General features: G+C 48.5%; 1 protein-coding gene across 2 annotated transcripts; it reads right to left on the reverse strand.

The window, feature by feature from the left end:
- Positions 1-18,703: 18,703 nt before the first annotated feature.
- Positions 18,704-35,540, reverse strand: GLUL (glutamate-ammonia ligase). 2 transcript variants are annotated; one of them, XR_012724978.1, is made up of 8 exons: positions 35,457-35,540; positions 29,896-30,081; positions 29,472-29,633; positions 25,300-25,446; positions 24,779-24,906; positions 23,393-23,592; positions 20,911-21,286; positions 18,704-20,835 (listed from the first exon to the last, which is right to left on the reverse strand). XR_012724978.1 is itself a non-coding variant. In XM_075320600.1 (7 exons), exons 2-7 carry the CDS (start codon positions 30,059-30,061, stop codon positions 20,968-20,970), a joined length of 1,122 nt encoding a protein of 373 aa, XP_075176715.1. In that variant the 5' UTR covers positions 30,062-30,081; positions 35,457-35,540; the 3' UTR covers positions 18,704-20,967. The 2 variants fall into 2 exon arrangements, 1 of the variants encoding a protein (XP_075176715.1); XM_075320600.1 differs by having other exon boundaries at positions 18,704-21,286.
- Between the last annotated feature and the right edge of the window lie 36,549 nt (positions 35,541-72,089).

The following is a 72,089-nucleotide window of genomic DNA, read 5'->3' on the forward strand; positions in this document are numbered from 1 at the left end:
TTTGAGCAAGTGAAATGCATGCTCAATTGGGTTAAGATCTGGTGATTGACTTGGCCATTGCAGAATGTTCCACTTTTTTGCACTCATGAACTCCTGGGTAGCTTTGGCTGTATGCTTGGGGTCATTGTCCATCTGTACTATGAAGCGCCGTCCGATCAACTTTGCGGCATTTGGCTGAATCTGGGCTGAAAGCAGGGGCGTAACGATCGCGGTCGCAGAGGTCGCCACTGCGACCGGGCCCGCAGGGTTATAGGGGCCCGGCAGCCGCTCTGCAGAGCCGGCTGCCGGGCCCCTATGTGTAGTGCCGCTGTGTAGTGGCCGACTACGCGACCGTCAGGGGGCCGGCCTGTGAGAGGGGCTCTCTGACCTGCGGCAGAGCAGAAGTGCTCCTGCACAGCACACGGAATCCATCTTTCCAGGACCTGCGATGATGTCACGCCCATGTGACTGTGTGGGAGGAGACACAGGATGCCGGGGAGAAAGCAGAAGATACTGATTCCTGAACGATTTTGGACATATGACTCGTAATGAAAAAAGAGAGGACATGAGGGGCTGCAGGGTGAGGGGCAGATGAGGGCTGCAGACTTTGACAGAAGGTTGTGAAGAGGTGCAGAGTGTTTGAGAGGGGTAAGTTGAGGTACAGGCAGCAGGGTGTGAGACATATGGGGGTGTAGTGTGTGTGATATGGGGGGTGCAGGCTGTATGGGGAGCAGGGGTGTGACATATGGGGGCAGGGGCGTAACTACCGCGGTCCTAGGGGTCGGAAGGAGAAGAGAGGTACTTTTTTTTTGTTTTGCTGGCTGCATGACACATGGAAACCCTGGTGGCGCTGGCTGCATGACACATGGAGGCCCTGGCGGGGCTGGCTGCATGACACAGAGGCCCTGGGGGGGCTGGCTGCATGACACAGAGGCCCTGGGGGGGCTGGCTGCATGACACAGAGGCCCTGGGGGGGCTGGCTGCATGACACAGAGGCCCTGGGGGGGCTGGCTGCATGACACATGGAAACCCTGGTGGCGCTGGCTGCATGACACATGGAGGCCCTGGGGGGGCTGGCTGCATGACACAGAGGCCCTGGGGGGGCTGGCTGCATGACACATGGAAACCCTGGTGGCGCTGGCTGCATGACACATGGAGGCCCTGGCAGGGCTGGCTGCATGACACATGGAGGCCCTGGCGGGGCTGGCTGCATGACACAGAGGCCCTGGGGGGGCTGGCTGCATGACACATGGAGGCCCTGGCTGCATGACACATGGAGGCCCTGGGGGCGCTGGCTGCATGACACAGAGGCCCTGGGGGGGCTGGCTGCATGACACATGGAAACCCTGGTGGCGCTGGCTGCATGACACATGGAGGCCCTGGCTGCATGACACATGGAGGCCCTGGCGGGGCTGGCTGCATGACACAGAGGCCCTGGGGGGGGCTGGCTGCATGACACATGGAAACCCTGGTGGAGCTGGCTGCATGACACATGGAGGCCCTGGCTGCATGACACATGGAGGCCCAAAGGGGGGTGGGCTGGCTGCATGACACCTGGGGGTACTGGCTGCATGACACATGGAGGCGGGGGGGGGCTGGCTGCATGACACATGGAGGCCCTGGCTGCATGACACATGGAGGCCCTGGTGGGGCTGGCTGCATGACACAGAGGCCCTGGGGGGGCTGGCTGCATGACACCTGGGGGTACTGGCTGCATGACACATGGAGGCCCAAAGGGGGGGGGGCTGGCTGCATGACACCTGGGGGTACTGGCTGCATGACACATGGAGGCGGGGGGGGGCTGGCTGCATGACACATGGAGGCCCTGGCTGCATGACACATGGAGGCCCTGGTGGGGCTGGCTGCATGACACAGAGGCCCTGGGGGGGCTGGCTGCATGACACCTGGGGGTACTGGCTGCATGACACATGGAGGCCCAAAGGGGGGGGGGCTGGCTGCATGACACCTGGGGGTACTGGCTGCATGACACATGGAGGCGGGGGGGGGGCTGGCTGCATGACACATGGAGGCCCTGGTGGGGCTGGCTGCATGACACATAGAGGCCCTGGGGGGGCTGGCTGCATGACCCCTGGGGGGGCTGGCTGCATGACCCCTGGGGGGGGCTGGCTGCATGACACCTGGGGGTACTGGCTGCATGACACCTGGGGGTACTGGCTGCATGACACATGGAGGCCCAGGGGGGGGGCTGGCTGCATGACACATGGAGGCCCTGGTGGGGCTGGCTGCATGACACATAGAGGCCCTGGGGGGGCTGGCTGCATGACCCCTGGGGGGGCTGGCTGCATGACACATTGAGGCCCTGGGGGGGGGGCTGGCTGCATGATACATGGAGGTCTATGGGACTGCATAATAAACATGAAGGACACCTTATACATGGACTAGGGGTGCATTATACATGGAGGTCTATGGAGCTGCATTATACAAAATGAAGGACACCTTATACATGGACTATAGGGGTGCATTATACATGGAGGAGTATGGGGCTGCATAATACAATATGATGATTTATGGGGCTGCATTATAATACATGGAGGACTATGGAGCCTACCTTATACATGGACTATGGGGGTTATAAAACATGGAGGACTGTGGTGTAGTATAAAATATGGAGAACTATGGGGTGAATAATAATACATCGAGAACTATGGGAAATGCATTGTAATACATGGGGGACTATGGGAGTGCATTCTAATATATGACGGGTTATGTGGGACCCTTTATACTATATGGAAGTCTATGTGGGGGCCATTATAGTATTTTGAGAACTATATACAAGGGGGACAAAGATTCAAGCATGGGATGGTAATGTTTTGTGGTGAAGGGGAAAAGGCTCTTTCCCTCAGCACGCACCTTCCCCATGCTCTGCTATACATCTTTCCCTCAGCACGCACCTTTCCATGCTCTGCTATATATCTTTCCCTCAGCACGCACCTTTCCATGCTCTGCTATATATCTTTCCCTCAGCACACACCTTTCCATGCTCTGCTATATATCTTTCCCTCAGCACACACCTTCCCCATGCTCTGCTATACATCTTTCCCTCAGCACGCACCTTCCCCATGCTCTGCTATACATCTTTCCCTCAGCACGCACCTTCCCCATGCTCTGCTATACATCTTTCCCCAGCACCCACCTTTCCCATGCTCTGCTATACATCTTCTCTCAGCACCTACCTTTCCCATGCTCTGCTATACATCTTCTCTCAGCACCCACCTTTCCCATGCTCTGCTGTACATCTTCTCTCAGCAACCAGCTTTCCCATGCTCTGATATACATCTTTCCCTCAGCACCCACCTTTCCCATGCTCTGCTATACATCTTCTCTCAGCACCTACCTTTCCCATGCTCTGCTATACATCTTCTCTCAGCACCCACCTTTCCCATGCTCTGCTGTACATCTTCTCTCAGCACCCACCTTTCCCATGCTCTGCTGTACATCTTCTCTCAGCAACCAGCTTTCCCATGCTCTGCTATACATCTTCTCTCAGCACCTACCTTTCCCATGCTCTGCTATACATCTTCTCTCAGCACCTACCTTTCCCATGCTCTGCTATACATCTTCTCTCAGCACCCACCTTTCCCATGCTCTGCTGTACATCTTCTCTCAGCACCCACCTTTCCCATGCTCTGCTGTACATCTTCTCTCAGCAACCAGCTTTCCCATGCTCTGATATGGGAAAGCTGGGTGCTGAGGGTAAGATGTGTAGCAGAGCATGGGGAAGCTGGGTGCCGAGGACAAGATGGATATCAGAACATAGCAAAGCTGGGTGCTGATGGAGGGATTTCAGATCATGGGAAACCTGGATGCTGTGGGTAAAAGCCAAGTGTCAGTGTCATTATCCCGTACCCTAAGTGTCGGGGTACGTAGAGGGGGGCCCCGGTCCAAATTTCGCATCAGGGCCCATCAAACTCTAGTTACGCCACTGGCTGAAAGTATATCCCGGTACACTTCAGAATTCATCCGGCTACTCTTGTCTGCTGTTATGTCATCAATAAACACAAGTGACCCAGTGCCATTGAAAGCCATGCATGCCCATGCCATCACGTTGCCTCCACCATGTTTTACAGAGGATGTGGTGTGCCTTGGATCATGTGCCGTTCCCTTTCTTCTCCACACTTTTTTCTTCCCATCATTCTGGTACAGGTTGATCTTGGTCTCATCTGTCCATAGAATACTTTTCCAGAACTGAGCTGGCTTCATGAGGTGTTTTTCAGCAAATGTAACTCTGGCCTGTCTATTTTTGGAATTGATGAATGGTTTGCATCTAGATGTGAACCCTTTGTATTTACTTTCATGGAGTCTTCTCTTTACTGTTGACTTAGAGACAGATACACCTACTTCACTGAGAGTGTTCTGGACTTCAGTTGATGTTGTGAACGGGTTCTTCTTCACCAAAGAAAGTATGCGGCGATCATCCACCACTGTTGTCATCCATGGACGCCCTGGCCTTTTTGAGTTCCCAAGCTCACCAGTCAATTCCTTTTTTCTCAGAATGTACCTGACTGTTGATTTTGCTACTCCAAGCATGTCTGCTATCTCTCTGATGGATTTTTTCTTTTTTTTCAGCCTCAGGATGTTCTGCTTCACCTCAATTGAGAGTTCCTTAGACCGCATGTTGTCTGGTCACAGCAACAGCTTCCAAATGCAAAACCACACACCTGTAATCAACCCCAGACCTTTTAACTACTTCATTGATTACAGGTTAACGAGGGAGACACCTTCAGAGTTAATTGCAGCCCTGAGAGTCCCTTGTCCAATTACTTTTGGTCCCTTGAAAAAGAGGAGGCTATGCATTACAGAGCTATGATTCCTAAACCCTTTCCCCGATTTGGATGTGAAAACTCTCATATTGCAGCTGGGAGTGTGCACTTTCAGCCCATATTATATATAGAATTGTATTTCTGAACATGTTTTTGTAAACAGCTAAAATAACAAAACTTGTGTCACTGTCCAAATATTTCTGGACCTAACTGTATATACCATATATAAGTTATATTTCACCCATACCAACAGGAACCGTATAAGGATAAAAATTCAAAGCAAAAGGTAGAAAGAACAAATATTCATGAAAAAATTCATAATAACAGTATTGGCCTGAATGGTATGGAACATATGATACTACAATTTGATATTAGAAAGAAGAAGTTGTAGTCACAATTTACAAACAATTCCAGACAACAAGCAATATTCAATAAATATGTCCGAAAATCCGTCCCAAGGATGTCCAGATCAATATGGTCCGCTTCATCTGTATAGATGCATGGTATAGTCCTGGTATCACGAGGATGATGTCTCGATAAAAACAATGAAAAAATTAAAACCAAAAAATAAATAAAATAGATAGGAAAGGGCCTTCCTAAACCACAACGAATCAAAGAAATGAGGAATAAGAAATATATTCATTGAGACCCACAGGGCAAAGAGTTTTTAGGGTCCATATCCATCTTGTTTCCATCATTGCCAATTTCTGGCTAGTTTTGCCCCCACGTATATTGGAATCAAGTCGATCAATGCCTCTAACTCTAAATAGTGTGCATCGAACTGGTGATATTGATGAAAGTGGCGAGGGATGGTTTTGAGAAGAGAAGTGTCACCACAATCCACCGCTGCCACAATCCCATTCACGTGTTCCCTGGTTCTGATTTTCAATTGCCTAGTTGTAAGACCAACATAAATTTTAGGGCACGGGCAGGTGGCATAATAAATTACCGCAGTGGCTGTACAAGTGATGAATTTCTTGATCTTAAATGTGCGGGTCCCCGAAGGGTCAGAGAAAGAGTCGGCCCTATCAATATATATAGAGTCATTACACACAGAAGGATCTATTTCATGTGTTTATTTCTGTTAATGTTGATGATTATGGCTTTCAGCCAATGTAATCCAAAAAGGCATTATCAGAGAAAATTAGAATAATTACCATAAAACACCTGGAAAGCCTTTCTAAGCATTTTAAATGGTCCCTTAGTCTGGTTCAGTAGGCTACATGATCATGGGGCAGATCCTTCTGTGTGTCATCATGACTCTATATAATATATAGAAATAGATCCCTCTGTGTGTAATGACTCTATATAATATATAGCAATAGACCCCTCTGTGTGTAATGACTCTATATAATATATAGGGATAGATCCCTCTGTGTGTCATGACTCTATATAATATATAGGGATAGATCCCTCTGTGTGTCATGACTCTATATAATATATAGGGATAGATCCCTCTGTGTGTAATGACTCTATATAATATATAGGGATAGATCCCTCTGTGTGTAATGACTCTATATAATATATAGGGATAGATCCCTCTGTGTGTAATGACTCTATATAATATATAGGGATAGATCCCTCTGTGTGTCATGACTCTATATAATATATAGGGATAGATCCCTCTGTGTGTAATGACTCTATATAATATATAGGGATAGATCCCTCTGTGTGTAATGACTCTATATAATATATAGGGATAGATCCCTCTGTGTGTAATGACTCTATATAATATATAGGGATAGATCCCTCTGTGTGTCATGACTCTATATAATATATAGGGATAGATCCCTCTGTGTGTAATGACTCTATATAATATATAGGGATAGATCCCTCTGTGTGTAATGACTCTATATAATATATAGGGATAGATCCCTCTGTGTGTAATGACTCTATATATGCGTTTCACTTTTTGTATTGAATTACTGTAATAAATGACCTTTTTGATGATATTCTAATTTACTGAGATGCGCTTGTAGTTACATCAGATCTCATAGAAAGGAGGGGGATACTTTTTAGCTTTTAGGGGTGATTTTTGCTCTACAAAGACATGTTACAACACTTCATTGTACGAGCGCCTATGTCTCGGTAGTTTTGAGCTGTACCAGGAACAGGGTATCATAAAAACTAAGTCTTGGTATTCGAAGCTGGCAGAACCCTCAGTGTTATGGCTGCCAGTGGTCATGAGAAAAGCATTAAAACGGATGGCATGCCGGCTGTATCCCTTTAATTAATGTGATCACTGATCATCCGGGGACTGGGAATCAGCGAGACATGCTCGCCAGAAAATCTCATTAGTTAATGCGCATGTGACATTACTGACTCACATTTCTTCATTTAACGAGAAAATGACTTTCTTTGGCCGCTCATTACTAGTTTGCTGATTTTTCTTTTAGTGCGGATGTATCATCAGAAGCAAAGGCATACTGAACAGAAGGGAAACAGCACAGAACACAACTTATTGTTTGAGGGGTTAACCATGTTTATTTCTTAAAGGGAATCTATTAGCAGATTTTTGATGTGTAATCTGAGGCTAGTAAGAGGTAGAGGTAGAGACCCTGATTCCAGCGATATGTCACTTATTCGGCTGTGTGCTGTTGTCGTAATAGAATGAGTGTTTTATCAGCAATAGATTATCATTGTCAGACTAGCTTTGCATCATGGTCCAAACTCTCCCCCCCGATTAATAACTTAGCCCGTTAATGACTTATCACGCACTATGTATGCCATAAGTCATTTCCCTGCCTTTGATGTAGGCTCGCACTCCAAGCCCACATCTTTCATGGCAGATGAAGGCTGAGCTATTCAGCCTTCATCTGTGTTAACAGCCTCAGGTGGAGCAGTCCTCCACCCGAGGCTATTAATGTGATAAATGCCATTATCAGTTTTTGACAGTGACATTTAACACGTGCTGTAATTTTACGGGTGCAGAATTTTGTTACCCCTCGTCTGTGTGCCCACAACGTGATTGCGGGACACCTATAAGTTGTCATGACAGCCAAGGGTCTCCTGAAGACCCCTGTATCTGTGGTCACAGTACTCCTGTGAAAAGCACTATTCATAGGTGTCACACAACGAGCATGGCGAGCGCGTTCAAACCAAAAGGAGTCTGTCGCACAACGAAAAAACACCAAAAAAATGCCGCAAACAAGGGTGGACACCGGGGACACAATAAAAATGGTGGGCCCTGGTGCTAGGAAGAGGGTAGGTGGGCACCTACTGACCTCACCTGTAGCTGCCCCTACTCTCCTAGCCAGTCCCTATACAGTCTCCGCAACTGTTGCCGAGCAGCACCATGGGTCCCTAAGAATCCCTATGGAGGCCCTGACTAGTGAGAGGCCGGTGAGTTTCACTAACTTTACCGCTGCACTAAAGAGACAAGAGGGTAGGAGAGACAAACAGGGGAAAAACCGCAACATAAAAGGATAAAGTCCGGCTTCTAGAACGCTTCAACGCAGCTCCTTCCACCAAGGAGGCCAGTATACAAATGGATTTGTATCAACAGCAAAGATTGCTGGGTAACACCTCTATTTAAACCTGACTACAAAGTAATTGCAGCTGAAGCTCTCGGCTAGAGACTGCTGGAGACGCTGCCAGCAGCAAAACGGACATTAACTGTTTAGGTATTAAAGGAAACAAAACCACATTTAAATGTGGATAACCTGATGGAGATGAGAGTCTGCAGACCGGGAGCTGTCACTAGACTCTAAACACAATGAGACGACCGTGACAATAGGAGGCTGTGATTTCTTCTATATACAGGAATTTCTCTAAATAGAACAAGTGATCAGATCATTGCAGGTTCAAGTCCTCTGAGGGGACTATTAATTACAGTAAAAGTAAAAAACAAATGTTTTAAAAACTAAGAAAAAAATAGTTAAAATAACCCCTTTTTAATAAATTAAAAACGAACAAAAATAATAAAAAGCCACATATTTGCTATAGCTGCGGTCATAAAACTCTGATCAATGAAAATATAAAATAAATTCATCCGATCAGTAAACAGCATAACGAGGGAAAAAAGAAAAATGACAGAATTTCAAACAGCGAAACAACAGGGAAAATATAATTAAGAACAGATGATCAAAACATCAAACATACATACATAGCATACATACCCCCAAACTGTATCAATAAAAACATCAAACATACATAAATAGCATACATACCCCCAAACTGTATCAATAAAAACATCAAACATACATACATACCCCCAAACTGTATCAATAAAATCATCAAACATACATACATAGCATACATACCCCCAAACTGTATCAATAAAAACATCAAACATACATAGCATACATACCCCCAAAATGTATCAATAAAAACATCAAACATACATACATAGCATACATACCCCCAAACTGTATCAATAAAAACATCAAACATACATACATAGCATACATACCCCCAAACTGTATCAATAAAAACATCAAACATACATACATAGCATACATACCCCCAAACTGTATCAATAAAAACATCAAACATACATAGCATACATACCCCCAAACTGTATCAATAAAAACATCAAACATATATACATAGCATACATACCCCCAAACTGTATCAATAAAAACATCAAACATACATAGCATACATACCCCCAAACTGTATCAATAAAAACATCAAACATACATAGCATACATACCCCCAAAATGTATCAATAAAAACATCAAACATACATACATAGCATACATACCCCCAAACTGTATCAATAAAAACATCAAACATACATACATAGCATACATACCCCCAAACTGTATCAATAAAAACATCAAACATACATACATAGCATACATACCCCCAAACTGTATCAATAAAAACATCAAACATACATACATAGCATACATACCCCCAAACTGTATCAATAAAAACATCAAACATACATAGCATACATACCCCCAAACTGTATTAATAAAAACATTGGCTCTGGTTGCAAAAAACAAGCCCTCAAACAGCTCCATATCCCAAAAACTGGAAAAGTTACCACTCGGAAAGTCGCAACACAAGCAAGAGATTTGTATTCAAAAGGTCTTTTTTTTCACCACTTGAACAAAACAAAAACTATATAAGTTTGGTGTCTACATAATCTACTGACCTCGGGGAATCACGGCCAGGGGACGGCTCGTGGAAGGAGAGGACAAAAAAAATGAAACATCGAGAAATTTAGGGGTTAATGTCAATACACAGTGTACACAGAAAGCTGCTAATCAGGGGTGGGTGCAGTTAGCTTTGAGCTCTGCTTTATCTAAGAATTCTGATTGTGTCAGTAATCTAAGTGATACATTGTTGGACTCAGGATCTCTGCCCCTACATTACGCTGCTCTCAGATGGGGAAGCAAAAACCTGGTGACAGATCCCCTTTAAGTGAATTAATTATTAAATTCATTTACTAAACACATAATAAAAAAAATCTAATTTTATAGAGAAGAATAAAACAGTATTTCCTTATTTACTCCCCGAAATAATCCTGTAGAAATGCTGTCATGGTCCCTGCCGGTCTGTGCTGACCAGCTGCCGGTCTGTGCTGACCAGCTGCCGGTCTCTGCTGAGCAGCTGCCGGTCTGTGCTGACCAGCTGCCGGTCTGTGCTGACCAGCTGCCGGTCTGTGCTGAGCAGCTGCCGGTCTGTGCTGAGCAGCTGCCGGTCTGTGCTGAGCAGCTGCCGGTCTCTGCTGAGCAGCTGCCGGTCTGTGCTGAGCAGCTGCCGGTCTGTGCTGAGCAGCTGCCGGTCTCTGCTGACCAGCTGCCGGTCTGTGCTGACCAGCTGCCGGTCTGTGCTGAGCAGCTGCCGGTCTGTGCTGACCAGCTGCCGGTCTGTGCTGAGCAGCTGCCGGTCTGTGCTGAGCAGCTGCCGGTCTGTGCTGAGCAGCTGCCGGTCTGTGCTGAGCAGCTGCCGGTCTGTGCTGACCAGCTGCCGGTCTGTGCAGAGCAGCTGCCGGTCTGTGCTGACCAGCTGCCGGTCTGTGCTGAGCAGCTGCCGGTCTGTGCTGAGCAGCTGCCGGTCTGTGCTGAGCAGCTGCCGGTCTGTGCTGAGCAGCTGTCGGTCTGTGCTGACCAGCTGCCGGTCTGTGCTGAGCAGCTGCCGGTCTGTGCTGAGCAGCTGCCGGTCTGTGCTGAGCAGCTGCCGGTCTGTGCTGAGCAGCTGCCGGTCTGTGCTGACCAGCTGCCGGTCTGTGCAGAGCAGCTGCCGGTCTGTGCTGACCAGCTGCCGGTCTGTGCTGAGCAGCTGCCGGTCTGTGCTGAGCAGCTGCCGGTCTGTGCTGAGCAGCTGCCGGTCTGTGCTGAGCAGCTGCCGGTCTGTGCTGAGCAGCTGTCGGTCTGTGCTGACCAGCTGCCGGTCTGTGCTGAGCAGCTGCCGGTCTGTGCTGAGCAGCTGCCGGTCTGTGCTGAGCAGCTGCCGGTCTGTGCTGACCAGCTGCCGGTCTGTGCTGAGCAGCTGCCGGTCTGTGCTGAGCAGCTGCCGGTCTGTGCTGAGCAGCTGCCGGTCTGTGCTGAGCAGCTGCCGGTCTGTGCTGACCAGCTGTCGGTCTGTGCTGACCAGCTGCCGGTCTGTGCTGAGCAGCTGCCGGTCTGTGCTGAGCAGCTGCCGGTCTGTGCTGACCAGCTGCCAGGATGTGACCCCTGCAGCCACGTTTGTTTTTTTGTCTTTTGCATTTATGTGGCTATGTCCTTCGTGGCACTGGATCAAGGCCTGGCCCGGTGTTACCATCTACGTCCTCTTTGGACTGGACTCGGCCGGTGCTCTGGTCGTACCTATTCATTACTACTCGGCCATACCTACGGGTACCTGGCCTTCTCTTGTGCTGGCCGCGCCTGCGCTCTGGACTCTACACATGGACCCTTGTTATTTGGCACCGGTCTCGCTCTTCCTTTCCTCTGGCTTTGTCTGAGTCCGCTCCTAGGGTCGGCTGCCACAATCCTCTGTGGTCCAGTGGCTTCACTACCACGCTCCGTTGCAGGCAGCACAACAGATGGCTCCTGCACACCTAGGGCACGCGCACTATAGCTGATGTATGGTAGTTTGCATTCTTTGGTGCAGGATCACCGATCCCCGGGATTGATGATAACTTATTGATCAGTGATATTTGGAAACCACACCGCGCGGCAGAACGGGGAGCTCTAATCCCTGACGGGCCCTTCCTGCCGCACATTCAGCTGAAGTCAGTACGGTTACCAGCGGACCCTCTACAACCTCTTTGAGGACTCGCCAAAGATCCGGGTCCCACCTAAGAATCGCCCGGTGTCCCGGTGGGCCCGTCTGAGCCTGGTTTCTTCAGTCTCTTATCTGGAATCTGCCTGTATATTATCATAGGAATGAAGTCCACTAACGCCTCATAGCTGTGATTCCGGCGCTGCCTCTCCGGACATATGCCGCGCCTGAAACCATCCACACAGGTAGTTGCTGTTCTTGGCTTTTACCAAAACTACAACAAACAGTCCAATAAGTAACACATCGGTGGAGTCAGGGTCTCTGTCTCTACATTCTGCTGCTCTGAGATGAGGTAGAAAAAACCTGGTGACACATTATTTTAAAGGGAACTTGTCATCAGATTTTTGTTATCTCATCTGATAGCGGCATAATGTAGTGAAAGAGACTCTAATTCCAACGATGTGTCACTTCGTTTACTAGGTACAACAGTTATGACACAATCAGAGTTTTTAGATGTAGCATGCAGCAGAGCTGAGAAATCTAACCCCTCCCACACCAGAACTCTCTGTGTACATTGTCTATTGACAGTGATGTGCTTATCAGATGAGGGGGCGTGATTGGACAACTGATCCCAAGCCCTTTAGTTCCAGCAGTGATAATCACCTAGTGATAAAACCTTCGCTTTAAGTAAACAACAACACAGCTGCCCACAGCAGAGCTCTCTGTGTATATTGTCTATTGACAGTGAAGTGCTTAACAGAGGAGTGGGCATGGTTGGAAAACTATTCAGGATCCCTTTAGTTCCAGCAGTGATAATCACCTGGTGATAAAACCTTTGTTGTATGTAAACAACAGCACACAGCCACCCACAAGAGAGTTGAAAAAACTAATCCCGCTCACACCAGAGCTCTCTGTGTACATTGTCTATTGGCAGTGAGGTGCTTATCAGAGGAGTGGGCATGGTTGTACAATTGCTCAGAAGATCTTTAGTTCCAGCAATGATAATCACCTGGTGATAATACCTTTGTTGTAAGTAAACAACAGCACACAGCCACCCACACCAGAGCTCTCTGTGTATATTGTCTATCGACAGTGAGTTGCTTATCAGAGGAGGGAGCGTGGTTGGACAACTGATCATGAGCCCTTTAGTTCCGGCAGTGATAATCACCTGGTGATAAAACTTTCATTGTAAGGAAACAACAGCACACAGCCTGATAAGTTACACATCGCTGAATTCAGTGTTTTAACCACTACGTCTTGCTGTCCTAAGACACATGGCAAAAAACTGCTGACAGAGAGGATCTGACTTAGATCAAAAGTGCCCAGTTTTTATTCTTATTTTATTACTGCTGCTCAGCTGAGAAATTAGGTTGTTGTTTTTTTTTTTTAATCCCCGTACAGTGCAAGAGTGAACCCATTGTACTAATGCTTACAGGCTAATTATGAGGAGCAGTCTAAGACATGACACCCCCCTCCCCCGAGAAGCCTGGGAACACCACCCCTTGGTAAAATCCCTAAAACTTAGTACTGAATACTTTCCATGTCAGATGGCTCTGCCGGATTCTTGCACATCTGGACAGTTATATCCTAGGCAAATATTGACTTCCCTCATTTCTTCTGGGCGTTCGGGCCTGTTAATCTTCCTCCCATATTGGTGTATGGGCGCGCGCTTCCTGAGCAATGCACTTGTCATTCTACATCAGCACTTCTCTTTCCTGAAGACTTCATTTCACAACTTTCCTATGTAATGAACGGAGCTTGTACAATTTGTCTGACTTTTAATGTATGATTCAGGGGAAATTCCTCCGGATCCGCCGCGGCCGCACACTCATCTGGCTTAGGTTAAAAAAAATAATAATAGGTTTTCCCAGAACAGGATTGAAATGAAAAACATAAAAAGGAAAAAAACAACATTACATAACTGTGTCCTGGAAGTTTACATATATTATATCTAATAGTTACAGTCATATGAAAAAGTTTGGGCACCCCTATTAATGTTACCCTTTTTTCTTTATAACAATTTGGGTTTTTGCTATTTCAGTTTCATATCTCTAATAACTGATGGACTGAGTAATATTTCTGGATTGAAATGAGGTTTATTGTACTAACAGAAAATGTGCAATCCGCATTTAAACAAAATTTGACCGGTGCATAAGTATGGGCACCTCAACATAAAAGTGACATTAATATTTTGTAGATCCTCCTTTTGCAGAAATCACAGCCTCTAGTGGCTTCCTGTAGCTTTTAATGAGTTCCTGGATCCTGGATGAAGGTATATTTGACCATTCCTGTTTACAAAACAATTCCAGTTCAGGTAAGTTTGATGGTCGCCGAGCATGGACAGCTGCTTCACATCATCCCACAGATGTTCAATGATATTCAGGTCTGGGGACTGGGATGGCCATTCCAGAACATTGTAATTGTTCCTCTGCATGAATGCCTGAGTAGATTTGGAGCGGTGTTTTGGATCATTGTCTTGCTGAAATATCCATCTCCTGCGTAACTTCAACTTCGTCACTGATTCTTGCACATTATTGTCAAGAATCTGCTGATACTGAGCTGAATCCATGCGACCCTCAACCTTAACAAGATTCCCGGTGCCGGCATTGGCCACACAGCCCCAAAGCATGATGGGACCTCCACCAAATTTTACTGTGGGTAGCAAGTGCTTTTCTTGGAATGCCGTGGTTTTTTGCCTCCATGCATAACGCCTTTTTGTATGACCAAACAACTCAATCTTTGTTTCATCAGTCCACAGGATCTTCTTCCAAAATGTAACTGGCTTGTCCAAATGTGCTTTTGCATACCTCAGGCGACTCTGTTTGTGGCGTGCTTGCAGAAACGGCTTCTTTTGCATCACTCTCCCATACAGCTTCTGCTTGTGCAATGTGCACTGTATTGTTGACCGATGCACATTGACACCATCTGCAGCAAGATGAAGCTGCAGGTCTTTGGAGGTGGTCTGTGGATTGTCCTTGACTGTTCCCACCATTCTTCTTCTCTGCCTTTCTGATATTTTTCTTGGCCTGCCACTTCTGGGCTTAACAAGAACTGTACCTGTGTTTTTCCATTTCCTTACTATGTTCCTCACAGTGGAAACTGACAGGTTAAATCTCTGAGACAACTTTTTGTACCTTCCCCTGAACAACTATGTTGAATAATCTTTGTTTTCAGATCATTTGAGAGTTGTTATGAGGAACCCATGATGCCACTCTTCATAGGAGATTCAAATAGGAGAACAACTTGCAAGTGGCCACCTTAAATACCTTTTCTCATGATTGGATACACCGGCCTATGAAGTGCAAAGCTCAATGAGGTTACAAAACCAATTTAGTGCTTTAGTAAGTCAGTAAAAAGTAGTTAGGAGTGTTCAAATCAAGACATTGATAAGGGTGCCCATACTTTTGCACCGGTCAAATTTTGTTTAAATGCGGATTACACATTTTCTGTTAGTACAATAAACCTCATTTCAATCCAGAAATATTATTCAGTCCATCAGTTATTAGATATGAAACTGAAATAGCAAAACCCCAAATTGTTATAAGGAAAAAAGGTTACCATTAATAGGGGTGCACAAACTTTTTCATATGATTGTATATATTGAAGTTGGCGTGGAAGCCAATGCATTTCTATTAACTCTTTCCAAAATTCCAAAACTGACCATGGCTCCATCTTTCTGATGTCAAGCTACCACTAGGGGGCGCAGGGACTCCAGAGTGTAGTTAGACAAAAGCCCACTAGAGGTCGCTAAACAAAGAGCATGGATAGTCAATCAGTCAGGGTCTAAGCCGGGATGTCACGTCAGTACCGAGGAGAAAACAACCAAAGTCAAAGAACAGAGCCGAGGTCGGATACCGGGAGAGCAAGTAAGCACAGGGAAGGACGTGGACAGGGAACACAGGACAGGACAGGAGACCAGAGGACCAGAAGGTATGGACAAATGAACGGGTAGGAGGAACGGAGATAAGAACAGGCCGGGGAAACGGAGGTCAGGTCGCGGGGAGGGAGATCAGGTCAGGTCAGGCAAGAGGGATGGAAGTCAGGTCGGGCAAAAGGAGCGGAGGCCAGGACAAACAGTACCGGGTAGCAGGACAAGAACCAGAGAACGTCTCACTGGAACGGAGCACACAAGAGACGGAAATATCACTGACAGCGTCCCGGAGGCAGCGGCACCAACATATGGCGGCGTGACCCCTGGAACGAGGCCAGAACAAACAGGCCCCTCCCGGAGGCAGGATGAATGCATCGGCTCAGAAACGGCCCTTTTACTGTGTCATGTTAGCAGCTTTAGGTTATGTGACCACGGGACAATTTACAGACTTTTCGGTATAGCCTTATATTTGTCCCTGTGTAAAGGGTAACCCGTAACCAAACATGACAGTATTTCTGGCCATTTTATTACTTGTACCGCATTTTCACCAGTTTCCTCCTCGGCAGGCTTCATCTACTCTGTGCTGGTGGGAAGAGACAAGCTGCGATGATGTCTCCAATAAAAAGCATAGCACATGGAGAGGGATTCCTGCTCTCCATTCCTTTTCCACATACAGAGAGTAGTAGCGGCAGCATGGAGGAAATCAAGAGCAGTAGTGAGCAGTGTAGATGTGCATCCAGGTCTGCGATGAGGTAAAAGGCTGGTTAGAAAGCTCAGCATGATCTCTCTGTGCCTACCTCTTGCCTCTGCTTGTTTCTTCACTCTGCTCCTCTCTCATACTTCCACCCGTCTCCAAAGAAAATAATGGGCTGTATAATATGACAACACAGTGAGTTTAAGGAAAATACAAGAAAACCATGAGGCCCCAGAGCAGAAGTCCTAATGTGTCCCCCCCATTCCCCCCAGAATTTAGCGGGTATGGTCTCACAGGAATAGTCACAGAATAGTGTATCTCCCAAGAGGGGGACAGGTATTACAGCACATACAAACTAATTGAAACCCCTTAGTGTTTTCATCCACTACGTTAACCCTTTCATCGTCCCTATAAAGTATGATGCCAACAAAAATGACCCTCAAGCACAGTTTGATACCTCAAGAGTGAATTCCTTTTCAATACCCTCTACATGAACTGTATGGTAACCCCTTAGTGCCCCCAACACAGTGATGTCCCCAACGCTTACTCACGCTCATGATGAGTCCCCCAGTATCCCATACACAGTAAGATGGCCCCCACAATCCCACAGCACTGTAGGATGGTCCTCAGAGTCACAAAACCGGTCCAAACCCCAGTGTGATGGCTCCCCACAGCCCTTTTACACAGCATAGTGGACCCCACTGGTGGACACAGACAGAAGAGGGCCTCTGTGCAAGAGCAATATATGGGCCCTTTGCAGCCTAAGAGCTCATCCTAATGTACAATCCCATCTGCCTTCGAGGTAGAAATAGGCTCATTTAACTTTTGGGGCAGATTTTTGTTAAAAAAAGGTCCATTTTCTAGTGCGCACATAGCCTGAAGCGGTTTTCTCGTGTTGTATCTTCAGGAGCTCACATCTCCTCTGCCTCTTGTTTTAATAGCTCCCAGGGGACGGTGTACTCCTGAAGATTGACAGTTCAGAACAGCATCATGTTTGCAAACTAAGCGTTCTTCCAAGGGAACTGAAGATGACCGTGGCCACTGATTTTGCAAGCTCCGGAGTAGCGCCTGTGTCGCACATCCCATGCCTAGGTAGCTAGCGACGCTGGGACAGAAAGATAGCAAATAAAATAGGCAAAGAGCTAACAATGCAAAATCCCTTTGTTCTTGAGAAAAGAGGTGGTTTTTAATAAAGGGAACATTTCTAGTTTAATACCACGGTCATCTCCCTGTTTTTGGAGATTAGTGACAGCTTTAGGATTGGAGCCTCTCATCTCCATCTGGCTCTCTACATTTAAATTTTCATTTGACTTAGCACTGAAATGGTTAATGTCAGTTTTGGTGCTGGCAGATTTTCCAGCAGTTCCTAGCTGAGTGTGTCAGCTGTAGCTGCTTTCTAGCCATATCCCTTCAGGTTTAAATAGAGGTGCTACCCAGCAATCCTTGCTGAAGATACAAAACCTTTTGTATACTGGTCCCCTTGGTGGAAGGAGCTGAGGAGTGTTCCAGAAGCCAGACTTTATCCTTATATTGTTGCTGTTTTCCCGTTTGTCTTACCTTTCCCTTCTTTGATTATTGGTGTATGTCACTCTGTTCCACCTCTTTCACCTTTTTTTATCAATAAACATCACTTTTTGCATTGAGGATGTCTGATCGCTTTGTTTTATTGTTTGGTTATACTATATATCGATTTTTTTTCTCAGGGTCTCAAGCTCCTGCTCGGCGACAGTAGCGGAGACTGTATAGGGCATGGCTAGGAGAGTAGGGAGAGCTGCAGGTGAGGATAGGAGGTGTCCTCTCTACCCTTTTCACTAGAGCTAGGTCCCGGTGTTCCCCCTTTCTTGTGTTGTTTGTTGTATTTTTGTCATGCGTCAGATGTTCGTTGGTCTGAAGGCATCTACTACGTGTAAGGGGAACACTTGACTTTACAAGCACTTTGCAGTTTTACCCTATTAAGAACTTGAGACAACCTCTTTAATGGTATGTCCGGTGTGTTCATTGGTAAAAAGCTTATATTGTAATTAATAGAGAACACGCATAGACTTTGTATAAATGGAGGTTGAGACCTTGAAATTATTTGCCCCTTTTGGGCCCCAAGTTCTATTCTGCACTTATTTATACATGTGTATAATCAAAAAGGACACTAAGGCACTAAGGGATTTCATACCTAAAAGTTCTGATCTTGAACCAATAATGAAATAAAGACACAGAGACCGTAGATCCAGATTTAGTTTTTTTTATTATAAAAAGAAAAACAAAATCTATTTTAAAAACAGGACTATGTCAGAATGAGATGCGAGTCAGAGCAGTAAATCCTAACCTGCCATTAATACCCGAGACCCATTCACAAACATGGAGGAATCTGGATTTCTTTCCCACACGTGCATAAAAATCATACAAATTTCCTGGGAAAATATAATTCTTTTCTCTCTTTTCTTTTTTTTTTGTCACTTTGCACTGAAAATGATGAAACGTTGGTACAGCGCTCTCCAGTGCATGTCAGGTAGTGGTACAGTGCATGTAACCTAAGAGCGAAGGTTAAATATTAGCCCAGCTCTTACCAAACCAAAACCCTTGGAAGTTAATACATCAAACATAGTCAGTTTTTGTACGAGCTCAAAATGACCTACACATTTTACGGCCTTCCGTGAACGAGGACGATAAGAATGGACGAGATGCACGGAACACAATTGTAAACATCACAGGCTGACGCGGGGTCTTGGGTCCCATGTAACGCCGGAGGGCAGGTAGTCTATGTGTCCTCTTAACAGTCTCCATTTTCAAAAAGTTCTCCCCGAAGTTGGGTGAAGATGAAGAACGCTGATCTACCACGGTCTGCTCATGTTCAGCACTTTTCTTACTCATTATCTGCCTTATGCATTGTATTAGTCAATCTGTACCATTCCCATACACTTGGTTTTTGATTAGCACCAACCTAAACCTTGAATTTTCTTTTTTTTTTATAGATATTATTTTTGTAACATTTTTTATTATTATTGAAAACACCTTGGTAGATATCATCCCACCTTCCATACCTCAATGTAGACTTCATTTACACTTAAATAGAAAAATACTACAAATATGGACCCAAAGAGACGACACTACTATGATCAAGGACAAGCCTCAGGGGCACCCGGCACAAGAAAGAAAGACCCCGGTTCACTTGAAAGATCTCTCTACAACCTGCTCCAAGGACTAGAACTAGCTAGCAGGGTGAGCCAAGAACATGTCAAATGAATGAGTACCTGGCATAAAAGTGTGGGGGGATGAAAGACCCCCCATTTATCTTATATTAGTGGTTATCATGGAGAGTAGCGAGGCAGAGTACAGATTGCTGCTCCCCGTAGACCCTGTGCTATTCCCTACGTTTCTTCGTGCCCTTTAGAGGGCTAGTTGATATTCCTTTTGACCTATATTCTTTTTATGCTCTAATATTAGGCGTTGGGTTTCTAAGGAGGAATATATCGGGGCACAGCCCCCACAGTTATGATGTGTTGCCCTTTCCCTCCAGTGCACGTCGTCCTATTACCAGGAGCTTATGCTTGGTGTCGGCCACTGGAGGGAATGACTGGTCACCAGTTCTGTCTCTACCTTGTGCTAAAAGGGAAGGTATCATCAGAAGAAAGACCTGCAGGTATTTAAAAAAATGTTGGCAATGGCATATATATACAGTATATATGTATGTATATGATATATATGATCGAGATTTATATATATATATATATTTTACAATCCTCGTTACAAAAACAAAATTGGTAATCTTCCTTTTTTTTAATTTTTGCACCAGCCAGCCAAAAATTTTAGACCCTTCTTGTCTTTTCAGAGAGATTTTTCAGCAGCTTCTTTATCAGCAGAGGCAGGATGATAATCACTGATGACATCTCTATACACAAATGTGAATACAGCATCCACCAATCACGAAAGGCGATGTCACAGTTGACCCCCGACATCCTCCCTTCAGATCATTACAAAAGATAGGGTGGGGGGGGGTCTGATCACTGCTGCTAATGTATAGGTATTGTTTTTAAAGTCTAAAAATGCCCTAGTGACCAATATGAAAATTGCAAGATATCTATTTTTTTGTGTTACAATTTGTAATATGGAAAAATTAAAAAAAAAAAAGCCAAAAAAATGTAACACAAGAACCTGATTAAACAGCGGGTCATTTTTTTGATGATAACTTGCCTTTCATTGATATAAGATTTTTAGTAAGAGTAAAACATTTGTGCTTCCTGATAATTTTGACACAATAGAACCAGACTAATGTGAGATAATGAGACACCTGTGCGTTGCGCCTCATTACTAGCAATGCCCCTGTCTGGAGACTATGGAATAACAGGACTGAGGCCTAGGTGGAATAACAGGACTGAGGCCTAGGTGGAATAACAGGACTGAGGCCTAGGTGGAATAACAGGACTGAGGCCTAGGTGTACAGGGTAGAACCAGAACTGGGTGAGGAGCAGCTATTTCTGCCTGTGGGGTCTTTAGTTCTTGTATTGGACGGGTTCATTTCCGGTTTCGTTCAACAAGCAGGTCCGAATCAGAGCTTCTGTCACAGCGTATGGGTCACAGTTTGCCGATGGACGCCGGTCCTCGAAGTAGCCTTTCTGCTCTTGTCCCACATTGCGAGGAATGCGGATGCTTGCTCCGCGGTTGGCCACTCCAGCGGAAAACTCATGGATGTTGGAGGTTTCATGAAAACCTGTTAAGCGGCGAGCATTGTCTGATCCCCCCTTGGGGTCATAGATTTGAATGTGGTAGTCATGACGCTTAGAAAGGCACTCAATGGCGGCTTCTATGTACCTGGAAGAATGAAGGGTTAAATATTACTTGGGTCTTCATTGCTCCTCTTTACAAGTCATTGCTCCTCCAAAACAATCAGTTTGATTAAAAGGGACGTCTGTTAGTAGAAGGGGGTATTGTGCTCCCTCTTTGTTCATTCCAGGGCCTTAGGGTACCTTCACACCTTAGCGATGCAGCAGCGATCCCACCAGCGATCTGACCTGGTCAGGATCGCTGCTGCATCGCTACATGGTCGCTGGTGAGCTGTCAAACAGGCAGATCTCACCAGCGACTAGTGACCAGCCCCCAGCCAGCAGCGACGTGCAAGCGACGCTGCACTTGCACGGAGCCGGTGTCTGGAAGCTGCGGACACTGGTAACTAAGGTAAACATCGGGTATGGTTACCCGATGTTTACCTTAGTTACCAGCGCACACCGCTTAGCTTAGCGTGTGCAGGGAGCAGGAGCTGGCACTGGCAGCGTGAGAGCTGCGGAGGCTGGTAACGAAGGTAAATATCGGGTAACCACCTTGGTTACCCGATGTTTACCTTGGTTACAGCTTCCGCAGGCTGTCAGACGCCGGCTCCTGCTCCCTGCACATTCAGGATTGTTGCTCTCTCGCTGTCACACACAGTGATGTGCGCTTATCAGCGGGAGAGCAACAATAAAAAAACGAACCAGGGCTGTGTGTAACGAGCAGCGATCTCACAGCAGGGGCCAGATCCAGTGTCACACACAGAGAGATCGCTAATGAGGTCACAAAAACCGTGACTCAGCAGCGACCTCAGTAGCGATCTCGCTGTGTGTGAAGCAACCCTTACACTCCAATGAAAAGCTAGCCTTGCTTATACACCGTCCTCTCTACTGAAGGGTGTGGACGTTACAGCTACTTCTCCTCTGAGGTATATGGGGGTTCAGGTGTAAATGAAGAGGAATCATTGGACCTCATACTCCCAACAGTCGGGACCAGAAGTCTAAAGCCCCCACACTTCAGATAGCTGCTGGCTGAGCAACGTTTGGCCAATTGTTTGGTAGCCATCTTGCCCGACTCTCTGAAATATAGGGGCTCTCACTCCGGTGTTCTCTATGAGAGAGCCCCTGCCAGAGATCTGCAGAGGTAGCTTATCTCTCAGAGAACAAAAGCATCGGAGGTCCGGAATCAGACATGCCGTTTTCTTATCTCCCTGTCATTATCGATTGGGGGTAGAGTTGGGGGGGGCCTCATTCACATTAGATTGTCAGCCAAACCCGACAACATCCGCATGTTCGACCGACATTAGTCTAACCTTAAAGGGAATACACCAGTCGGATTTTCATATATAAAGTAAAGCCGGTGCTATACTGGCTCTAGGATGCTGAATATAAGCAGAGCTTCTGTTCTGAGATTGGAGGTTTTATTTCGGAAATATGTGCAAGTAAAGTTCCAGCAATGCACTGCTATTTGATTGACAGGTGCAACAGGAAGGGAATATGTGGGTTGGGTCTTGCTATCTATTTCCACCCCTGTCTGCATGCACCAGAATTGACATCTATGACAGCAACAGGGAGAGGAAGGCCAGACAGGCAGACAGAGGCTGGAATAGATAGCAAGACCCGACCCACATATTCCCTTCCTGTTGCACCTGTCAATCACACAGCAGTGCATTGCTGGAACTTTACTTGCAAATTTTTCTGAAATAAAACATCTAATCTCAGAACAGAAGCTCTGCTTACACTCAGCATCCTAGAGAAAATATAGCAGCGGCTTTACTTATATATGAAAATCCTGCTGGTTGGTTCCCTTTAAGAGGAGTACCCCCTTAAAAAAAAACATCTATAAGCAAAATCTAACTAAGCCATTAAAAAAGTTGGGCAAGTTTAGAAAAAATAAAATATGTTTGCTGTTTTCCCAAAACCCCCACCACTCTACAACAAGGGCCATGTCTGGTTTGGAAGCTCAGCACTATTAAAGTGAATGAGGCTGAGCTGAAATTGGAAAAACAGACCATGATCTTGAGTAGAGTGATTTTGGGAAAAAAAAAAGACAGACTTTCTAGAAATTGCACAAACCCCTTTAAGACCCGGAATAGAAAACATTTGTTTGTGGAAGAGCGGATTTCTTTCCACGGTGCACTATGCCTGTACTCACTTGAGGCCGCCATCCTCGCGCATGCGCTTTGTGCTGAAGTTCGTGTGGCAGCCGGCTCCGTTCCAGTTTCCAGTGATGGGTTTAGGATCAAATGAAACCACAATTCCAAAGTCTTCACATACTCGGTGCAGGATAAAGCGGGCGATCCAGAGGTGGTCTCCCATACTGATCCCTTCACATGGACCCACCTGGAATTCCCACTATAATACAACAAATATATCGAGACTTCATTTATAAAAGCAAAAACACATTGGAAAAAAAACATTAATATTGGAAAAGACGTTTGAGAAGATCTTTGATGGTAAGGAAGACAAGCGAGTCTACTCCTAATTAACTCCAGACTCGTGTCCTATGTAAAGCAGCGATGACAAGATTTCAAGCCTCATTTTTGGAGACAAGAAAAGGCCAAATGATCTGGAAAAGATTATTATGCCAGAAAGAATTAGAGGGAACTGTGAAGGGGAAACCACTAAACTTCATTGGGGCCAAACTAAAAGATAGGACATTGTGGAAACAGCTAAAAACATGGAATCCATGGTCAGAAGAGTAACCTGAAGCTCACAAACCCCAATGAGACATCTCTAGTAGGTCCCCACCACCAACGATGTGTCTTTTATAATGCTGGTGTCCTTCTAAGACTTAAAGGGGGGTTCACTAGTTAGTATTCATAGGCACATCGATATTATGTTGAGAAACAAGATTTTTCTCAAATATCTTGTGTTGCCAATACTGCCTGTGAGTGGCGCTATTGCAATCCATTCATCCCCATGAAGTGACCCCCGGGCTCCGTGACCTCTGATGTCCGGTGATCTCAGGTTAACTTCCGGTTGACCTGACATCACCGAGGCCGGCCCCAGTCTCCGTGACTATGCTGTGGGCAGCATTTCACCACTCGTCACAGCCCAGTGTCACAGCCCAGCATTTCGCGTGCTCCATCCTTCCCTGCAGAGCACCGCAAGTAGGAACAATGCTGGATTGTGACGAGCGGTGAAATGCTACCCACAGCCCAGTAACTCACGGAGACTAGGGCCGCCTCGGTGATGTGAGGTCAACTGGAAGTTGACGTGACATCACCAGACATCAGAGGTCACAGAGCCCGGGGGTCACGAGAAGGGGATGAGCGGACCACAATAGCGCCACTCACAGGCAGTATTGCCAACACACGGTATTTGAGAGAAGCCTTGTTTCTCAACATTATATCGATGTGGCTTGGAAAAATACTATTGAACCACCTCTTTAAGGACATTTTAACCCCATAGAGAACAAAAGTAAAATGCCATTGATACCTCTGCACCACCTGACATCCATGTTGACCCATATTAGTTTGGAATTCAATAAAATAGCATCTTCACCTGACCCGTTGCTTTCAGTCACGGATCATCTCACCTGCGCTGGCATAACTTCTGCATTCGTTCCGGCAATCTTCACACCAGCATATAGACATGCGCGATAATGAGCTTCCACAATATCCCGGCCATATGCTTTATCCGCTCCTACACCACAGTAATAAGGACCTAAGGAAAAACAAATCTCATTAGGCGAGGTGGTGAATCACCCGGCATTGGATGACCCCATTGTTATTTAATTAATGTGATGTAGGCGTGAGTAATTATCATGGATCGTCATGATAGCTATGTCAAGTAGATGAAAGTATATGGTATAATAACAGTAGAAAAATAACTACAGAAGTCAAGGATTACGTGGTTCTGATCATGAATCATTACTTACAGAGCAGGACATTAACATTAAAGACCAAAAAGCCACCAAATTCTAAATATATGGCTACTTCTGGGTACACACAGCTTTACTTTGCATAAATCAGCTACTGATGGTATACTGTTATCATTAGTATATTATATTAACGACTCTATGGCACAAAATAATGGAGTAGGTCAAAATGGACATACCCTGAGGTCCTGGAAAGCCATTCGAGGGCCAGCCAAATGGGTGTCCATCCATGCCAATCAAGGTGTATTCTTGTTCCATTCCAAACCAGGGGTGTTCATTATCCACCATATCCATGATCTGATTACAAGTGTGTCGTAGGTTTGTGTCTAAAAGTAAAGGAGTCATCTGTTACTGAGATGTTTTCAGTTTGAAGGCTTGGGTTGTACTTTGGCCAGCACTGGTTTATATAGTCTTATATTTCATATGAGTCATTATGATGGAAACACGCCATTGGATCTCATTACAGTCAAGATGAAGGTCAATACAACTCCACAAACTAGAGTAAACCTTCTATGAGAAGTTCCCTAATGGGGCTCGAAAGCAAAAGTAGAGGTTGAACATGGGATGCTCGTGTGGTTTCGAAATGACGTAATAAAGCATTAGATCTTAATAGTCTGGTGCTGCAACTTTTAGATTAAAAAACTGGATCATACCAAGTGCTACCATCAGGACCATACCTCAGTCACGGCAAAACATTTCTATGGTGTAACATTATGGCCTTTTGTTACCTCTGTCCTGCTCGGAGTCTCCTTCCATGCTCCTCCATTAGATACCAACCTATCCGTAAATTATCTCTGAAGAAGTCCTAATATCAATTGTTTAAAGCACAGAATAAAAAGTATATCTGTTTGATCAGCAGTAGTATTTAATAGGCATGGCTCCTCCATGGGCATCATGAACCTTTTTTGATATTATTGGTGATCCAGCATTGGATCCCTTCTAAGGAGACTTAGGCACCCACTCTTAATACACTTATAGGAACCTAGGGCCCGTAACCATTTTTTAAAATGGATTGACTCCCAGTCTGGTTGGTTTTACACATCTGACATTCATGGTCCAAGTCTGGACCATGATGTCTAGACATGCTAGGGATCTTCTGAACCTCATGGACATATATGAGCGTGTTGAGGTCCAGTCAAGACATCCACTCTTGGTCTGAACAATGTGGTCTGTACTTGGACCGTTACTGTTGAGATCTGGTCAAAACACACGCTCTTGGGTTGAACAATGTGGTCCATACTTGGACCGTGACTGTCAAAATCCGGTCAAAACTACCTCTCTTGGTCTAAACAATGTGGTCCGTACTTGGACCATGACTATCGAGATCTGGTCAAGACTCCCGCTCTTGGTCTGAACAATGTGATCCGTACTTGGACCGTTACTGTCAAAATCCGGTCAAGACACCCACTCTTGGGTTGAACAATGTGGCCTGTAGTTGGACCGTGACTATCGAGATCTGGTCAAGACATACGCTCTAGGTCTGAACAATGTGGTCTGTACTGGGACCGTGACTGTCGGATGAATGAAACAAGCCTAATGGGATATTATATACTTTCCTATATTCCCCAATTCTTGACATTTTAGTAATTTTTCTCTTTTGACCATCAGCAATGAATTTCAATATGCATGAGTATATGACATAGGGTTCCCTTATTAAAATGTACACCTGCCCTGAGGGGCATTCTCGCCTCTATGTGCCGGAACGCCTGCTGCTCCGAGCACTTTACATGTCTCTGTCTTACTTTTCTTTGACAAATATATAAAGTACATTTTGTTCCAAGTCTCTTATTAAGAACACATCCACTTGTATATTTCTGTTCCATAAGTCACTAAATGAATTCCAGCCGCGGAGTGACAATGAATGATTCATCTTGAAGACTCTTCCCGCCTTCTTACAGACGACTTTCAAAGTTTGGCTTTATCATCCGGCCGCCTCCATATCCACTAAGATCTGACATTAATTCAATAGCATAATACCGGAGAGACAACATTCCCGCTAAACGCGCACTATATAGTCATTTTTATACGGTTACAGCTGGCGGTTTGCATGGTCCATCTGGTGAGTGACAACGCTCGGTTGGGTTAGCTACACAGGCGGCAATCTGGCCGGCCAGCTGTCCAAGCGTGGCGGATACACCACAGTAGTCACTATGTGTATTGTATTCATGGTGAGAACAATAGTTTATATATCCACTTTCCTCTTGTGGATCTCCAATATTGTATCGGTGGAAATATACGAGAAAGACGTTATAACTGAGGACTGTAAATACAGCCCCGGCCATCAGCAATGGTCATCTCAGTGGAATCACTGTCTATCCTTAGCGTCAGTGTCCATTACTCTACTTTTGTGCATTTATCTCATTGAGGCAGTTCTCCAATTCCAGATACAGCAATGGACCGGACTCACAAAGTTGCTATTACAAAAGAAAATGTCACTTTTTTAAAAAAAAAATTCAGGAAAACCACTTTAATATTTGCAAGTTCTAGCTTGATCATCACATTTTGGTGCAGACCAAATTTTGCGCAAACATTTGTGGGTTTTTCTGTTTACGCTTCTAGTACCTCGAAAAAGTGGGTAGGGTTTGCCAGGAGGGGAAATGGCCAACTGTGGACCAACACGATTGCTAGGACTTATACCAGAAATTGGGGTCTATGATATTGCATATCCATAGTTGCTCAGAACTGCCTTAAAGGGAACCATCCAGCGGGATTTTCATATATACGTAAAGCCGGTGCTATACTGGCTCTAGGATGCTGAATGTAAGCAGAGCTTCTGTTCTGAGATTGGAGGTTTTATTTCAGAAATATGTGCAAGTAAAGTTCCAGCAATGCACTGCTATTTGATTGACAGGTGCAACAGGGGCGGGAATATGTGGGTCGGTTCTTGATATCTATTCCTGCCCCTGTCTGTGCCAGAATTACTGTCTCTGACAGCGAGAGGGGTACGAAGGCCAGGCAGGCAGGGGCGGGAATAGATATTAAAACCCGACCCACATATTCCCTTCCTATTGCACCTGTCAATCATATAGCCGTGCATTGCTGGAACTTTACTTGCACATATTTCTAAAATAAAACCTCCAATCTCAGAACAGAGGCTCTGCTTACATTCAGCATCCTGGCACCAGTATAGCACCGACTTTACTTATATATGATAATTCTGATGGTTGAGTCCCTTTATATTTAAAGCTTTGGCACGTGGCTAGTCAAAGAGGCGCCAAATTTACTATGGAGCCCGTGTCTTACTGTAATTGTGTCTTTCTGCCTGTTCTGTAATTGCAGCTAGCAAGTTGCATAAAACCCAATGCATCAGACTGTTTGTGACTTGGTTGTTGCAGCCACAGTACCCGACCCTATAGCCACCGTAAATGACCCTATAGCCACCGTACCCGACCCTATAGCCACCGTACCCGACCCTATAGCCACCGTACCCAACCCTATAGCCACTGTACCTGATCTTATAGCCACCGTACCCGACCCTATAGCCACCGCACCCGACCTTATAGCCACAGTACCCGACCTTATAGCCACAGTACCCGACCCTATAGCCACCGTACCCGACCCTATAGCCACCGTACCCGACCCTATAGCCACCGTACCCGACCCTATAGCCACCGTACCTGACCCTATAGCCACCGTACCCGACCCTATAGCCACCGTACCCGACTCTATAGCCACCGTACCCGACCCTATAGCCACCGTACTTGACCCTATAGCCACCGTACTTGACCCTATAGCCACCATACCCAACCCTATAGCCACCATACCCAACCCTATAGCCACCGTACCCGACCCTATAGCCACCATACCCGACCCTATAGCCACCATACCCGACCCTATAGCCACCGTACCCGACCCTATAGCCACCGTACCCGACCCTATAGCCACCATATTCACATGTATTGCACTACGATGCAGTAGCACGTAGAGAACTCTGGCCTTGTGCCAAGTGCCAATGCCAAAGTCACCATGCAGCCCCCAGCTTTGATTGGCAAAAAACCCAACCTGGCTAAGTCAATGCCCCTATACACATTAATCTATGGTGGTCAGATCCCGCTGATATAGGTGGTTATATAGGGGGATGGGCACAGTCTGATATCTATGGGGGCTGATCTGATGAATTTAAGCAGTTGATCCAATTCTTCGGAGAGGAGATAAGTCCCGGCCGAGCGTTCCTGTGCATGGGGGAGTGGGGGGCAGTAGCCGGCAGCCGCACAACCCTTCAATCACAGCTATCTAATAAGTAGAAGGGTCTCAATTGCCCCCGTTGTGTTTTGGAGACAGGATATAAATTCGCTGTCATCTGTTCACGTTGATTTACGGACTCGCGGTCGCACACTTTTTGGCTTCTTACCTGCCGTCATTCTGTTGTATTTCAGCACCTCGCAGAATATCAGCTTGTTGGGGTCTCTCCGGAAGGGGTCTCTGAACATGGCCACTGGTATCAAGTACATATCGCTGTTGGATCCCTCTGACTGATATGTACTGGAGCCATCGAAATTCCACTCGGGCAGTTCTGCATCGGATTAGAGACATAACATGGGAGACGTTAGGGCTGTGTCCCGCGTCCATTATTTTCTATGGCAAAGCTCTGATATCGGGGGAAATTATGAAACGTTTTGTAACATGTGCAAGATTAAAGGAATAAGTTACAGAAAAGCATTTCCAAAGGTTGCGGGAGTTAATGGTGCGAGGCTATGTGTGAGCATTATGTGGCGGTATTTATTTGGATGCACAGACTTGTTTTGTTTGCTTGTTATTGATACATTGTTGCACACCTTCAATCGTCTTGGGTTCAGAGTCGAGGGTACGAGTTTTGCAGCGCAGGCCTTCTCCGGTCCCATCAATCCATATGTACATAGCCTGGACCTTATCTGTCTGGGGGATGTCCATGTACATCTGCTTCATTGCCTTGCTTAGCTGTGAGCTGGCTGAGGTCGACATGACTGCAGCAGGAGGTTGTGCTACAAGGAAGAAAGAACACAAATGATTCCGTATTCTGACTGTGAGAGACTATTAAACACCGCCTCTGCAGGGACAATGCACACCATCTCTGCAGGGACAACGCACACCATCTCTGCAGGGACAATGCACACCATCTCTGCAGGGACAACGCACACCATCTCTGCAGGGACAATGCACACTATCTCTGCAGGGACAACGCACACCATCTCTGCAGGGACAACGCACACCATCTCTGCAGGAACAACGCACACCATCTCTGCAGGGACAATGTACACCATCTCTGCAGGAACAATGCACACCATCTCTGCAGGGACAACGCACACCAGCTCTGCAGGAGCAATACACACCAGCTCTGCAGAAACAATGCACACCAGCTCTGCAGGGACAATGCACACCAGCTCTGCAGGAACAATGTACACCAGCTCTGCAGGGACAATGCACACCATCTCTGCAGGGACAATGCACACCAGCTCTGCAGGAACAATGCACACCAGCTCTGCAGGGACAATGCACACCAGCTCTGCAGGAACAATGCACACCAGCTCTGCAGGGACAATGCACACCAGCTCTGCAGGGACAATGCACACCATCTCTGCAGGGACAACGCACACCATCTCTGCAGGGACAATGCACACTATCTCTGCAGGGACAACGCACACCATCTCTGCAGGGACAACGCACACCATCTCTGCAGGAACAACGCACACCATCTCTGCAGGGACAATGTACACCATCTCTGCAGGAACAATGTACACCATCTCTGCAGGGACAATGCACACCATCTCTGCAGGGACAACGCACACCAGCTCTGCAGGAGCAATACACACCAGCTCTGCAGAAACAATGCACACCAGCTCTGCAGGGACAATGCACACCAGCTCTGCAGGAACAATGTACACCAGCTCTGCAAGGACAATGCACACCATCTCTGCAGGGACAATGCACACCAGCTCTGCAGGAACAATGCACACCAGCTCTGCAGGGACAATGCACACCATCTCTGCAGGGACAATGCACACCAGCTCTGCAGGAACAATGCACACCAGCTCTGCAGGAACAATGCACACCAGCTCTGCAGGGACAATGCACACCAGCTCTGCAGGAACAATGCACACCAGCTCTGCAGGAACAATGCACACCAGCTCTGCAGGAACAATGCACACCAGCTCTGCAGGAACAATGCACACCAGCTCTGCAGGAGCAATGCACACCAGCTCTGCAGGAACAATGCACACCAGCTCTGCAGGAGCAATGCAAAGCATTTCATAAAAGTTCATGGTCGGTACAACCAGAAATCACAAGCAACGTGGAATTCATTAAATTTCCATCACAAATTTGAAACCAAACACAATATTAATTATGCAAAACAACTTAAAGGGGTCACTTCATCTTATTAAATGGGTAACATTGCTTGTAAAAACAATCAACTTTATAATTTTCCTTTTATAATTCGTTCTAATTATTATATGATTCATATTGATAGGGTACTCAAGCATTTTCACTATCTAGGCTAATGCCCATGGCACTGTAACAGTGGACCTTTCGGCCAGTGTCCAGTTGTCAGCTAAATGTAAGGTAATTATACTGTCACGGGTGACAGACAGTCCTGTGGTGTCCGGCTATAGAAGGTCGCAGCACTTCACTGCACAAACTGCTCCCTGACCTTCTATTACTCCTGCTTGGTGTATATTGTATACTTTCATTCCCTTCTTGTCTGTGCTGACAATAGCTCTAACTGCCTACAGATCCTGAGTGCAAGCAGGCGGCTTGCAATCATCTAGAGTAACTTCGTTGCATGTTGCGGTCCCCTCTCCCTGAATCTTCTTGGAGATAAGTTGTTTGTTATTTTCCCTTGCTTGTTAGCCCTCTGTGTCCTTTAGCTCTTAGTAGGGTTGACAAAGAGCTCATCTCATCCGTTCCCCACCTAGGGCCTAGATCAGGGTCAGCCTAGGGCCAGGTATCCTGCTCGGCGCATAGATGAGAAGCCTACCTAGGGCGGTGAGGGAAGCCAGGCCTCAATGGTTGTCTTCCCTCACCCTGGCTATACACAGGGTCTCCCTTCCCTTTTGCAGGGGACTTCCCCGTCCCTAGCGTGACATATACTGAGTCTATCAGATACCCCGGTATAAACTTATTGTGTGGGACATCTGATTGCGATCCCAATGTTTAATACATAAGACTCTGTAAACCCTGGATATCAGCGCAGGACAAGAAATGGGCAACAGGAATAACGAATTCACTCTGCGCCAATATATCCTGACTGTAGATGATGTATGGAACGCTGAGGACGATATTCAAAAATAATAAACATTTATTTGCAAAGTCCTTTATCTCGTCTAGTGCAAAAAGACCCCCATCCCTCCGAGGTCCTGCCCCTCACAGACGGCCGCGCGCCTTTATCTTCTCCGCTACTAGGACAATCCCTCCTCGTTCCACGCGTTTCCGCCGGGTACAATGATATAGACTGTACTCACCTCCCGTACCGGCGCCCTCTCAGCGGCTTCCACATCTCGTGGTGTCGATGCTCACATGGGGCTGTGACGTCACGTGAGCCCCGCGTCCAATCAGCACCGGCTTCCTTCTCCCGCCTTTAGACCAAACCTGTGCAGTGGCGGTGCTCACTTCCTGTTCACTGCTTGTTTGGTCCGAAGGCGGGAGGAGCAAACTGACAGCGATTGGATTCGAGGCTCGCATGATATCACAACCCCATGTGCACCCCGACACCACGAGCTGTGGAAACCTCTGGAAGGTGCCGGTACGGGAGGTGAGTATGGCTTTATTACTTTACCTGGAGGAAACATGTGTAATGAGAAGAGGCTGTCCTAGAAGTGGACAACCCCTTTAAAGATAGCAGAAGTGAGAGAAGGTAGAAAGTATCCCAGGGAAGGCAAAGCAAACAGGCTACAGAGAAGTAAAAAAGCACAGGGAGAGGAAATAAGTGCAGGATAGAAGCTGTGCCGATATATGAGCAGTGAAGACAGCAGAACCCAGGATACACACAACGCTCACATCCAGCCTGTATTACTGGGAGAGACACCCCTACAGGAGAAAAATCTGAACCTTGTATCAGGCTACAAACTCCATATCAGAGAGTCCTATAATGTATAATCCCAGGGAGGGCAGAGCAAACAGGCTACAGAGAAATAAAAAAGCACAGGGAGAGGAAATAAGTGCAGGATAGAAGCTGGACTGATATATGAGCAGTGAAGACAGCAGAACCCAGGATACACACAACGCTCACATCCAGCCTGTATTACTGGGAGAGACACCCCTACAGGAGAAAAATCTGAACCTTGTATCAGGCTACAAACTCCATATCAGAGAGTCCTATAATGTATAATCCCAGGGAGGGCAGAGCAAACAGGCTACAGAGAAATAAAAAAGCACAGGGAGAGGAAATAAGTGCAGGATAGAAGCTGGACTGATATATGAGCAGTGAAGACAGCAGAACCCAGGATACACACAAAGCTCACATCCTGCCTGTATTACTGGGAGAGAACCTCCTACAGGAGAAAAATCTGAACCTTGTATCAGGCTACAAACTCCATATCAGAGAGTCCTATAATGTATAATCCCAGGGAGGGCAGAGGAAACAGGCTACAGAGAAATAAAAAAAGCACAGGGAGAGGAAATAAGTGCAGGATAGAAGCTGGACTGATATATGAGCAGTGAAGACAGCAGAACCCAGGATACACACAAAGCTCACATCCTGCCTGTATTACTGGGAGAGAACCTCCTACAGGAGAAAAATCTGAACCTTGTATCAGGCTACAAACTCCATATCAGAGAGTCCTATAATGTATAATCCCAGGGAGGGCAGAGCAAACCGGCTACAGAGAAATAAAAAAGCACAGGGAGAGGAAATAAGTGCAGGATAGAAGCTGTGCCGATATATGAGAAGTGAAGACAGCAGAACCCAGGATACACACAAAGCTCACATCCAGCCTGTATTACTGGGAGAGACACTCCTACAGGAGAAAAATCTGAACCTTGCACCAGGCTACAAACTCCATATCAGAGGGTGTGAAAGTGAATGAAGGAGTGACTGACACAACCACTGGGTAAAATCATTTTCCCCTGTCACAAACCTCCATAGTCTTTCACATTACCCTTAATGATGTCTTCATATTAAACTCACCCATCAGCCATCACTGGAGATGTAACTGATCCTATATCTTTATTATAAATCATCCTGGATCAAACTGAATAAATGGTGACATTCCTACATGTAGCAATGTGTCCCCTAAATAGTTAAAAAAAAATCACAATTGGATTAAAAACAGCAGAGATGCAAAAACCATAAACCGCGGATCTAGGGAATGACTTCACGCTGTTTTGCATTGTAAATCTAGGTAAGAAAGCGCCTCTCAAAATGCCCCCCCAGCAATGGCACGCGAGCCTGGAGTGAATGAGGCAGCCGAAGCCTTCCATAGGGACGAGCGCCATAGTAACAGGAACAACAAGGGGTGTGAAAAAACAACAAAAACCAGCGCAATAAAACAGAAATATAATCCAGGCGGGATTATATATAACAAGAGGTGACGGGATTATAGTAACTGAGCCAATCCCAAATAACAAGGTGCAGAACCCTACAGGACCCGGATCTGGGCGAATCGTGCCTATTGTGTCCCGGGAAAGCAGGATCCGCTCATAGGTAATCCACTGCCGCTATACAATCCAAAGAAGCAAGCGTGTTACTGGAAAGATACAGAAATACATCAAAGCAGGAGCAAGAACGATGGATCAGGTGCCCATGGAATACAATGGAACGTGTCCTCTCAGGAATAGTGCTGGCAGCCAAGGGGTTAAACGCCATGCAATGCATTCCTCCTGATGGAATACTATGTCCATAAAAATATAGCAAAACACAACAGCAACCATCACTCAGAGTCTCATTATTCATTATTTATCACGTGTGTCCGCTGATATTAATGGTCACAATATATGAGAAATGTGATCAAAGCCTCACCTCGCGGAAAACCGAAAAACAAGGCACACAATATGGAAGAGGTAGGGTGATTGTGAGCGCTCTAGTATATGTTAGTGACATAATAATAATAATAATAATAATAATAATAATAATAATAATAATAAATAACAACAACCATAAAAAATAGCATAAATAATAAAATTAACAATAATAATAAATCAATAAAATATAATAATAATAATAATAAATACAAAAATTATAATATAATAATTAAATTAATGATAATAAATTAATATAGCATTAATAATATAATATACATATTAATAATATAATGATAAAATAATAATATTAGTAATAAAAAACATAAAAACAATAACAATAATAGAATTAATATAATAATATAATGATAATATAATATAAAAATAATAATAATAATAATAATACCTGTATCAGAGGATGGAGAGGGGTACGCGGTGCTCGGAGCTGGGGGGGCTGCTTTGGCTGGGGGTGCTCGGAGCTGGGGGGGCTGCTGGTTTGGCTGGGGGGTGCTCGGAGCTGGGGGGGCTGCTTTGGCTGGGGGGTGCTCGGAGCTGGGAGCTGCTGGTCTTCTGGGGGGTGCTCGGAGCTGGGGGGGCTGCTTTGGCTGGGGGGTGCTCGGAGCTGGGGGGGCTGCTTTGGCTGGGGGGTGCTCAGAGCTGGGGGCTGCTGGTCTTCTGGGGGGTGCTCGGAGCTGGGAGCTGCTGGTCTTCTGGGGGGTGTTAGTTGGTCGCTCCCATTCTCAGGTTTGGGGTTACACTGGTGTCTCTGGGCATATATTGGGCGCTCGGTGCCGGCCCCGGGCCGGGGATTGGTTGGCTGCCAGCCTGATCTCCACATGCCACACAGGGACCTCCTTCTTGCTTTGTGCCATTGGCCCTAATGTGAGGAGTGCGGCCTCCATCATCCTAAGGATCTCCCAGCCCTGAGAAAAACAAGTGCGGGAGGGGGAGGGAAAACACCAAGAAACTAGATTACAGGAGCTGAAAAACCAAACAGTGAAGCATCCGAGCACAGGAGGAGGGGGATCGCACAGGAGGAGGGGGATCGCACAGGAGGAGGGGGATCGCACAGGAGGAGGGGGATCGCACAGGAGGAGGGGGATCGCACAGGAGGAGGGGGATCGCACAGGAGGAGGGGGATCGCACAGGAGGAGGGGGATCGCACAGGAGGAGGGGGATCGCACAGGAGGAGGGGGATCGCACAGGAGGAGGGGGATCGCACAGGAGGAGGGGGATCGCACAGGAGGAGGGGGATCGCACAGGAGGAGGGGGATCGCACAGGAGGAGGGGGATCGCACAGGAGGAGGGGGATCGCACAGGAGGAGGGGGATCGCACAGGCTGGAGGGGGATCGCACAGGAGGAGGGGGATCGCACAGGAGGAGGGGGATCGCACAGGAGGAGGGGGATCGCACAGGCAGGAGGGGGTGTGTGGATCGCACAGGCTGGAGGGGGATCGCACAGACTGGAGGGGGATCGCACAGACTGGAGGGGGATCGCACAGACTGGAGGGGGATCGCATAGGAGGAGGGGGATCGCAATGGCTGGAGGGGGATCGCACAGGCAGGAGGGGGTCTGGGGATCGCACAGACTGGAGGGGGATCGCACAGGCAGGAGGGGGTCTGGGGATCGCACAGACTGGAGGGGGATCGCACAGACTGGAGGGGGATCGCACAGACTGGAGGGGGTCTGGGGATCGCACAGACTGGAGGGGGATCGCACAGACTGGAGGGGGATCGCACAGACTGGAGGGGGATCGCACAGGCAGGAGGGGGTCTGGGGATCGCACAGGCAGGAGGGGGTCTGGGGATCGCACAGGCAGGAGGGGGTCTGGGGATCGCACAGGCAGGAGGGGGTCTGGGGATCGCACAGGCAGGTGAAGGAGCTGTAAATCTTAAGATTTATTCCTCAATATCCAGCAGGAAACGCATGGGAAGCCGCATCTTGAGGAGATCTGCGTCTATCACATAAACTTCCAGTTCTGACGTCGCTGATACTTTGTAAACATATTTGTAAACAAAAACATCCGCACTCGGTGCAGGCGGAATCCAGCAGCTCCGGTTACCTCTCCGGACAGCCGAAAATAAATCCCCCCCATAACAGCTTAAAGGGGTCTGCCATTCCACCAACTGAAATAGACCAGCTTGTGCCCAGCAGGGGCAGATCTAGGGACACACTACAAAGAATGATGAAAAGCAATAAATAAAAAGCATGAGGATAATAACTTATTAGGTGCATATTATGTAGATGTATAAAAGGTTTCTTTGGCAAGTTACACAAGGAATGAACATTATATATGAGCAATATAGGTGTGGAATGATCAGGAAATATCTGTAGATAATAGGAGAATGAACGCATATGGCATATAACCAGGGAGAATGCGTTCATTCTCCTATTATCTACAGATATTTCCTGATCATTCCACACCTATAATGCTCAGGTAACATAATATACACCGGGTTATATGCCATATGCATTCATTCTCCTATTATCTACAGATATTTCATGATCATTCCACACCTATAATGCCCAGGTAACATAATATACACCTGGTTATATGGCATATGCGTTCATTCTCCTATTATCTACAGATATTTCCTGATCATTCCACACCTATAATGCTCAGGTAACATAATATACACCGGGTTATATGCCATATGCATTCATTCTCCTATTATCTACAGATATTTCATCATCATTCCGCACCTATAATGCCCAGGTAACATAATATACACCTGGTTATATGGCATATGCGTTCATTCTCCTATTATCTACAGATATTTCATGATCATTCCACACCTATAATGCTCAGATAACATAATATACACCGGGTTATATGCCATATGCATTCATTCTCCTATTATCTACAGATATTTCCTGATCATTCCACACCTATAATGCTCAGGTAACATAATATACACCTGGTTATATGCCATATGCATTCATTTTCCTATTATCTACAGATATTTCCTGATCATTCCACACCTATAATGCTCAGGTAACATAATATACACCTGGTTATATGCCATATGCGTTCATTCTCCTATTATCTATAGATATTTCATGTTCATTCCACATCTATAATGCTCAGGTAACATAATATACACCTGGTTATATGGCATATGCTTTCATTCTCCTATTATCTACATATATTTCATGATCATTCCACACCTATAATGCTCAGGTAACATAATATACACCTGGTTATATGCCATATGCATTCATTCTCCTATTATCTACAGATATTTCATAATCATTCCACACCTATAATGCTCAGGTAACATAATATACACCTGGTTATATGGGATATGCGTTCATTCTATTATTATCTACAGATATTTCATGATCATTCCACACCTATAATGCCCAGGTAACATAATATACACCTGGTTATATGGGATATGCGTTCATTCTATTATTATCTACAGATATTTCATGATCATTCCATGTGTAACTTGCCCAAGAAACCTTTTATACGTCTACATAATATACACCTAATAAGTTATTATCCTCATTCTTTTTATTTATTCCTTTTCATCATTCTTTTTAGTATGTCCCTACATCTGCCCCTCTGCAGGGAAAATAGCAATGTGGCTCCGGGAGAACACAGAGGTAGCTAAATGGTTAATACAGTATATTAGAGTTAGGCTAACATGTCCTGTTAGAACGGATCCTGCAGAGATCCATTGGCAAAATGATTTCTGCCGGATACATTTTTTTATCATGAGAGTCTATGGAGAATGGATCCGTTAACAGATCGCTATTTATCTTGCATTTGAAAAGGATCCTGTAAGGAAAAAAACGGATCCATTATAAATGCAAGAAAAACGGATGGCTGAAAAGCAATCTGTTAAGGGATCAGTTTTCCATAGACTCCAATGTTATAAAAAAGGATCCGGCAAAAATCAGTTATTTAACAACGGACGAAAAAGTTGTGTTTGTAGAACTTTTTTCCTAATGGAGGATCTGATCTAACAGACGATTACAGGACATGTGATCTCTGCAGGACCCAATCTGACGGACGATTACAGGACATGTGATCTCTGCAGGACCCGATCTGACGGATGATTACTGGACATGTGATCTCTGCAGGATCCGATCTGACGGACGATTACTGGACATGTGATCTCTGCAGGATCCGATCTAACGGACGATTACAGGACATGTGATCTCTGCAGGATCTGATCTAACGGACGATTACAGGACATGTGATCTCTGCAGGATCTGATCTGAAGGACGATTACAGGACATGTGATCTCTGCAGGATCCGATCTGACGGACAATTACTGGACATGTGATCTCTGCAGGATCCGATCTGACGGACAATTACTGGACATGTGATTTCTGGAGGATCCGATCTGACGGACGATTACAGGACATGTGATCTCTGCAGGATCCGATGTGACGGACGATTACAGGACATGTGATCTCTGTAGGATCCGATCTAACGGATGATTACAGGTCATGTGATCTCAGACTCACTGACTACGGCCGTAGTTCACAGTGCAATGCCCTGACTGGTCGCGCAGTCCTGACCGGACGTTTCTAGGTGGCTGTTGAGGTCAGGTCAGGAGAGCGGCAGCTGATCCACAAATCGTATTCTTTACATGGATTGTGAAACTCGGATGTGTGAATTCAGCCTTAGGGCTTGTACAGACGGCGCTGTTTTCCGGCAGCGTGCTCAGCAGACAGCACACCGATCCAATAATAACCAGTGTACTGGAGAAAAACTGCAAAATTTCACATCGAGCACGGACCAGTCCGATCCGATTTATGGCCCAGACCAGTGCACGCTGAGACCTAGCAGCTCGTCTGATGTGCGGTCAAGTACACATACACGTCTACGACCGGCTGATATGGCTGGACCAAGAGCAGCATCGACATCCAGCCTTAGGTCACGTTCACACGCTCAGTATTTGGTCAGTAATTCACATCAGTATTTACCATCCAAAACCAGGAGGGGGTCAGAAATGCAGAAATGGTGCACGTGCTTCTATTTCACCACGTTTACATGTTCAGTATTCAGTCAGTATTTTACATCAGTATTTGTTAGACTAGGTTCACATGTCCTGTAGTCAGGGGCAACATGATAGCGGTCACAGAGATCGCCACTGCGACCGGGCCCGGCAGGGTTAGGGGCCCTGCGCACGGCCTGCAAAGAAGCAGCCGGCTCCTCTTATGCTGGTCAGTGGCAGCCTGTGAGCAAACTGCGTGCTGAGGGAAAGATGTATAGCAGAGCATGGGGAAGGTGCGTGCTGAGGGAAAGATATATAGCAGAGCATGGGGAAGGTGCGTGCTGAGGGAAAGATGTATACCAGAACATGGGAAGGTGCGTGCTGAGGGAAAGATATATAGCAGAGCATGGGGAAGGTGCGTGCTGAGGGAAAGATGTATAGCAGAGCATGGGAAGGTGCGTGCTGAGGGAAAGATGTACAGCAGAGCATGGGGAAGGTGCGTGCTGAGGGAAAGATGTATAGCAGAGCATGGGGAAGGTGTGTGCTGAGGGAAAGATGTATAGCAGAGCATGGGGAAGGTGCGTGCTGAGGGAAAGATGTATAGCAGAGCATGGGGAAGGTGCGTGCTGAGGGAAAGATGTATAGCAGAGCATGGGAAGGTGTGTGCTGAGGGAAAGATGTATAGCAGAGCATGGGAAAGCTGCGTGCTGAGGGATCGATGTATAGCAGAGCATGGGAAAGGTGCGTGCTGAGGGAAAGATATATAGCAGAGCATGGGGAAGGTGCGTGCTGAGGGAAAGATGTATAGCAGAGCATGGGAAGGTGCGTGCTGAGGGAAAGATGTATAGCAGAGCATAGGAAGGTGCGTGCTGAGGGAAAGATGTATAGCAGAGCATAGGAAAGTGCATGCTGAGGGAAAGATGTATAGCAGAGCATAGGAAGGTGCATGCTGAGGGAAAGATGTATAGCAGAGCATAGGAAGGTGCATGCTGAGGGAAAGATGTATAGCAGAGCATGGGAAGGTGCGTGCTGAGGGAAAGATGTATAGCAGAGCATAGGAAGGTGCATGCTGAGGGAAAGATGTACAGCAGAGCATGGGGAAGGTGCATGCTGAGGGAAAGATGTATAGCAGAGCATGGGAAGGTGCGTGCTGAGGGAAAGATATATAGCAGAGCATGGGGAAGGTGCGTGCTGAGGGAAAGATGTATAGCAGAGCATGGGGAAGGTGCGTGCTGAGGGAAAGATGTATAGCAGAGCATGGGAAGGTGCGTGCTGAGGGAAAGATGTATAGCAGAGCATAGGAAGGTGCATGCTGAGGGAAAGATGTATAGCAGAGCATAGGAAGGTGCATGCTGAGGGAAAGATATATAGCAGAGCATGGGGAAGGTGCGTGCTGAGGGAAAGATATATAGCAGAGCATGGGGAAGGTGCGTGCTGAGGGAAAGATGTATAGCAGAGCATAGGAAGGTGCATGCTGAGGGAAAGATATATAGCAGAGCATGGGGAAGGTGCGTGCTGAGGGAAAGATATATAGCAGAGCATGGGGAAGGTGCGTGCTGAGGGAAAGATGTATAGCAGAGCATGGGAAGGTGCGTGCTGAGGGAAAGATATATAGCAGAGCATGGGGAAGGTGCGTGCTGAGGGAAAGATGTATAGCAGAGCATGGGGAAGGTGCGTGCTGAGGGAAAGATGTATAGCAGAGCATGGGAAGGTGCGTGCTGAGGGAAAGATGTATAGCAGAGCATAGGAAGGTGCATGCTGAGGGAAAGATGTATAGCAGAGCATAGGAAGGTGCATGCTGAGGGAAAGATATATAGCAGAGCATGGGGAAGGTGCGTGCTGAGGGAAAGATATATAGCAGAGCATGGGGAAGGTGCGTGCTGAGGGAAAGATGTATAGCAGAGCATGGGAAGGTGCGTGCTGAGGGAAAGATGTATAGCAGAGCATAGGAAGGTGCGTGCTGAGGGAAAGATGTATAGCAGAGCATAGGAAGGTGCGTGCTGAGGGAAAGATGTATAGCAGAGCATGGGGAAGGTGTGTGCTGAGGGAAAGATGTATAGCAGAGCATAGGAAGGTGCATGCTGAGGGAAAGATGTATAGCAGAGCATGGGAAGGTGCGTGCTGAGGGAAAGATGTATAGCAGAGCATAGGAAGGTGCATGCTGAGGGAAAGATGTATAGCAGAGCATGGGAAGGTGCGTGCTGAGGGAAAGATGTATAGCAGAGCATGGGGAAGGTGTGTGCTGAGGGAAAGATGTATAGCAGAGCATGGGGAAGGTGCGTGCTGAGGGAAAGATATATAGCAGAGCATGGGAAGGTGTGTGCTGAGGGAAAGATGTATAGCAGAGCATGGGAAGGTGTGTGCTGAGGGAAAGATGTACAGCAGAGCATGGGGAAGGTGCGTGCTGAGGGAAAGATGTATAGCAGAGCATGGGGAAGGTGCGTGCTGAGGGAAAGATGTACAGCAGAGCATGGGGAAAGTGCATGCTGAGGGAAAGATGTATAGCAGAGCATGGGAAGGTGCGTGCTGAGGTAAAGATATATAGCAGAGCATGGGGAAGGTGTGTGCTGAGGGAAAGATGTGTAGCAGAGCATGGGAAGGTGTGTGCTGAGGGAAAGATGTATAGCAGAACATGGGAAGGTGCGTGCTGAGGGAAAGATGTATAGCAGAGCATGGGGAAGGTGCGTGCTGAGGGAAAGATATATAGCAGAGCATGGGAAGATGCGTGCTGAGGGAAAGATGTATAGCAGAGCATGGGGAAGGTGTGTGCTGAGGGAAAGATATATAGCAGAGCATGGGAAGGTGTGTGCTGAGGGAAAGATGTATAGCAGAGCATGGGAAGGTGTGTGCTGAGGGAAAGATGTATAGCAGAGCATGGGGAAGGTGCGTGCTGAGGGAAAGATGTATAGCAGAGCATGGGAAGATGCGTGCTGAGGGAAAGATGTATAGCAGAGCATGGGGAAGGTGCGTGCTGAGGGAAAGATGTATAGCAGAGCATGGGAAGGTGCATGCTGAGGGAAAGATGTATAGCAGAGCATGGGGAAGGTGCGTGCTGAGGGAAAGATGTATAGCAGAGCATAGGAAGATGCGTGCTGAGGGAAAGATGTATAGCAGAGCATGGGGAAGGTGCGTGCTGAGGGAAATATGTATAGCAGAGCATGGGAAGGTGCGTGCTGAGGGAAAGATGTATAGCAGAGCATGGGGAAGGTGCGTGCTGAGGGAAAGATGTATAGCAGAGCATGGGGAAGGTGCGTGCTGAGGGAAAGATGTATAGCAGAGCATGGGAAGGTGTGTGCTGAGGGAAAGATGTATAGCAGAGCATGGGAAGGTGTGTGCTGAGGGAAAGATGTATAGCAGAGCATGGGAAGGTGTGTGCTGAGGGAAAGATGTATAGCAGAGCATGGGAAGGTGTGTGCTGAGGGAAAGATGTATAGCAGAGCATGGGGAAGGTGCGTGCTGAGGGAAAGATATATACCAGAGCATGGGAAGATGCGAGCTGAGGGAAAGATGTATAGCAGAGCATGGGGAAGGTGCGTGCTGAGGGAAATATGTATAGCAGAGCATGGGAAGGTGCGTGCTGAGGGAAAGATGTATAGCAGAGCATGGGGAAGGTGCGTGCTGAGGGAAAGATGTATAGCAGAGCATGGGAAGATGCGTGCTGAGGGAAAGATGTATAGCAGAGCATGGGGAAGGTGCGTGCTGAGGGAAAGATGTATAGCAGAGCATGGGAAGGTGCATGCTGAGGGAAAGATGTATAGCAGAGCATGGGGAAGGTGCGTGCTGAGGGAAAGATGTATAGCAGAGCATAGGAAGATGCGTGCTGAGGGAAAGATGTATAGCAGAGCATGGGGAAGGTGTGTGCTGAGGGAAAGATGTATAGCAGAGCATGGAGAAGGTGCGTGCTGAGGGAAAGATGTATAGCAGAGCATGGGAAGGTGCGTGCTGAGGGAAAGATGTATAGCAGAGCATGGGGAAGGTGCGTGCTGAGGGAAAGATGTATAGCAGAGCATGGGGAAGGTGTGTGCTGAGGGAAAGATGTGTAGCAGAGCATGGGAAGGTGTGTGCTGAGGGAAATATGTATAGCAGAGCATGGGAAGGTGTGTGCTGAGGGAAAGATGTATAGCAGAGCATGGGGAAGGTGCGTGCTGAGGGAAAGATGTATAGCAGAGCATGGGGACGGTGCGTGCTGAGGGAAAGATGTATAGCAGAGCATGGGGAAGGTGCGTGCTGAGGGAAAGATGTATAGCAGAGCATGGGGAAGGTGTGTGCTGAGGGAAAGATGTATAGCAGAGCATGGGGAAGGTGTGTGCTGAGGGAAAGATGTATAGCAGAGCATGGGAAAGGTGCGTGCTGAGGGAAAGATGTATAGCAGAGCATGGGAAGGTGTGTGCTGAGGGAAAGATGTATAGCAGAGCATGGGAAGGTGCGTGCTGAGGGAAAGATGTATAGCAGAGCATGGGAAGGTGTGTGCTGAAGGAAAGATGTATAGCAGAGCATGGGGAAGGTGCGTGCTGAGGGAAAGATGTATAGCAGAGCATGGGGAAGGTGTGTGCTGAGGGAAAGATGTATAGCAGAGCATGGGGAAGGTGTGTGCTGAGGGAAAGATGTATAGCAGAGCATGGGGAAGGTGCGTGCTGAGGGAAAGATGTATAGCAGAGCATGGGCAAGGTGCGTGCTGAGGGAAAGATATATAGCAGAGCATGGGGAAGGTGCGTGCTGAGGGAAAGATGTACAGCAGAGCATGGGAAGGTGCGTGCTGAGGGAAAGATGTATAGCAGAGCATGGGAAGGTGTGTGCTGAGGGAAAGATGTATAGCAGAGCATGGGGAAGGTGCGTGCTGAGGGAAAGATGTATAGCAGAGCATGGGGAAGGTGTGTGCTGAGGGAAAGATGTATAGCAGAGCATGGGGAAGGTGTGTGCTGAGGGAAAGATGTATAGCAGAGCATGGGGAAGGTGCGTGCTGAGGGAACGATGTATAGCAGAGCATGGGGAAGCTGCGTGCTGAGGGAAAGATGTATAGCAGAGCATGGGGAAGGTGCGTGCTGAGGGAAAGATGTGTACCAGAGCATGGGGAAGGTGCGTGCTGAGAGAAAGATGTATAGCAGAGCATGGGGAAGGTGTGTGCTGAGGGAAAGATGTATAGCAGAGCATGGGGAAGGTGTGTGCTGAGGGAAAGATATATAGCAGAGCATGGGAAGGTGTGCTGAGGGAAAGATGTATAGCAGAGCATGGGGAAGGTGTGTGCTGAGGGAAAGATGTATAGCAGAGCATGGGGAAGGTGTGTGCTGAGGGAAAGATGTGTAGCAGAGCATGGGAAGGTGCGTGCTGAGGGAAAGATGTATAGCAGAGCATGGGGAAGGTGCGTGCTGAGGGAAAGATGTATAGCAGAGCATGGGGAAGGTGCGTGCTGAGGGAAAGATGTATAGCAGAGCATGGGGAAGGTGCATGCTGAGGGAAAGATGTATAGCAGAGCATGGGGAAGGTGTGTGCTGAGGGAAAGATGTATAGCAGAGCATGGGGAAGGTGCGTGCTGAGGGAAAGATGTATAGCAGAGCATGGGGAAGGTGCGTGCTGAGGGAAAGATGTATAGCAGAGCATGGGGAAGGTGCATGCTGAGGGAAAGATGTATAGCAGAGCATGGGGAAGGTGTGTGCTGAGGGAAAGATGTGTAGCAGAGCATGGGAAGGTGCGTGCTGAGGGAAAGATGTATAGCAGAGCATGGGAAAGCTGCGTGCTGAGGGAAAGATGTATAGCAGAGCATATGGAAGGTGTGTGCTGAGGGAAAGATATATAGCAGAGCATGGGGAAGGTGCGTGCTGAGGGAAAGATGTACAGCAGAGCATATGGAAGGTGCGTGCTGAGGGAAAGATGTATAGCAGAGCATATGGAAGGTGCGTGCTGAGGGAAAGATGTATAGCAGAGCATGGGGAAGGTGTGTGCTGAGGGAAAGATGTATAGCAGAGCATGGGGAAGGTGCGTGCTGAGGGAAAGATGTATAGCAGAGCATGGGGAAGGTGTGTGCTGAGGGAAAGATATATAGCAGAGCATGGGGAAGGTGCGTGCTGAGGGAAAGATGTATAGCAGAGCATATGGAAGGTGCGTGCTGAGGGAAAGATGTATAGCAGAGCATGGGGAAAGTGTGTGCTGAGGGAAAGATGTATAGCAGAGCATGGGAAGGTGCGTGCTGAGGGAAAGATGTATAGCAGAGCATGGGGAAGGTGCGTGCTGAGGGAAAGATGTATAGCAGAGCATGGGGAAGGTGCGTGCTGAGGGAACGATGTATAGCAGAGCATGGGGAAGGTGTGTGCTGAGGGAAAGATGTATAGCAGAGCATGGGAAGGTGCGTGCTGAGGGAAAGATGTATAGCAGAGCATGGGGAAGGTGCGTGCTGAGGGAAAGATATATAGCAGAGCATGGGGAAGGTGCGTGCTGAGGGAAAGATGTATAGCAGAGCATATGGAAGGTGCGTGCTGAGGGAAAGATGTATAGCAGAGCATGGGGAAGGTGTGTGCTGAGGGAAATATGTATAGCAGAGCATATGGAAGGTGCATGCTGAGGGAAAGATGTATAGCAGAGCATGGGGAAGGTGTGTGCTGAGGGAAAGATGTATAGCAGAGCATGGGGAAGGTGTGTGCTGAGGGAAAGATGTGTAGCAGAGCATGGGAAGGTGCGTGCTGAGGGAAAGATGTATAGCAGAGCATGGGGAAGGTGCGTGCTGAGGGAAAGATGTATAGCAGAGCATGGGGAAGGTGCGTGCTGAGGGAAAGATGTATAGCAGAGCATGGGGAAGGTGCATGCTGAGGGAAAGATGTATAGCAGAGCATGGGGAAGGTGTGTGCTGAGGGAAAGATGTATAGCAGAGCATGGGGAAGGTGTGTGCTGAGGGAAAGATGTGTAGCAGAGCATGGGAAGGTGCGTGCTGAGGGAAAGATGTATAGCAGAGCATGGGAAAGCTGCGTGCTGAGGGAAAGATGTATAGCAGAGCATATGGAAGGTGTGTGCTGAGGGAAAGATATATAGCAGAGCATGGGGAAGGTGTGTGCTGAGGGAAAGATGTATAGCAGAGCATGGGGAAGGTGCGTGCTGAGGGAAAGATGTATAGCAGAGCATGGGGAAGGTGTGTGCTGAGGGAAAGATATATAGCAGAGCATGGGGAAGGTGCGTGCTGAGGGAAAGATGTATAGCAGAGCATATGGAAGGTGCGTGCTGAGGGAAAGATGTATAGCAGAGCATGGGGAAGGTGTGTGCTGAGGGAAAGATGTACAACAGAGCATGGGGAAGGTGCGTGCTGAGGGAAAGATGTGTAGCAGAGCATGGGAAGGTGTGTGCTGAGGGAAAGATGTATAGCAGAGCATGGGAAGGTGCGTGCTGAGGGAAATATGTATAGCAGAGCATGGGAAGGTGCGTGCTGAGGGAAAGATGTATAGCAGAGCATGGGGAAGGTGCGTGCTGAGGGAAAGATGTATAGCAGAGCATGGGAAGGTGTGTGCTGAGGGAAAGATGTATAGCAGAGCATGGGAAGGTGTGTGCTGAGGGAAAGATGTATAGCAGAGCATGGGGAAGGTGCGTGCTGAGGGAAAGATATATACCAGAGCATGGGAAGATGCGAGCTGAGGGAAAGATGTATAGCAGAGCATGGGGAAGGTGCGTGCTGAGGGAAATATGTATAGCAGAGCATGGGAAGGTGCGTGCTGAGGGAAAGATGTATAGCAGAGCATGGGGAAGGTGCGTGCTGAGGGAAAGATGTATAGCAGAGCATGGGAAGATGCGTGCTGAGGGAAAGATGTATAGCAGAGCATGGGGAAGGTGCGTGCTGAGGGAAAGATGTATAGCAGAGCATGGGAAGGTGCATGCTGAGGGAAAGATGTATAGCAGAGCATGGGGAAGGTGCGTGCTGAGGGAAAGATGTATAGCAGAGCATAGGAAGATGCGTGCTGAGGGAAAGATGTATAGCAGAGCATGGGGAAGGTGTGTGCTGAGGGAAAGATGTATAGCAGAGCATGGAGAAGGTGCGTGCTGAGAGAAAGATGTATAGCAGAGCATGGGAAGGTGCGTGCTGAGGGAAAGATGTATAGCAGAGCATGGGGAAGGTGCGTGCTGAGGGAAAGATGTATAGCAGAGCATGGGGAAGGTGTGTGCTGAGGGAAAGATGTGTAGCAGAGCATGGGAAGGTGTGTGCTGAGGGAAATATGTATAGCAGAGCATGGGAAGGTGTGTGCTGAGGGAAAGATGTATAGCAGAGCATGGGGAAGGTGCGTGCTGAGGGAAAGATGTATAGCAGAGCATGGGGACGGTGCGTGCTGAGGGAAAGATGTATAGCAGAGCATGGGGAAGGTGCGTGCTGAGGGAAAGATGTATAGCAGAGCATGGGGAAGGTGTGTGCTGAGGGAAAGATGTATAGCAGAGCATGGGGAAGGTGTGTGCTGAGGGAAAGATGTATAGCAGAGCATGGGAAAGGTGCGTGCTGAGGGAAAGATGTATAGCAGAGCATGGGAAGGTGTGTGCTGAGGGAAAGATGTATAGCAGAGCATGGGAAGGTGCGTGCTGAGGGAAAGATGTATAGCAGAGCATGGGAAGGTGTGTGCTGAAGGAAAGATGTATAGCAGAGCATGGGGAAGGTGCGTGCTGAGGGAAAGATGTATAGCAGAGCATGGGGAAGGTGTGTGCTGAGGGAAAGATGTATAGCAGAGCATGGGGAAGGTGTGTGCTGAGGGAAAGATGTATAGCAGAGCATGGGGAAGGTGCGTGCTGAGGGAAAGATGTATAGCAGAGCATGGGCAAGGTGCGTGCTGAGGGAAAGATATATAGCAGAGCATGGGGAAGGTGCGTGCTGAGGGAAAGATGTACAGCAGAGCATGGGAAGGTGCGTGCTGAGGGAAAGATGTATAGCAGAGCATGGGAAGGTGTGTGCTGAGGGAAAGATGTATAGCAGAGCATGGGGAAGGTGCGTGCTGAGGGAAAGATGTATAGCAGAGCATGGGGAAGGTGTGTGCTGAGGGAAAGATGTATAGCAGAGCATGGGGAAGGTGTGTGCTGAGGGAAAGATGTATAGCAGAGCATGGGGAAGGTGCGTGCTGAGGGAACGATGTATAGCAGAGCATGGGGAAGCTGCGTGCTGAGGGAAAGATGTATAGCAGAGCATGGGGAAGGTGCGTGCTGAGGGAAAGATGTGTACCAGAGCATGGGGAAGGTGCGTGCTGAGAGAAAGATGTATAGCAGAGCATGGGGAAGGTGTGTGCTGAGGGAAAGATGTATAGCAGAGCATGGGGAAGGTGTGTGCTGAGGGAAAGATATATAGCAGAGCATGGGAAGGTGTGCTGAGGGAAAGATGTATAGCAGAGCATGGGGAAGGTGTGTGCTGAGGGAAAGATGTATAGCAGAGCATGGGGAAGGTGTGTGCTGAGGGAAAGATGTGTAGCAGAGCATGGGAAGGTGCGTGCTGAGGGAAAGATGTATAGCAGAGCATGGGGAAGGTGCGTGCTGAGGGAAAGATGTATAGCAGAGCATGGGGAAGGTGCGTGCTGAGGGAAAGATGTATAGCAGAGCATGGGGAAGGTGCATGCTGAGGGAAAGATGTATAGCAGAGCATGGGGAAGGTGTGTGCTGAGGGAAAGATGTATAGCAGAGCATGGGGAAGGTGCGTGCTGAGGGAAAGATGTATAGCAGAGCATGGGGAAGGTGCGTGCTGAGGGAAAGATGTATAGCAGAGCATGGGGAAGGTGCATGCTGAGGGAAAGATGTATAGCAGAGCATGGGGAAGGTGTGTGCTGAGGGAAAGATGTGTAGCAGAGCATGGGAAGGTGCGTGCTGAGGGAAAGATGTATAGCAGAGCATGGGAAAGCTGCGTGCTGAGGGAAAGATGTATAGCAGAGCATATGGAAGGTGTGTGCTGAGGGAAAGATATATAGCAGAGCATGGGGAAGGTGCGTGCTGAGGGAAAGATGTACAGCAGAGCATATGGAAGGTGCGTGCTGAGGGAAAGATGTATAGCAGAGCATATGGAAGGTGCGTGCTGAGGGAAAGATGTATAGCAGAGCATGGGGAAGGTGTGTGCTGAGGGAAAGATGTATAGCAGAGCATGGGGAAGGTGCGTGCTGAGGGAAAGATGTATAGCAGAGCATGGGGAAGGTGTGTGCTGAGGGAAAGATATATAGCAGAGCATGGGGAAGGTGCGTGCTGAGGGAAAGATGTATAGCAGAGCATATGGAAGGTGCGTGCTGAGGGAAAGATGTATAGCAGAGCATGGGGAAAGTGTGTGCTGAGGGAAAGATGTATAGCAGAGCATGGGAAGGTGCGTGCTGAGGGAAAGATGTATAGCAGAGCATGGGGAAGGTGCGTGCTGAGGGAAAGATGTATAGCAGAGCATGGGGAAGGTGCGTGCTGAGGGAACGATGTATAGCAGAGCATGGGGAAGGTGTGTGCTGAGGGAAAGATGTATAGCAGAGCATGGGAAGGTGCGTGCTGAGGGAAAGATGTATAGCAGAGCATGGGGAAGGTGCGTGCTGAGGGAAAGATATATAGCAGAGCATGGGGAAGGTGCGTGCTGAGGGAAAGATGTATAGCAGAGCATATGGAAGGTGCGTGCTGAGGGAAAGATGTATAGCAGAGCATGGGGAAGGTGTGTGCTGAGGGAAATATGTATAGCAGAGCATATGGAAGGTGCATGCTGAGGGAAAGATGTATAGCAGAGCATGGGGAAGGTGTGTGCTGAGGGAAAGATGTATAGCAGAGCATGGGGAAGGTGTGTGCTGAGGGAAAGATGTGTAGCAGAGCATGGGAAGGTGCGTGCTGAGGGAAAGATGTATAGCAGAGCATGGGGAAGGTGCGTGCTGAGGGAAAGATGTATAGCAGAGCATGGGGAAGGTGCGTGCTGAGGGAAAGATGTATAGCAGAGCATGGGGAAGGTGCATGCTGAGGGAAAGATGTATAGCAGAGCATGGGGAAGGTGTGTGCTGAGGGAAAGATGTATAGCAGAGCATGGGGAAGGTGTGTGCTGAGGGAAAGATGTGTAGCAGAGCATGGGAAGGTGCGTGCTGAGGGAAAGATGTATAGCAGAGCATGGGAAAGCTGCGTGCTGAGGGAAAGATGTATAGCAGAGCATATGGAAGGTGTGTGCTGAGGGAAAGATATATAGCAGAGCATGGGGAAGGTGTGTGCTGAGGGAAAGATGTATAGCAGAGCATGGGGAAGGTGCGTGCTGAGGGAAAGATGTATAGCAGAGCATGGGGAAGGTGTGTGCTGAGGGAAAGATATATAGCAGAGCATGGGGAAGGTGCGTGCTGAGGGAAAGATGTATAGCAGAGCATATGGAAGGTGCGTGCTGAGGGAAAGATGTATAGCAGAGCATGGGGAAGGTGTGTGCTGAGGGAAAGATGTACAACAGAGCATGGGGAAGGTGCGTGCTGAGGGAAAGATGTGTAGCAGAGCATGGGAAGGTGTGTGCTGAGGGAAAGATGTATAGCAGAGCATGGGAAGGTGCGTGCTGAGGGAAAGATGTACAGCAGAGCATGGGAAGGTGTGTGCTGAGGGAAAGATGTATAGCAGAGCATGGGAAGGTGCGTGCTGAGGGAAAGATATATAGCAGAGCATGGGAAGGTGCGTGCTGAGGGAAAGATATATAGCAGAGCATGGGGAAGGTGTGTGCTGAGGGAAATATGTATAGCAGAGCATATGGAAGGTGCATGCTGAGGGAAAGATGTATAGCAGAGCATGGGGAAGGTGTGTGCTGAGGGAAAGATGTACAACAGAGCATGGGGAAGGTGCGTGCTGAGGGAACGATGTATAGCAGAGCATGGGGAAGGTGCGTGCTGAGGGAAAGATGTATAGCAGAGCATATGTTCATAGTTCATAGTTTTTAAGGTTGAAGGGAGACTCTAAGTCCATCTAGTTCAACCCGTAGCCTAACATGTTGATCCAGAGGAAGGCAAAAAAACCCCCAATTTGGCAAACAAGTTCCAATGGGGAAAAAATTTCCTTCCTGACTCCACATCCGGCAATCAGACTAGTTCCCTGGATCAATACCCTGTCATAAAATCTAATATACATAACTGGTAATATTACATTTTTCAAGAAAGGCGTCCAGGCTCTGCTTAAATGTTAGTAGTGAATCCCTCATTACAACATCATGCGGCAGAGAGCTCCATAGTCTCACTGCTCGTACAGTAAAGAATCCTCCTCTGTGATTATGATTAAACCTTCTTTCCTCAAGACGTAGCGGATGCCCCCGTGTTCCAGTCGCAGGCCTAGGTGTAAAAAGATCTTTGGAAAGGTCTCTGTACTGTCCCCTCATATATTTATACATTGTGATTAGATCCCCCCTAAGCCTTCGTTTTTCCAAACTAAATAACCCCAAGTTTAATAACCTGTCTTGGTATTGCAGCCCACCCATTCCTCTAATAATCTTGGTGGCTCTTCTCTGCACCCTCTCCAGTTCAGCTATGTCCTTCTTATATATCGGTGACCAGAATTGTAGTTGTAGACCAGAGGTGTGTGCTGAGGGAAAGATGTACAGCAGAGCATGGGGAAGGTGTGTGCTGAGGGAAACATGTACAGCAGAGCATGGGAAGGTGCGTGCTGAGGGAAAGATGTATAGCAGAGCATGGGAAGGTGCGTGCTGAGGGAAAGATGTACAGCAGAGCATGGGGAAGGTGCGTGCTGAGGGAAAGATGTACAGCAGAGCATGGGGAAGGTGCGTGCTGAGGGAAAGATGTACAGCAGAGCATGGGAAGGTGCGTGCTGAGGGAAAGATGTATAGCAGAGCATGGGGAAGGTGTGTGCTGAGGGAAAGATGTACAGCAGAGCATGGGGAAGGTGCGTGCTGAGGGAAAGATGTACAGCAGAGCATGGGAAGGTGCGTGCTGAGGGAAAGATGTACAGCAGAGCATGGGGAAGGTGCGTGCTGAGGGAAAGATGTACAGCAGAGCATGGGGAAGGTGCGTGCTGAGGGAAAGATGTACAGCAGAGCATGGGAAGGTGCGTGCTGAGGGAAAGATGTATAGCAGAGCATGGGGAAGGTGCGTGCTGAGGGAAAGATGTATAGCAGAGCATGGGGAAGGTGTGTGCTGAGGGAAAGATATATAGCAGAGCATGGGGAAGGTGCGTGCTGAGGGAAAGATGTACAACAGAGCATGGGGAAGGTGTGTGCTGAGGGAAAGATGTATAGCAGAGCATATGGAAGGTGTGTGCTGAGGGAAAGATGTACAACAGAGCATGGGGAAGGTGCGTGCTGAGGGAAAGATGTACAGCAGAGCATGGGAAGGTGCGTGCTGAGGGAAAGATGTATAGCAGAGCATGGGGAAGGTGCGTGCTGAGGGAAAGATATATAGCAGAGCATGGGAAGGTGTGTGCTGAGGGAAAGATGTATAGCAGAGCATGGGGAAGGTGTGTGCTGAGGGAAAGATGTACAGCAGAGCATGGGAAGGTGCGTGCTGAGGGAAAGATGTATAGCAGAGCATGGGAAGGTGTGTGCTGAGGGAAAGATGTACAACAGAGCATGGGGAAGGTGTGTGCTGAGGGAAAGATGTATAGCAGAGCATATGGAAGGTGTGTGCTGAGGGAAAGATGTACAACAGAGCATGGGGAAGGTGCGTGCTGAGGGAAAGATGTACAGCAGAGCATGGGAAGGTGCGTGCTGAGGGAAAGATATATAGCAGAGCATGGGAAGGTGTGTGCTGAGGGAAAGATGTATAACAGAGCATGGGGAAGGTGTGTGCTGAGGGAAAGATGTATAGCAGAGCATGGGGAAGGTGCGTGCTGAGGGAAAGATGTATAGCAGAGCATGGGAAGGTGCGTGCTGAGGGAAAGATGTATAGCAGAGCATGGGAAGGTGTGTGCTGAGGGAAATATGTATAGCAGAGCATATGGAAGGTGCGTGCTGAGGGAAAGATGTACAACAGAGCATGGGGAAGGTGTGTGCTGAGGGAAAGATGTATAGCAGAGCATGGGAAGGTGTGTGCTGAGGGAAAGATATACAGCAGAGCATGGGGAAGGTGCGTGCTGAGGGAAAGATGTATAGCAGAGCATGGGAAGGTGCGTGCTGAGGGAAAGATGTATAGCAGAGCATGGGGAAGGTGTGTGCTGAGGGAAAGATGTATAGCAGAGCATGGGGAAGGTGTGTGCTGAGGGAAAGATGTGCAGCAGAGCATGGGAAGGTGCGTGCTGAGGGAAAGATGTATAGCAGAGCATGGGGAAGGTGCGTGCTGAGGGAAAGATGTATAGCAGAGCATGGGAAGGTGCGTGCTGAGGGAAAGATGTATAGCAGAGCATGGGAAGGTGCGTGCTGAGGGAAAGATGTATAGCAGAGCATTTGGAAGGTGCGTGCTGAGGGAAAGATGTATAGCAGAGCATGGGGAAGGTGTGTGCTGAGGGAAATATGTATAGCAGAGCATATGGAAGGTGCGTGCTGAGGGAAAGATGTACAACAGAGCATGGGGAAGGTGTGTGCTGAGGGAAATATGTATAGCAGAGCATATGGAAGGTGCGTGCTGAGGGAAAGATGTATAGCAGAGCATGGGAAGGTGTGTGCTGAGGGAAAGATGTACAACAGAGCATGGGGAAGGTGTGTGCTGAGGGAAAGATGTATAGCAGAGCATATGGAAGGTGTGTGCTGAGGGAAAGATGTACAACAGAGCATGGGGAAGGTGCGTGCTGAGGGAAAGATGTATAGCAGAGCATGGGGAAGGTGTGTGCTGAGGGAAAGATGTATAGCAGAGCATGGGGAAGGTGCGTGCTGAGGGAAAGATGTATAGCAGAGCATGGGAAGGTGCGTGCTGAGGGAAAGATGTATAGCAGAGCATGGGAAGGTGTGTGCTGAGGGAAATATGTATAGCAGAGCATATGGAAGGTGCGTGCTGAGGGAAAGATGTACAACAGAGCATGGGGAAGGTGTGTGCTGAGGGAAAGATGTATAGCAGAGCATGGGAAGGTGTGTGCTGAGGGAAAGATATACAGCAGAGCATGGGGAAGGTGCGTGCTGAGGGAAAGATGTATAGCAGAGCATGGGAAGGTGCGTGCTGAGGGAAAGATGTATAGCAGGGCATGGGGAAGGTGTGTGCTGAGGGAAAGATGTATAGCAGAGCATGGGGAAGGTGTGTGCTGAGGGAAAGATGTGCAGCAGAGCATGGGAAGGTGCGTGCTGAGGGAAAGATGTATAGCAGAGCATGGGGAAGGTGCGTGCTGAGGGAAAGATGTATAGCAGAGCATGGGGAAGGTGCGTGCTGAGGGAAAGATGTATAGCAGAGCATGGGAAGGTGCGTGCTGAGGGAAAGATGTATAGCAGAGCATGGGAAGGTGCGTGCTGAGGGAAAGATGTACAGCAGAGCATGGGGAAGGTGCGTGCTGAGGGAAAGATGTATAGCAGAGCATGGGAAGGTGCGTGCTGAGGGAAAGATGTATAGCAGAGCATGGGAAGGTGCGTGCTGAGGGAAAGATGTATAGCAGAGCATGGGAAAGGTGTGTGCTGAGGGAAAGATGTATAGCAGAGCATGGGGAAGGTGCGTGCTGAGGGAAAGATGTATAACAGAGCATGGGGAAGGTGCGTGCTGAGGGAAAGATGTATAGCAGAGCATGGGGAAGGTGCGTGCTGAGGGAAAGATGTATAGCAGAGCATGGGAAGGTGCGTGCTGAGGGAAAGATGTATAGCAGAGCATGGGAAGGTGCGTGCTGAGGGAAAGATGTATAGCAGAGCATGGGAAGGTGCGTGCTGAGGGAAAGATGTATAGCAGAGCATGGGGAAGGTGCGTGCTGAGGGAAAGATATACAGCAGAACATGGGAAGGTGCGTGCTGAGGGAAAGATGTATAGCAGAGCATGGGAAGGTGCGTGCTGAGGGAAAGATGTACAGCAGAGCATGGGGAAGGTGCGTGCTGAGGGAAAGATGTACAGCAGAGCATGGGGAAGGTGCGTGCTGAGGGAAAGATGTATAGCAGAGCATGGGGAAGGTGCGTGCTGAGGGAAAGATGTATAGCAGAGCATGGGGAAGGTGCGTGCTGAGGGAAAGATGTATAGCAGAGCATGGGAAGGTGTGTGCTGAGGGAAAGATGTATAGCAGAGCATATGGAAGGTGTGTGCTGAGGGAAAGATATATAGCAGAGCATGGGGAAGGTGCGTGCTGAGGGAAAGATGTATAGCAGAGCATGGGGAAGGTGCGTGGTGAGGGAAAGATGTATAGCAGAGCATGGGGAAGGTGTGTGCTGAGGGAAAGATGTATAGCAGAGCATGGGGAAGGTGTGTGCTGAGGGAAAGATGTATAGCAGAGCATATGGAAGGTGTGTGCTGAGGGAAAGATGTATAGCAGAGCATGGGGAAGGAGTGTGCTGAGGGAAAGATGTATAGCAGAGCATATGGAAGGTGTGTGCTGAGGGAAAGATGTATAGCAGAGCATGAAGAAGGTGTGTGCTGAGGGAAAGATGTATAGCAGAGCATGGGGAAGGTGTGTGCTGAGGGAAAGATGTATAGCAGAGCATATGGAAGGTGTGTGATGAGGGAAAGATGTATAGCAGAGCATGGGGAAGGTGCGTGCTAAGGGAAAGATGTATAGCAGAGCATGGGGAAGGTGCGTGCTGAGGGAAAGATGTATAGCAGAGCATGGGGAAGGTGCGTGCTGAGGGAAAGATGTATAGCAGAGCATGGGAAGGTGTGTGCTGAGGGAAAGATGTATAGCAGAGCATATGGAAGGTGTGTGCTGAGGGAAAGATGTATAGCAGAGCATGGGTAAGGTGCGTGCTGAGGGAAAGATGTATAGCAGAGCATGGGGAAGGTGCGTGGTGAGGGAAAGATGTATAGCAGAGCATGGGGAAGGTGTGTGCTGAGGGAAAGATGTATAGCAGAGCATGGGGAAGGTGTGTGCTGAGGGAAAGATGTATAGCAGAGCATAGGAAGGTGCGTGCTGAGGGAAAGATGTATAGCAGAGCATATGGAAGGTGCGTGCTGAGGGAAAGATGTATAGCAGAGCATGGGGAAGGTGCGTGCTGAGGGAAAGATATATAGCAGAGCATGGGGAAGGTGCGTGCTGAGGGAAAGATATATAGCAGAGCATGGGAAGGTGCGTGCTGAGGGAAAGATGTATAGCAGAGCAGGGGAAGGTGTGTGCTGAGGGAAAGATGTATAGCAGAGCATGGGGAAGGTGCGTGCTGAGGGAAAGATATATAGCAGAGCATGGGGAAGGTGCGTGCTGAGGGAAAGATGTATAGCAGAGCATGGGAAGGTGTGTGCTGAGGGAAAGATGTATAGCAGAGCATAGGAAGGTGTGTGCTGAGGGAAAGATGTATAGCAGAGCATGGGGAAGATGCGTGCTGAGGGAAAGATGTATAGCAGAGCATAGGAAGGTGTGTGCTGAGGGAAAGATGTATAGCAGAGCATGGGAAAGGTGGGTGCTGAGGGAAAGATATATAGCAGAGCATGGAGAAGGTGTGTGCTGAGGGAAAGATGTATAGCAGAGCATGGGGAAGGTGTGTGCTGAGGGAAAGATGTATAGCAGAGCATGGGGAAGGTGCGTGCTGAGGGAAAGATGTATAGCAGAGCATGGGGAAGGTGCGTGGTGAGGGAAAGATGTATAGCAGAGCATGGGGAAGGTGCGTGCTGAGGGAAAGATGTATAGCAGAGCATGGGGAAGGTGCGTGCTGAGGGAAAGATGTATAGCAGAGCATGGGGAAGGTGTGTGCTGAGGGAAAGATGTATAGCAGAGCATGCGGAAGGTGCGTGGTGAGGGAAAGATGTACAGCAGAGCATGGGGAAGGTGCGTGCTGAGGGAAAGATGTATAGCAGAGCATGGGGAAGGTGTGTGCTGAGGGAAAGATGTATAGCAGAGCATGGGGAAGGTGCGTGGTGAGGGAAAGATGTATAGCAGAGCATAGGAAGGTGTGTGCTGAGGGAAAGATGTATAGCAGAGCATGGGAAAGCTGGGTGCTGAGGGAAAGATATATAGCAGAGCATGGGGAAGGTGTGTGCTGAGGGAAAGATATATAGCAGAGCATGGGGAAGGTGCGTGCTGAGGGAAAGATGTATAGCAGAGCATGGGGAAGGTGCGTGCTGAGGGAAAGATATATAGCAGAGCATGGGGAAGGTGCGTGCTGAGGGAAAGATATATAGCAGAGCATGGGGAAGGTGTGTGCTGAGGGAAAGATGTATAGCAGAGCATGGGGAAGGTGCGTGCTGAGGGAAAGATGTATAGCAGAGCATGGGGAAGGTGCGTGCTGAGGGAAAGATGTATAGCAGAGCATAGGAAGGTGTGTGCTGAGGGAAAGATGTATAGCAGAGCATAGGGAAGGTGCGTGCTGAGGGAAAGATATATAGCAGAGCATGGGGAAGGTGCGTGCTGAGGGAAAGATATATAGCAGAGCATGGGGAAGGTGTGTGCTGAGGGAAAGATGTATAGCAGAGCATGGGGAAGGTGCATGCTGAGGGAAAGATGTATAGCAGAGCATGGGGAAGGTGCGTGCTGAGGGAAAGATATATAGCAGAGCATGGGGAAGGTGCGTGCTGAGGGAAAGATGTACAGCAGAGCATGGGGAAGGTGCGTGCTGAGGGAAAGATGTACAGCAGAGCATGGGAAGGTGTGTGCTGAGGGAAAGATGTATAGCAGAGCATGGGGAAGGTGCGTGCTGAGGGAAAGATATATAGCAGAGCATGGGGAAGGTGCGTGCTGAGGGAAAGATATATAGCAGAGCATGGGGAAGGTGTGTGCTGAGGGAAAGATGTATACCAGAGCATGGGAAAGGTGGGTGCTGAGGGAAAGATGTATAGCAGAGCATGGGAAGGTGCGTGCTGAGGGAAAGATGTATAGCAGAGCATGGGAAGGTGCGTGCTGAGGGAAAGATGTATAGCAGAGCATGGGAAAGGTGGGTGCTGAGGGAAAGATGTATACCAGAGCATGGGGAAGGTGCGTGCTGAGGGAAAGATGTATAGCAGAGCATGGGGAAGGTGCGTGCTGAGGGAAAGATATATAGCAGAGCATGGGGAAGGTGCGTGCTGAGGGAAAGATATATAGCAGAGCATGGGGAAGGTGTGTGCTGAGGGAAAGATGTATAGCAGAGCATGGGGAAGGTGCGTGCTGAGGGAAAGATGTATAGCAGAGCATGGGGAAGGTGCGTGCTGAGGGAAAGATATATAGCAGAGCATGGGGAAGGTGCGTGCTGAGGGAAAGATATATAGCAGAGCATGGGGAAGGTGTGTGCTGAGGGAAAGATGTATAGCAGAGCATGGGGAAGGTGCGTGCTGAGGGAAAGATGTATAGCAGAGCATGCGGAAAGTGCGTGGTGAGGGAAAGATGTACAGCAGAGCATGGGGAAGGTGCGTGCTGAGGGAAAGATGTATAGCAGAGCATGGGGAAGGTGTGTGCTGAGGGAAAGATGTATAGCAGAGCATGGGGAAGGTGCGTGGTGAGGGAAAGATGTATAGCAGAGCATAGGAAGGTGTGTGCTGAGGGAAAGATGTATAGCAGAGCATGGGAAAGCTGGGTGCTGAGGGAAAGATATATAGCAGAGCATGGGGAAGGTGTGTGCTGAGGGAAAGATATATAGCAGAGCATGGGGAAGGTGCGTGCTGAGGGAAAGATGTATAGCAGAGCATGGGGAAGGTGCGTGCTGAGGGAAAGATATATAGCAGAGCATGGGGAAGGTGCGTGCTGAGGGAAAGATATATAGCAGAGCATGGGGAAGGTGTGTGCTGAGGGAAAGATGTATAGCAGAGCATGGGGAAGGTGCGTGCTGAGGGAAAGATGTATAGCAGAGCATGGGGAAGGTGCGTGCTGAGGGGAAGATGTATAGCAGAGCATAGGAAGGTGTGTGCTGAGGGAAAGATGTATAGCAGAGCATAGGGAAGGTGCGTGCTGAGGGAAAGATATATAGCAGAGCATGGGGAAGGTGCGTGCTGAGGGAAAGATATATAGCAGAGCATGGGGAAGGTGTGTGCTGAGGGAAAGATGTATAGCAGAGCATGGGGAAGGTGCATGCTGAGGGAAAGATGTATAGCAGAGCATGGGGAAGGTGCGTGCTGAGGGAAAGATATATAGCAGAGCATGGGGAAGGTGCGTGCTGAGGGAAAGATGTACAGCAGAGCATGGGGAAGGTGCGTGCTGAGGGAAAGATGTACAGCAGAGCATGGGAAGGTGTGTGCTGAGGGAAAGATGTATAGCAGAGCATGGGGAAGGTGCGTGCTGAGGGAAAGATATATAGCAGAGCATGGGGAAGGTGCGTGCTGAGGGAAAGATATATAGCAGAGCATGGGGAAGGTGTGTGTTGAGGGAAAGATGTATACCAGAGCATGGGAAAGGTGGGTGCTGAGGGAAAGATGTATAGCAGAGCATGGGAAGGTGTGTGCTGAGGGAAAGATGTATAGCAGAGCATAGGGAAGGTGCGTGCTGAGGGAAAGATATATAGCAGAGCATGGGGAAGGTGCGTGCTGAGGGAAAGATATATAGCAGAGCATGGGGAAGGTGTGTGCTGAGGGAAAGATGTATAGCAGAGCATGGGGAAGGTGCATGCTGAGGGAAAGATGTATAGCAGAGCATGGGGAAGGTGCGTGCTGAGGGAAAGATATATAGCAGAGCATGGGGAAGGTGCGTGCTGAGGGAAAGATGTACAGCAGAGCATGGGGAAGGTGCGTGCTGAGGGAAAGATGTACAGCAGAGCATGGGAAGGTGTGTGCTGAGGGAAAGATGTATAGCAGAGCATGGGGAAGGTGCGTGCTGAGGGAAAGATATATAGCAGAGCATGGGGAAGGTGCGTGCTGAGGGAAAGATATATAGCAGAGCATGGGGAAGGTGTGTGTTGAGGGAAAGATGTATACCAGAGCATGGGAAAGGTGGGTGCTGAGGGAAAGATGTATAGCAGAGCATGGGAAGGTGTGTGCTGAGGGAAAGATGTATAGCAGAGCATAGGGAAGGTGCGTGCTGAGGGAAAGATATATAGCAGAGCATGGGGAAGGTGCGTGCTGAGGGAAAGATATATAGCAGAGCATGGGGAAGGTGTGTGCTGAGGGAAAGATGTATAGCAGAGCATGGGGAAGGTGCATGCTGAGGGAAAGATGTATAGCAGAGCATGGGGAAGGTGCGTGCTGAGGGAAAGATATATAGCAGAGCATGGGGAAGGTGCGTGCTGAGGGAAAGATGTACAGCAGAGCATGGGGAAGGTGCGTGCTGAGGGAAAGATGTACAGCAGAGCATGGGAAGGTGTGTGCTGAGGGAAAGATGTATAGCAGAGCATGGGGAAGGTGCGTGCTGAGGGAAAGATATATAGCAGAGCATGGGGAAGGTGCGTGCTGAGGGAAAGATATATAGCAGAGCATGGGGAAGGTGTGTGCTGAGGGAAAGATGTATAGCAGAGCATGGGGAAGGTGCGTGCTGAGGGAAAGATGTATAGCAGAGCATGGGGAAGGTGCGTGCTGAGGGAAAGATATATAGCAGAGCATGGGGAAGGTGCGTGCTGAGGGAAAGATATATAGCAGAGCATGGGGAAGGTGTGTGCTGAGGGAAAGATGTATAGCAGAGCATGGGGAAGGTGCGTGCTGAGGGAAAGATGTATAGCAGAGCATGCGGAAGGTGCGTGGTGAGGGAAAGATGTACAGCAGAGCATGGGGAAGGTGCGTGCTGAGGGAAAGATGTATAGCAGAGCATGGGGAAGGTGTGTGCTGAGGGAAAGATGTATAGCAGAGCATGGGGAAGGTGCGTGGTGAGGGAAAGATGTATAGCAGAGCATAGGAAGGTGTGTGCTGAGGGAAAGATGTATAGCAGAGCATGGGAAAGCTGGGTGCTGAGGGAAAGATATATAGCAGAGCATGGGGAAGGTGTGTGCTGAGGGAAAGATATATAGCAGAGCATGGGGAAGGTGCGTGCTGAGGGAAAGATGTATAGCAGAGCATGGGGAAGGTGCGTGCTGAGGGAAAGATATATAGCAGAGCATGGGGAAGGTGCGTGCTGAGGGAAAGATATATAGCAGAGCATGGGGAAGGTGTGTGCTGAGGGAAAGATGTATAGCAGAGCATGGGGAAGGTGCGTGCTGAGAGAAAGATGTATAGCAGAGCATGGGGAAGGTGCGTGCTGAGGGAAAGATGTATAGCAGAGCATAGGAAGGTGTGTGCTGAGGGAAAGATGTATAGCAGAGCATAGGGAAGGTGCGTGCTGAGGGAAAGATATATAGCAGAGCATGGGGAAGGTGCGTGCTGAGGGAAAGATATATAGCAGAGCATGGGGAAGGTGTGTGCTGAGGGAAAGATGTATAGCAGAGCATGGGGAAGGTGCATGCTGAGGGAAAGATGTATAGCAGAGCATGGGGAAGGTGCGTGCTGAGGGAAAGATATATAGCAGAGCATGGGGAAGGTGCGTGCTGAGGGAAAGATGTACAGCAGAGCATGGGGAAGGTGCGTGCTGAGGGAAAGATGTACAGCAGAGCATGGGAAGGTGTGTGCTGAGGGAAAGATGTATAGCAGAGCATGGGGAAGGTGCGTGCTGAGGGAAAGATATATAGCAGAGCATGGGGAAGGTGCGTGCTGAGGGAAAGATATATAGCAGAGCATGGGGAAGGTGTGTGTTGAGGGAAAGATGTATACCAGAGCATGGGAAAGGTGGGTGCTGAGGGAAAGATGTATAGCAGAGCATGGGAAGGTGTGTGCTGAGGGAAAGATGTATAGCAGAGCATAGGGAAGGTGCGTGCTGAGGGAAAGATATATAGCAGAGCATGGGGAAGGTGCGTGCTGAGGGAAAGATATATAGCAGAGCATGGGGAAGGTGTGTGCTGAGGGAAAGATGTATAGCAGAGCATGGGGAAGGTGCATGCTGAGGGAAAGATGTATAGCAGAGCATGGGGAAGGTGCGTGCTGAGGGAAAGATATATAGCAGAGCATGGGGAAGGTGCGTGCTGAGGGAAAGATGTACAGCAGAGCATGGGGAAGGTGCGTGCTGAGGGAAAGATGTACAGCAGAGCATGGGAAGGTGTGTGCTGAGGGAAAGATGTATAGCAGAGCATGGGGAAGGTGCGTGCTGAGGGAAAGATATATAGCAGAGCATGGGGAAGGTGCGTGCTGAGGGAAAGATATATAGCAGAGCATGGGGAAGGTGTGTGCTGAGGGAAAGATGTATACCAGAGCATGGGAAAGGTGGGTGCTGAGGGAAAGATGTATAGCAGAGCATGGGAAGGTGCGTGCTGAGGGAAAGATGTATAGCAGAGCATGGGAAGGTGCGTGCTGAGGGAAAGATGTATAGCAGAGCATGGGAAAGGTGGGTGCTGAGGGAAAGATGTATACCAGAGCATGGGGAAGGTGCGTGCTGAGGGAAAGATGTATAGAAGAGCATGGGGAAGGTGCGTGCTGAGGGAAAGATATATAGCAGAGCATGGGGAAGGTGCGTGCTGAGGGAAAGATATATAGCAGAGCATGGGGAAGGTGTGTGCTGAGGGAAAGATGTATAGCAGAGCATAAGGAAGGTGCGTGCTGAGGGAAAGATGTATAGCAGAGCATGGGGAAGGTGCGTGCTGAGGGAAAGATATATAGCAGAGCATGGGGAAGGTGCGTGCTGAGGGAAAGATATATAGCAGAGCATGGGGAAGGTGTGTGCTGAGGGAAAGATGTATAGCAGAGCATGGGGAAGGTGCGTGCTGAGGGAAAGATGTATAGCAGAGCATGCGGAAGGTGCGTGGTGAGGGAAAGATGTACAGCAGAGCATGGGGAAGGTGCGTGCTGAGGGAAAGATGTATAGCAGAGCATGGGGAAGGTGTGTGCTGAGGGAAAGATGTATAGCAGAGCATGGGGAAGGTGCGTGGTGAGGGAAAGATGTATAGCAGAGCATAGGAAGGTGTGTGCTGAGGGAAAGATGTATAGCAGAGCATGGGAAAGCTGGGTGCTGAGGGAAAGATATATAGCAGAGCATGGGGAAGGTGTGTGCTGAGGGAAAGATATATAGCAGAGCATGGGGAAGGTGCGTGCTGAGGGAAAGATGTATAGCAGAGCATGGGGAAGGTGCGTGCTGAGGGAAAGATATATAGCAGAGCATGGGGAAGGTGCGTGCTGAGGGAAAGATATATAGCAGAGCATGGGGAAGGTGTGTGCTGAGGGAAAGATGTATAGCAGAGCATGGGGAAGGTGCGTGCTGAGGGAAAGATGTATAGCAGAGCATGGGGAAGGTGCGTGCTGAGGGAAAGATGTATAGCAGAGCATAGGAAGGTGTGTGCTGAGGGAAAGATGTATAGCAGAGCATAGGGAAGGTGCGTGCTGAGGGAAAGATATATAGCAGAGCATGGGGAAGGTGCGTGCTGAGGGAAAGATATATAGCAGAGCATGGGGAAGGTGTGTGCTGAGGGAAAGATGTATAGCAGAGCATGGGGAAGGTGCATGCTGAGGGAAAGATGTATAGCAGAGCATGGGGAAGGTGCGTGCTGAGGAAAAGATATATAGCAGAGCATGGGGAAGGTGCGTGCTGAGGGAAAGATGTACAGCAGAGCATGGGGAAGGTGCGTGGTGAGGGAAAGATGTACAGCAGAGCATGGGAAGGTGTGTGCTGAGGGAAAGATGTATAGCAGAGCATGGGGAAGGTGCGTGCTGAGGGAAAGATATATAGCAGAGCATGGGGAAGGTGCGTGCTGAGGGAAAGATATATAGCAGAGCATGGGGAAGGTGTGTGCTGAGGGAAAGATGTATACCAGAGCATGGGAAAGGTGGGTGCTGAGGGAAAGATGTATAGCAGAGCATGGGAAGGTGCGTGCTGAGGGAAAGATGTATAGCAGAGCATGGGAAGGTGCGTGCTGAGGGAAAGATGTATAGCAGAGCATGGGAAAGGTGGGTGCTGAGGGAAAGATGTATACCAGAGCATGGGGAAGGTGCGTGCTGAGGGAAAGATGTATAGCAGAGCATGGGGAAGGTGCGTGCTGAGGGAAAGATATATAGCAGAGCATGGGGAAGGTGCGTGCTGAGGGAAAGATATATAGCAGAGCATGGGGAAGGTGTGTGCTGAGGGAAAGATGTATAGCAGAGCATGGGGAAGGTGCGTGCTGAGGGAAAGATGTATAGCAGAGCATGGGGAAGGTGCGTGCTGAGGGAAAGATATATAGCAGAGCATGGGGAAGGTGCGTGCTGAGGGAAAGATATATAGCAGAGCATGGGGAAGGTGTGTGCTGAGGGAAAGATGTATAGCAGAGCATGGGGAAGGTGCGTGCTGAGGGAAAGATGTATAGCAGAGCATGGGGAAGATGCGTGCTGAGGGAAAGATGTATAGCAGAGCATAGGAAGGTGTGTGCTGAGGGAAAGATGTATAGCAGAGCATGGGAAAGGTGGGTGCTGAGGGAAAGATATATAGCAGAGCATGGAGAAGGTGTGTGCTGAGGGAAAGATGTATAGCAGAGCATGGGGAAGGTGTGTGCTGAGGGAAAGATGTATAGCAGAGCATGGGGAAGGTGCGTGGTGAGGGAAAGATGTATAGCAGAGCATAGGAAGGTGTGTGCTGAGGGAAAGATGTATAGCAGAGCATGGGAAAGCTGGGTGCTGAGGGAAAGATATATAGCAGAGCATGGGGAAGGTGTGTGCTGAGGGAAAGATATATAGCAGAGCATGGGGAAGGTGCGTGCTGAGGCAAAGATGTATAGCAGAGCATGGGGAAGGTGCGTGCTGAGGGAAAGATATATAGCAGAGCATGGGGAAGGTGCGTGCTGAGGGAAAGATATATAGCAGAGCATGGGGAAGGTGTGTGCTGAGGGAAAGATGTATAGCAGAGCATGGGGAAGGTGCGTGCTGAGGGAAAGATGTATAGCAGAGCATGGGGAAGGTGCGTGCTGAGGGAAAGATGTATAGCAGAGCATAGGAAGGTGTGTGCTGAGGGAAAGATGTATAGCAGAGCATAGGGAAGGTGCGTGCTGAGGGAAAGATATATAGCAGAGCATGGGGAAGGTGCGTGCTGAGGGAAAGATATATAGCAGAGCATGGGGAAGGTGTGTGCTGAGGGAAAGATGTATAGCAGAGCATGGGGAAGGTGCATGCTGAGGGAAAGATGTATAGCAGAGCATGGGGAAGGTGCGTGCTGAGGGAAAGATATATAGCAGAGCATGGGGAAGGTGCGTGCTGAGGGAAAGATGTACAGCAGAGCATGGGGAAGGTGCGTGCTGAGGGAAAGATGTACAGCAGAGCATGGGAAGGTGTGTGCTGAGGGAAAGATGTATAGCAGAGCATGGGGAAGGTGCGTGCTGAGGGAAAGATATATAGCAGAGCATGGGGAAGGTGCGTGCTGAGGGAAAGATATATAGCAGAGCATGGGGAAGGTGTGTGCTGAGGGAAAGATGTATACCAGAGCATGGGAAAGGTGGGTGCTGAGGGAAAGATGTATAGCAGAGCATGGGAAGGTGCGTGCTGAGGGAAAGATGTATAGCAGAGCATGGGAAGGTGCGTGCTGAGGGAAAGATGTATAGCAGAGCATGGGAAAGGTGGGTGCTGAGGGAAAGATGTATACCAGAGCATGGGGAAGGTGCGTGCTGAGGGAAAGATGTATAGAAGAGCATGGGGAAGGTGCGTGCTGAGGGAAAGATATATAGCAGAGCATGGGGAAGGTGCGTGCTGAGGGAAAGATATATAGCAGAGCATGGGGAAGGTGTGTGCTGAGGGAAAGATGTATAGCAGAGCATAAGGAAGGTGCGTGCTGAGGGAAAGATGTATAGCAGAGCATGGGGAAGGTGCGTGCTGAGGGAAAGATATATAGCAGAGCATGGGGAAGGTGCGTGCTGAGGGAAAGATATATAGCAGAGCATGGGGAAGGTGTGTGCTGAGGGAAAGATGTATAGCAGAGCATGGGGAAGGTGCGTGCTGAGGGAAAGATGTATAGCAGAGCATGCGGAAGGTGCGTGGTGAGGGAAAGATGTACAGCAGAGCATGGGGAAGGTGCGTGCTGAGGGAAAGATGTATAGCAGAGCATGGGGAAGGTGTGTGCTGAGGGAAAGATGTATAGCAGAGCATGGGGAAGGTGCGTGGTGAGGGAAAGATGTATAGCAGAGCATAGGAAGGTGTGTGCTGAGGGAAAGATGTATAGCAGAGCATGGGAAAGCTGGGTGCTGAGGGAAAGATATATAGCAGAGCATGGGGAAGGTGTGTGCTGAGGGAAAGATATATAGCAGAGCATGGGGAAGGTGCGTGCTGAGGGAAAGATGTATAGCAGAGCATGGGGAAGGTGCGTGCTGAGGGAAAGATATATAGCAGAGCATGGGGAAGGTGCGTGCTGAGGGAAAGATATATAGCAGAGCATGGGGAAGGTGTGTGCTGAGGGAAAGATGTATAGCAGAGCATGGGGAAGGTGCGTGCTGAGGGAAAGATGTATAGCAGAGCATGGGGAAGGTGCGTGCTGAGGGAAAGATGTATAGCAGAGCATAGGAAGGTGTGTGCTGAGGGAAAGATGTATAGCAGAGCATAGGGAAGGTGCGTGCTGAGGGAAAGATATATAGCAGAGCATGGGGAAGGTGCGTGCTGAGGGAAAGATATATAGCAGAGCATGGGGAAGGTGTGTGCTGAGGGAAAGATGTATAGCAGAGCATGGGGAAGGTGCATGCTGAGGGAAAGATGTATAGCAGAGCATGGGGAAGGTGCGTGCTGAGGGAAAGATATATAGCAGAGCATGGGGAAGGTGCGTGCTGAGGGAAAGATGTACAGCAGAGCATGGGGAAGGTGCGTGCTGAGGGAAAGATGTACAGCAGAGCATGGGAAGGTGTGTGCTGAGGGAAAGATGTATAGCAGAGCATGGGGAAGGTGCGTGCTGAGGGAAAGATATATAGCAGAGCATGGGGAAGGTGCGTGCTGAGGGAAAGATATATAGCAGAGCATGGGGAAGGTGTGTGCTGAGGGAAAGATGTATACCAGAGCATGGGAAAGGTGGGTGCTGAGGGAAAGATGTATAGCAGAGCATGGGAAGGTGCGTGCTGAGGGAAAGATGTATAGCAGAGCATGGGAAGGTGCGTGCTGAGGGAAAGATGTATAGCAGAGCATGGGAAAGGTGGGTGCTGAGGGAAAGATGTATACCAGAGCATGGGGAAGGTGCGTGCTGAGGGAAAGATGTATAGCAGAGCATGGGGAAGGTGCGTGCTGAGGGAAAGATATATAGCAGAGCATGGGGAAGGTGCGTGCTGAGGGAAAGATATATAGCAGAGCATGGGGAAGGTGTGTGCTGAGGGAAAGATGTATAGCAGAGCATGGGGAAGGTGCGTGCTGAGGGAAAGATGTATAGCAGAGCATGGGGAAGGTGCGTGCTGAGGGAAAGATATATAGCAGAGCATGGGGAAGGTGCGTGCTGAGGGAAAGATATATAGCAGAGCATGGGGAAGGTGTGTGCTGAGGGAAAGATGTATAGCAGAGCATGGGGAAGGTGCGTGCTGAGGGAAAGATGTATAGCAGAGCATGGGGAAGATGCGTGCTGAGGGAAAGATGTATAGCAGAGCATAGGAAGGTGTGTGCTGAGGGAAAGATGTATAGCAGAGCATGGGAAGGGTGGGTGCTGAGGGAAAGATATATAGCAGAGCATGGAGAAGGTGTGTGCTGAGGGAAAGATGTATAGCAGAGCATGGGGAAGGTGTGTGCTGAGGGAAAGATGTATAGCAGAGCATGGGGAAGGTGCGTGGTGAGGGAAAGATGTATAGCAGAGCATAGGAAGGTGTGTGCTGAGGGAAAGATGTATAGCAGAGCATGGGAAAGCTGGGTGCTGAGGGAAAGATATATAGCAGAGCATGGGGAAGGTGTGTGCTGAGGGAAAGATATATAGCAGAGCATGGGGAAGGTGCGTGCTGAGGCAAAGATGTATAGCAGAGCATGGGGAAGGTGCGTGCTGAGGGAAAGATATATAGCAGAGCATGGGGAAGGTGCGTGCTGAGGGAAAGATATATAGCAGAGCATGGGGAAGGTGTGTGCTGAGGGAAAGATGTATAGCAGAGCATGGGGAAGGTGCGTGCTGAGGGAAAGATGTATAGCAGAGCATGGGGAAGGTGCGTGCTGAGGGAAAGATGTATAGCAGAGCATAGGAAGGTGTGTGCTGAGGGAAAGATGTATAGCAGAGCATAGGGAAGGTGCGTGCTGAGGGAAAGATATATAGCAGAGCATGGGGAAGGTGTGTGCTGAGGGAAAGATATATAGCAGAGCATGGGAAGGTGTGTGCTGAGGGAAAGATGTATAGCAGAGCATGGGGAAGGTGCGTGCTGAGGGAAAGATGTATAGCAGAGCATGGGGAAGGTGCGTGCTGAGGGAAAGATATATAGCAGAGCATGGGGAAGGTGCGTGCTGAGGGAAAGATGTACAGCAGAGCATGGGGAAGGTGCGTGCTGAGGGAAAGATGTACAGCAGAGCATGGGAAGGTGTGTGCTGAGGGAAAGATGTATAGCAGAGCATGGGGAAGGTGCGTGCTGAGGGAAAGATATATAGCAGAGCATGGGGAAGGTGCGTGCTGAGGGAAAGATATATAGCAGAGCATGGGGAAGGTGTGTGCTGAGGGAAAGATGTATACCAGAGCATGGGAAAGGTGGGTGCTGAGGGAAAGATGTATAGCAGAGCATGGGAAGGTGCGTGCTGAGGGAAAGATGTATAGCAGAGCATGGGAAGGTGCGTGCTGAGGGAAAGATGTGTAGCAGAGCATGGGAAAGGTGGGTGCTGAGGGAAAGATGTATAGCAGAGCATGGGGAAGGTGCGTGCTGAGGGAAAGATATATAGCAGAGCATGGGGAAGGTGCGTGCTGAGGGAAAGATATATAGCAGAGCATGGGGAAGGTGTGTGCTGAGGGAAAGATGTATAGCAGAGCATGGGGAAGGTGCGTGCTGAGGGAAAGATGTATAGCAGAGCATGGGGAAGGTGCGTGCTGAGGGAAAGATATATAGCAGAGCATGGGGAAGGTGCGTGCTGAGGGAAAGATATATAGCAGAGCATGGGGAAGGTGTGTGCTGAGGGAAAGATGTATAGCAGAGCATGGGGAAGGTGCGTGCTGAGGGAAAGATGTATAGCAGAGCATGGGGAAGGTGCGTGCTGAGGGAAAGATGTATAGCAGAGCATAGGAAGGTGTGTGCTGAGGGAAAGATGTATAGCAGATCATAGGTAAGGTGCGTGCTGAGGGAAAGATATATAGCAGAGCATGGGGAAGGTGCGTGCTGAGGGAAAGATATATAGCAGAGCATGGGGAAGGTGTGTGCTGAGGGAAAGATGTATAGCAGAGCATGGGGAAGGTGCGTGCTGAGGGAAAGATGTATAGCAGAGCATGGGGAAGGTGCGTGCTGAGGGAAAGATATATAGCAGAGCATGGGGAAGGTGCGTGCTGAGGGAAAGATGTACAGCAGAGCATGGGGAAGGTGCGTGCTGAGGGAAAGATGTACAGCAGAGCATGGGAAGGTGTGTGCTGAGGGAAAGATGTATAGCAGAGCATGGGGAAGGTGCGTGCTGAGGGAAAGATATATAGCAGAGCATGGGGAAGGTGCGTGCTGAGGGAAAGATATATAGCAGAGCATGGGGAAGGTGTGTGCTGAGGGAAAGATGTATACCAGAGCATGGGAAAGGTGGGTGCTGAGGGAAAGATATATAGCAGAGCATGGGAAGGTGTGTGCTGAGGGAAAGATGTATACCAGAACATGGGAAGGTGCGTGCTGAGGGAAAGATGTATAGCAGAGCATGGGAAGGTGCGTGCTGAGGGAAAGATGTATAGCAGAGCATGGGAAGGTGCGTGCTGAGGGAAAGATGTATAGCAGAGCATGGGAAAGGTGGGTGCTGAGGGAAAGATGTATACCAGAGCATGGGGAAGGTGCGTGCTGAGGGAAAGATGTATAGCAGAGCATGGGGAAGGTGCGTGCTGAGGGAAAGATGTATAGCAGAGCATGGGAAGGTGCGTGCTGAGGGAAAGATGTATAGCAGAGCATGGGGAAGGTGCGTGCTGAGGGAAAGATGTATAGCAGAGCATGGGGAAGGTGCGTGCTTAGGGAAAGATGTATAGCAGAGCATGGGGAAGGTGCATGCTGAGGGAAAGATGTATAGCAGAGCATGGGGAAGGTGCGTGCTGAGGGAAAGATATATAGCAGAGCATGGGGAAGGTGTGTGCTGAGGGAAAGATATATAGCAGAGCATGGGGAAGGTGTGTGCTGAGGGAAAGATGTATAGCAGAGCATGCGGAAGGTGTGTGCTGAGGGAAAGATGTACAGCAGAGCATGGGGAAGGTGCGTGCTGAGGGAAAGATGTATAGCAGAGCATATGGAAGGTGTGTGCTGAGGGAAAGATGTATAGCAGAGCATGGGAAGGTGCGTGCTGAGGGAAAGATGTATAGCAGAGCATGGGGAAGGTGTGTGCTGAGGGAAAGATGTATAGCAGAGCATGGGGAAGGTGCGTGCTGAGGGAAAGATGTATACCAGAGCATGGGAAAGGTGGGTGCTGAGGGAAAGATGTATAGCAGAGCATGGGGAAGGTGTGTGCTGAGGGAAAGATGTATAGCAGAGCATGGGGAAGGTGTGTGCTGAGGGAAAGATGTATAGCAGAGCATGGGGAAGGTGCATGCTGAGGGAAAGATGTATAGCAGAGCATGGGGAAGGTGTGTGCTGAGGGAAAGATGTATAGCAGAGCATGGGGAAGGTGTGTGCTGAGGGAAAGATGTATACCAGAGCATGGGAAAGGTGCGTGCTGAGGGAAAGATGTACAACAGAGCATGGGAAGGTGCGTGCTGAGGGAAAGATGTATAGCAGAGCATGGGAAAGGTGCGTGCTGAGGGAAAGATGTATAGCAGAGCATGGGAAAGGTGCGTGCTGAGGGAATGATGTATAGCAGAGCATGGGAAGGTGTGTGCTGAGGGAAAGATGTATAGCAGAGCATATGGAAGGTGTGTGCTGAGGGAAAGATGTACAGCAGAGCATGGGGAAGGTGCGTGCTGAGGGAAAGATGTATAGCAGAGCATGGGGAAGGTGCGTGCTGAGGGAAAGATGTATAGCAGAGCATGGGAAGGTGCGTGCTGAGGGAAAGATGTATACCAGAGCATGGGGAAGGTGCGTGCTGAGGGAAAGATGTATACCAGAGCATGGGGAAGGTGCGTGCTGAGGGAAAGATGTATACCAGAGCATGGGAAAGGTGCGTGCTGAGGGAAAGATGTATAGCAGAGCATGGGAAGGTGCGTGCTGAGGGAA

Source organism: Anomaloglossus baeobatrachus, chromosome 8, assembly GCF_048569485.1.
Source record: "Anomaloglossus baeobatrachus isolate aAnoBae1 chromosome 8, aAnoBae1.hap1, whole genome shotgun sequence".
NCBI lineage: Eukaryota > Metazoa > Chordata > Amphibia > Anura > Aromobatidae > Anomaloglossus > Anomaloglossus baeobatrachus.

Coding starts and splice junctions, on each gene's coding strand:
- GLUL (XM_075320600.1), bottom strand. CDS start 30,061: ATGTCGACCTCAGCCAGCTCACAGCTAAGCAAGGCAATGAAGCAGATG. Junction 24,907..25,299: donor TGGCTTTCCAGGACCTCAGG/GTATGTCCATTT, acceptor GTTTTTCCTTAG/GTCCTTATTACTGTGGTGTA. Junction 23,593..24,778: donor CAGAAGTTATGCCAGCGCAG/GTGAGATGATCC, acceptor GTTGTATTATAG/TGGGAATTCCAGGTGGGTCC.